The 72089-nt window shown below is 41.0% G+C and overlaps 2 protein-coding genes across 2 annotated transcripts in view; both read left to right on the plus strand.

The window, feature by feature from the left end:
- The first annotated feature begins 10270 nt into the window (after positions 1 to 10270).
- LOC139173150 (uncharacterized) lies at positions 10271 to 43378 on the plus strand. The gene is made up of 4 exons (XM_070762743.1): positions 10271 to 10356; positions 10615 to 10695; positions 42248 to 42368; positions 42917 to 43378. The coding sequence occupies exons 1-4, from the start codon at positions 10271 to 10273 to the stop codon at positions 43376 to 43378; spliced, it is 750 nt and encodes a 249-aa protein (XP_070618844.1).
- A 26825-nt stretch (positions 43379 to 70203) lies between these two features.
- Positions 70204 to 72089, plus strand: part of LIF (LIF interleukin 6 family cytokine) — a 5154-nt gene continuing 3268 nt past the window's right edge. The window contains exon 1 of the mRNA XM_070762339.1: positions 70204 to 70272. Within this exon, the coding sequence (XP_070618440.1) occupies positions 70242 to 70272 (31 nt within the window). The 5' untranslated portion in view covers positions 70204 to 70241. The remainder of the gene's footprint in view (positions 70273 to 72089) is intronic.

Consider the following 72089-nt stretch of genomic DNA (forward strand, 5'->3'; position numbering starts at 1 on the left):
TCAAGGTTGACTCAGACTTCCAGGCTTCCGAGGTCGGTAAAATGAGTACCCAGATTTATTTATTTATTTATTACTTAGATTTGTATGCCGCCCCTCCCCGAAGACTCGGGGCGGCTCACAACACGTGGAAACAAATCATAAATAATCTGACAATTTAAAATATTAAAGATTTAAAAAAAGACCCCATATACTAACAGACATACACACAAGCATACCATATATAAATTAAACATGCCCAGGGGAAGATGTTTCAGTTCCCTCATGCCTGACGGCAAAGGTGGGTTTTAAGGAGTTTACGGAAGGCAGGAAGAGTAGGGGCAGTTCTAATCTCCGGGGGGAGTTGGTTCCAGAGGGTCGGTGCCACCACAGAGAAGGCTCTTCCCCTGGGGCCCGCCAACCGACATTGTTTAGTTGACGGGACCCGGAGAAGGCCCACTCTGTGGGACCTAATCGGTCGCTGGGATTCGTGCGGCAGGAGGCGGTCTCGGAGATATTCTGGTCCAATGCCATGAAGGGCTTTAAAGGTCATAACCAACACTTTGAATTGTGACCGGAAACTGATCGGCAGCCAATGCAGACTGCGGAGTGATGGTGAAACATGGGCATACCTAGGTAAGCCCATGACTGCTCTCGCAGCTGCATTCTGCACGATCTGAAGTTTCCGAACACTTTTCAAAGGTAGCCCCATGTAGAGAGCATTACAGTAGTCGAACCTCGAGGTGATGAGGGCATGAGTGACTGTGAGCAATGAGTCCCGGTCCAGATAGGGCCGCAACTGGTGCACCAGGCCAACCTGGGCAAACGCCCCCCTCGCCACAGCTGAGAGATGTTGTTCTAATGTGAGCTGTGGATCGAGGAGGACGCCCAAATTGCGGACCCTCTCTGAGGGGGTCAATAATTCCCCCCCAGGGTGATGGACGGACAGATGGGATTGTCCTTGGGAGGCAACACCCACAGCCACTCTGTCTTATCCGGGTTGAGCTTGAGTCTGTTGACACCCATCCAGGCCCCAACAGCCTCCAGCCACCGGCACATCACTTCCACCGCTTCGTTGACTGGGCATGGGGTGGAGATGTAAACCTGGGTATCATCGGCATACTGATGATACCTCACCCCATGTCCTTGGATGATCTCGCCCAGCGGTTTCATGTAGATGTTGAATAGCAGGGGGGAGAGGACCGACCCCTGAGGCACCCCACAAGGGAGAAACCTAGAGGTCGACCTCTGACCCCCCACTAACACCGACTGCGACCGGCCAGAGAGGTAGGAGGAGAACCACTGAAGAACAGTGCCTCCCACTCCCAACCCCTCCAGCCGGTGCAGAAGGATACCATGGTCGATGGTATCGAAAGCCGCTGAGAGGTCAAGGAGCACCAGGACAGAGGATAAACCCCTGTCCCGGGCCCGCCAGAGATCATCCATCAACGCGACCAAAGCGGTTTCCGTGCTGTAACCGGGCCTGTGTAAAGCATGTATATAAGTATTGTTGTTAAGGGCAGATTCCACAAACCACGTTTAAACTATGAAGAAATGGAAACAAGACAGCTTCCAAGATTCGCCCACGTTTCTTCAACACTCCGTGGCTTGCATTGGCTGCCGATCAGTTTCCGGTCACAATTCAAAGTGTTGGTCATGACCTTTAAAGCCCTACATGGCAATGGACCAGATTACCTCCGGAACTGCCTGCTACCGCATGAATCCCAGCGACCGATAAGGTCCCACAGAGTTGGCCTTCTCCGGGTCCCGTCGACCAAACAATGTCGTTTGGCGGGCCCCAGGGGAAGAGCCTTCTCAGTGGCGGCCCTGGCCCTCTGGAACCAACTCCCCCCCCCCGGAGATTAGAACTGCCCCCACCCTCCCTGTCTTTCGTAAACTACTCAAGACTCATTTATACCGCCAGGCATGGGGGAGTTGAGATAGCTCTTCCCCCTAGGCCATAACAAGTTATACATGGTATGTTTGTGTGTATGTTTGGTTTTATAATAGGGGTTTTTAGTTGCTTTTTATTATTGGATTGTACATGTTGTGTTTATTATTGTTGTTAGCCGCCCCGAGTCTGTGGAGAGGGGCGGCATACAAATCCAATAAATTATTATTATTATTATTATTATTATTTATTTATTTATTTATTTATTTATTTATTTATTTATTTTTCATTTTTGGATGCACCTCTTGAAAACATTTAATTTACTGCTGGGAAGAGTGGAAAATGGAATAAATGGTTTCAAATTTGGGTTCAACCTGTTTCTTGGGGGCAAAGACCCCATGTACCAAAAATTATAACATTTAAGCATAACTCCTTGAAAGCAAAGCAAATCCATTCTGGATAATTTTTTTCTTCTTAAAAAACTGGAACAATAACAAATTCAATACCTGTGCAACAAAGTAAAACCAAAGGCTGCCTGGCAAGATTATAACACCGAGAAGATGAAACAAAACAGAAAAGGAGGCTGAATTTTAGAGATGCTTTGGACTACAGTTCCCATTACCCAGCCTTGGAGAGGGGGGGGGCTGATGGGGATTGCTTCTCTTGCAACAGACTGGCTAATGGGAACCGTAGTCCAAATCATAGTGCACATATAACCATTATTTTGTTTTTGTAATTATTTAATTTGCAGACTTTTTAAAAAAGATCGCTGGCTGCCTGATCGATGGGCTTTGTAGTCCAAAGGGAAAACATACCCATAGCCCAGAAGGGGAAAAAAGAAAAAAAAATCTATTTTTTTCTACGTATCTGACTGTACCCTTAAGAGCCCATCACTAGTTTATAGGGAGTCTAATGTGATCAAAGCCAATATTGGCAATCGATACGGCTCAATCCACAGGACTGTACAGGGTCTCCTCTACGTTTGCGCCGAGCCCCGTTCCAAGGAGCCGCTAAACCCGGCGTCCTCTCCCACTCGCCTCCCTCGGGGGGGAGCCAAAACAAAAAGCTTGCTGGAGCCCCCAAGAGGGACCCCCCCTTTAAAAAAAAACCAGACGGAGGGGAACTTTTCCCGCGACCATCCACCGCCCCGCAACCCGGGTGTGGAGCGTCGGCGCGATCGATCAAGCCCGCTTTCTTTGTTTAGAGTCCAGGGGTCTGCAAACTTGGGAACTTTAAGACTCGTGGACTTTAACTCCCAGAATTGAAGAGTTGAAGTCCACAAGTCTTAAAGTTCCCAAGTTTGAAGACCTCTGGTTTAGACGTGTTTGTATTTCAGAGCAGAGGTGGGTGGGGGAGAGAAAGAGAGGTTAGGAGACCTGGACCCTCCCCACCAGCGCCATCCCCTCCCCTGGGACCCTCCCACCCCTCCTTGGGCTTAATAATCATAATTATAATATTTGCATTGCATTGGCATCTTTTAAGTCTCGAAAGATCGTGGGATCCTGCTCTGGATCCCCCCAGAATTATAATATTTATTTATTTGATGGATAGGCGCCTTGGGGGCCGTTTCAACACGTCTGGAGAGCGGAACGTGCACCGCGGGCATTGACGAAAATGTGGGTCCATTGCAACATGCAAAGGGCTGGCGTCTTTTTGCGAGGCTCCCTTGAACCCCAATATAGGAAAGAAGGAAGTTTGCAAGTAGTAAATTAAGGAGAGAAGAAATGAAAGAAGGGAGGATTTTTGCAATATTAGAAGAAAGGAAGGAAGGAAGTTTGCAATTAGTAAATTAAGGAGAGAAGAAATGAAAGAAGGAAGGAATTTTGCAATATATTAAGGAAAGAAGGAAGGAAGGAGGGAAGGAAGGAGGGAAGTTTGCACTTAGTAAATTAAGGAAAAAAGAAACGAAAGAAGGAAGGATTTTTGCAATATGGGAAGAAAGGAAGGAAGGAAGTTTGCACTTAGTAAATTAAGGAGAGAAGAAATGAAAGAAGGAAGGAAGGAATTTTGCAATATAGGAAGGAAGGAAAGAAGGAAGGAAGGGCTTTTGCAATATGGGAAGGAAGGAAGTTTGCAATTAGTAAATTAAGGAGAGAAGAAATGAAAGAAGGAAGGAAGGAATTTTGCAATATAGGAAGGAAGAAAGGAAAGAAGGAAGAAAGGAGGGAGGGAAGGAAGGGAGGGGGGAGGGAAGTTTGCACTTAGTAAATTAAGGAGAGGAGAAATGAAGGAGAGGAGAAGGAAGAACTTTTGCAATATAGGAAGAAAGGAAAGAAGGAACGAAGGAAGTTTGCAATTAGTAAGTTAAGGAAAGAAGAAACGGAAGAAGGAAGGACTTTTGCAATAAACACACTCAAAGCGCAGAAGCCCCCAATCATCCTTACCTGGCCCAGATGAGCCACCGTCCCCATGGCAACCCCTCCAGGTGCCGAGCCCTGCTGGGGGTCCCGCACGGGAACCGAGAGCAACCGCGCGTGCGTGCGAGCGCGAGCGCCCACACGCGCCTTTCCCCGGGGTCTTTCTCCCCGCCCCTCTCGCCCGTTTATTGGCTGCTCTTGGAAACCCGCCCCTCGGATTGGTCGGGATGCCTCTCCTCGCCCCGAGGGGCGGGGGGCATTTAAAAAGCTGGCGGGTTTCCTCAGCTGTGTAGAAAATTAGCGAGCAGGTGCTCGAATTTGCAAACTCTGCGGCTGCCGAGGCTTCCAGGGGGTCTTTCTCCCCGCCCCTCTCGCCCGTTTATTGGCTGCTCTTGGAAACCCGTCCCTCGGATTGGTCGGGATGCTTCTCCTCGCCCCGAGGGGAGGGGGGCATTTAAAAAGACGGCGGGTTTCCTCAGCTGTGTGGAAAATTAGCGAGCTGGTGCTCGTGGTTGCAGACTCCGAGGCTGCTGCGTCTCTCGTTCCTCGAAAGGGACGATGCTGCGGGGCGCCGGAGAGCCCCAAAAACAGTCTCCCCGGCGCCTCCGCAGCCAAAGTCCTCGAGCTCGAGGCCGGGCAGGGCCTTTTGAGCTTTTGAGGTAATTCTACTTTTTATACCTTGCGGGATAGGGAGGGGAGGGGAGCGGAGCGGAGCGTGAGTTCTTTAGCCGCTTAATAGCCTAGTGTTAGATAACACCTGTAGTAATTTTAACCCCGGGTGTGTATTCTAAGGAGTAAAATGCCAGGGACATGGGATAATATCTCGAAAGGTGGGTTGTTTAAAGGACTCCGGTTCCACAGCTCACTCAAGTTACTAATGGGTTTGCCTCAGGGGATAACGGGAACCACTGAAGTAATCCTAGTCAAGACTCTAGTCCTCAAAAAGTTTGGAAGAACCTGAGGAAATGTCAGCTGCATCTCTTTAAAAAGGACCAAATCCACCAAAGGTGTGAAAAAATAGCCTTAAAAGTAAAATTCCTTTAGGAGCTGACTTTGTTCTCTGGAATAAAGGCAATTCTTGAGGTCTGAGATAATTTTTAGCCAAAATGGAAGGTTTTAGAGTCACGTTTTGGTGAAACCTGAGGTAATTATAGCCCTTCCCTTTAAAAAGAACCAAACCACCACAGGTGTGAAAAAAAATAGGTTTAAAGGTAGAATTGCCTTAGGAGCTGACTTGGTTCTCTGGGATAAAATCAATTCTTGAGGTCTCAGGTAATTTTAGCCAAAACTGAAAATTTTAGAGTCACATTTTTGTGGAACCTGAAGTAATCTCAGCCATTTCCCTTTAAAAAGGACCAAAACACAACAGGTGTGAATAAATTAAATTAAGTTCTAAGTAAGGTCTGGGATAATTATAGCCCTGCCCTTGCAGATTAAAAGTACTGCAAGTAGGTAGAGGAGAAAGGTGTAGTATTATTTCAGGTCCAGGAACTGACTTTCACTATATATAGCTGAAGTAACTTTAGCTAGTTAAAAGCAGGGAAATTACCACAGGTGAACAAGCATTAAAATTAGCTTCAAGGCAAAATACAGTAGCTTCAGTATTTGGAGTTGTCCTTTATTTCTTGAAGAAAGTGATTTGTTGGGACCTGAGGAAATTTTAGTCAAAGCTCAAGTCCTTAAAAGAAGCAAAATATATAAGAAAACTAGTTGCCTCAAGGAACAACAGGCAAAAGTTAAGTAAAATTAGTTCAGGTCCAGAAGTTTTGACCTTATATTCTTGATATAAAGCCAGCTCTTAAGGTAATTCTGAAATTATGTCAGCCAAGGCTCATATTTTTAGTAAAATACGGTAGATTGATGGCAGAAGAAACACCATGGTCCATCTACTCTGCCCCTATACCATTTCCTGTATTTTAAAATTAAAATTAACAGTTTTAAAGATAAAATTACCGCAGGAGGTGACCCTGCTCTCAGAAATAAAGTGACCTGGGGTAATTTTAGTCAAGGCTCAAATCCTTAAAGAAGCAAAACATGCAGAAAGGATCTACAGTACTTCAAATAACTAAAGTCAAAAGTTAACTAATATTGCTTCAGGTCCAGGAGTGGATCTTATTTTCTAGGAATTAAATCAATTCTTGAGGTTTAGCCAACTTATTAGAATAAAATTTTGGTGGAACTTGAGCTAATCTCAACCATCTCCTTGTAAAAAGACCAAACCACCACAGGTGAATGAGAATTAAAATTAGCTTTCCAGTAAAGCCTGAAGTAATTACAGCCATGCCCTTGCAGACTAAAAGCACATAAAATTACAGGATTAATATTCTAGTTTCTGAACATCTTTTGGTTATTTAGTGATATTGATTTTTTCCCCCAAAGGCATGAATCCAATAGACGAAGAAGAAGACATCAACAGTAAGACAGATGGTTTTATTTACTCTTCAGTGTATTGAAAGCCAGGAACTGTATAGAACTGTATTGAAGGCAGGTACTGTTTACGACATGTTGCTGTAAAAATGTTTAGATCTTGCTAAAGTTTACTTGCTTTGGCAAAGTTGTTTATTAAAAAACCCCAATATTAAAATGTATCAATGGCAGCGAGCCGGAAGGCTAAATTGCACTTGCCACTACGGCTCGTAAGTTCTTGTGGGACCGGCGCGATTTTGCTGTTGAACCTGTGGAGGTAGAAAAATTGCGCCTGTGTTTCAGCATGGTTTTACCTGTGGCTCCGTGCGTGATTTTTTAGCTGGTTATACCTGTGGCTCCTACCTCCACAGGTGCAGCAGCAAAATCGCACTGGTCCTGCAAGAACTTTTGAGCTGTGAGCGCAATTTAGCGTTCTGTCTCGTAGCCCACCACTGATCAATGGTAAAAAGAGCAGTCATAAGTTTATGACTTAGGTGAAAAGTATCAAAAAAAATTCTGATTTTGGTTATTGGCTGTGGTTCTTAGAACCAGATCACATTCCACATTCCACATATACCCTGGTGATGGGGGTGATGCCCCTACTTATAGAGGTCTTTCGGTCCGTGAGCTTTCGGACACTCACCCTGAATGAGATCAAGCTGCCGCCTGTCTCATTGAGTTTCTGAGTGGACACTGTGGGAGACACACTGGAAGTCCTCTCTGGGGTTGCCCTTTCAGTCCCTGAGTGAACAGTGAGGGCGAATCACACTGGAAGAGACAACAGCGGTCAGCTAGAAGCCTCCTCCAATGCCTGAGGACCCCTCAGTGAGACTCAGACCGGAAGGGAATCCTTTGGGATCACCTCCCTCCCAGCTTAGAAATAATGCCAGTACCAGCCAGACTTCTTAAAGGCGAAAGTGATGCAACTGGATGCGAGGTGTATTGACAGAGGATAATATTTATGGCTCACCATTGAAATGCGCCTGAGCTCAGTGGCTTCCTTGTAGAGGTTTTGTTAGGAAACTAGGGAACATCATCAGTGCTGGAAGGGAGTGCAGTTTGCTCTCAATTTATGGTTTTAGTGGCTTCTTTCAGTGTTGGTGAAAATGGTCTTCGGCAGGGGCAGGCAAGGTTGGCTCTTCTATGACATGTGGACTTCAACTCCCAGAATTCCCGAGCTAGCATGATTGTCTCAGGAAGTCTGGGAGTTGAGGTCCACAAATCATAGAAGATTTGTGGTCTTGGTGATTCTGTGTTGTTAGCTTCTTTGGCAGTTCCTTGATGGGGAATTCTGTAGTTCTTGATTGTTGGTCTGGTGTTAATGATAGTGGTAAAACCTCAACAGCCTTTTTGTATTGCTAGATCTGGCTGTTGATGTATAGAAGCTCTTGTAGTTTTTTAGCCTTGCAGACTAACGGCTGGAACCAGTGCTGACAAATTTTCCTTGGAAGAGGGAACGCTTGCTGGGCACATCGGAAGAAGAAAGAAAAGTGAAAGAAGAAAGAAGAAAGGAAGAAAATGTCTCCAGCCCAAGACTGTTGGCCTTCTGCTGTCACGTCATCATCTATGTTGTGAGGTAAGTTTGGCTGAGCGTTACAGTCCCCAAAGATTTTAGGATATGGGTGGAGTTCATCTTCCACTACTTTATGCTAAGTAAGGGTAACCCTGTATATGAGATAAAAGGATTCACCACTGTGTATTGTGAATCTTAGGAATAAAACTCCAGTGGCAACTGAAGTAACGTTGATTTTTTGTATTTATTTCACAGGCTTGTACCACACCAACTTAGAAGACAGACAATTCAATTGTCAGCCAGCAGTGTTGATAGTAGAAATAGAAGAACAAATGGAAAGAAAGAATGACATCTTCATGTCACCAAGCAAATCAAAATTGACCTATAGATAATAGATTTCATACTATTCTGGCCTGGCATAATTTAGCCCTGGCAATGGTTCTTAGAACCAGAATGAAAACCTCAGTGGCCATTTTTAATGTGAGGTGTGGCCATTGATCAATTTTAGATTTTATACCTTTTTTGCTTTAGCCCGGGCAATGGTTCTTAGAACCAGAATGAAAACCTCAGTGGCCATTTTTAATGCTAGATGTGGCCATTGATCAATTTTAGATTTTATACCTTTTTTGCCTGGCATAATTTAGCCCTGGCAACAGTTCTTAGAACCAGAATGAAAACCTCAGTGGCCATTTTTAATGTGAGGTGTGGCCATTGATCAATTTTAGATTTTATACCTTTTTTGCCTGGCATAATTTAGCCCTGGCAACAGTTCTTAGAACCAGAATGAAAACCTCAGTGGCCATTTTTAATGTGAAGTGTGGCCATTGATCAATTTTAGATTTTATACCTTTTTTGCCTGGCATAATTTAGCCCTGGCAATGGTTCTTAGAACCAGAATGAAAACCTCAGTGGCCATTTTTAATGTGAGGTGTGGCCATTGATCAATTTTAGATTTTATACCTTTTTTTGCCTGGCATAATTTAGCCCTGGCAACAGTTCTTAGAACCAGAATGAAAACCTCAGTGGCCATTTTTAATGTGAGGTGTGGCCATTGATCAATTTTAGATTTTATACCTTTTTTGCCTGGCATAATTTAGCCCTGGCAATGGTTCTTAGAACCAGGATGAAAACCTCAGTGGCCATTTTTAATGTGAGGTGTGGCCATTGATCAATTTAGATTTTATACCTTTTTTGCCTGGCATAATTTAGCCCTGGCAATGGTTCTTAGAACCAGAATGAAAACCTCAGTGGCCATTTTTAGTGTGAGGTGTGGCCATTGATCAATTTTAGATTTTATAGATTTCTGCCTGGCATAATTTAGCCCTGGCAATGGTTCTTAGAACCAGAAAGAAAACCTCAACAGCCTTTTTCTAATGCTAGGTCTGGCTGTTGATTTATGAAAGATCTTATAGTTTTCTAGCTTTGCAGACTAAGGGATGGTACAAGTGCTCACACATTTACTCCAGCCCAAGACTATTAGCCTTCTGCTGTTACGTCATCATCTATGGTATGAGGTAAGTTTGGCCGAGTCTTACAGTCCCCCAAAATTTTAGGATATGGGTGGGGTTCATCTTCCACTACTTTATGCTAAGTATTTTTAGTAAAATAGATGCAATTCTAGGTAATCTCATCCATGCCCTGTTAAAAAGACCAAACCACCACTGGCAGATCAAAATCAGAAACAGTTTTTAAGATAAAATTACCACAGGAGGTGACCCTGCTCTCAGAAATAAAGGGACCTGGGGTAATTTTAGTCAAGGCTCAAATCCTTAAAGAAGCAAAACACACAGAAAGGATCTACTTCAAATAACTGAAGTCAAAGGTTAACTAATATTGCTTCAGGACCTGGAGTTGATCTTATTTTCTAGGAATTAAGTCAATTCTTGAGGTTTAGCCAACTTATTAGAATAAAATTTTGGTGGAACTTGAGTTAATCTCAACCATCTCCTTGTAAAAAGACCAAACCACCACAGGTGAATGAGAATTAAAATTAGCTTCCCAATAAAGCCTGAGGTAATTACAGCCATGCCCTTGTAGACTAAAAGCACATAAAGTTACAGGATTAGTATTCTAGTTTCTGAACCTCTTTTGGTTATTTAGTGATATTGATTTTTTTTCCCCAAAGGCATGAATCCAATAGACGAAGAAGAAGACTTCAACAGTAAGACAGATGGTTTCATTTACTGTGTATTGAAAGTGAGGAAGCCTGGCAGGTACTGTTTGCGACATGTCGCTGAAAAATGTTTTGGACCTTGCTAAAGTTTACTTGCTTTGGCAAAGTTGGTTATTAAAAAAACCCAACATTATAAAGTATCAATGGCAGGGAGCCGGAAGGCTAAATTGCACTCACCACTGCGGCTCGTAAGTTCTTGTGGGAACAGCGCGATTTTGCTGTTGAACCTGTGGAGGTAGAAAAATTGCGCCTGTGTTTCAGCATGGTTTTACCTGCGGCTCCGTGCGTGATTTTTTAGCTGGTTCTACCTGTGGCTCCTACCTCCACAGGTGCAGCAGCAGAATCGCACTGGTCCTGCAAGAACCTACGAGCTGTGGCGGTGAGTGCAATTTCAATACACCTTGGTGATGGGGGTGATGCCCCTACTTATAGAGGTCTTTCACTCCCTGAGCGTTCACTCTCTGACACTCATCCTGAATGAGGTCAAGCTGCTGCCTGTCTCATTGAGTTCCTGAGTGGACACTGTGGGAGACTCACACTGGAAGTCCTCTCTGGGGTTGCCCTTTCCGTCCCTGAGTGAGCAGTGAGGGCGAATCACACTGGAAGAGACAACAGCGCTCAGCTAGAAGCCTCCTCCAATGCCTGAGGACCCCCTCAGTGAGACTCAGACCGGAAGGGAATCCTTTGGGATCACCTCCCTCCCATCTTAGAAATAATGCCAGTACCGGCCAGACTTCTTAAAGCCAAAAGTGATGCAACTGGATGCAAGATATATCGGCGGAGGATAATATTTATGGCTCACCATTGAAATGAGGCGTCCTTGGCGGTGTCTGAGCTCAGTGGCTTCCTTGTAGAGGTCTCGTTAGAAAACATCATCAGTGCTGGAAGGGAGTGCAGTTTGTGCTCAGTTTATGGTTTTAGTGGCTTCTTTCAGTGTTGGTCTAAATGGTCTTGGACAGGGGTAGGCAAGGTTGGCTCTTCTATGACATGTGGACTTCAACTCCCAGAATTCCTGAGCTACCATGATTGTCTCAGGAAGTCTGGGTGTTGAAGTCCCCAAATCATAGAAGATTTGTGGTCTTGGAGATTGTTTGTTGTTAGCTTCTTTGGCAGTTCCTTGATGGGACATTCTGTATTTCTCAATTGATGGTCAGGTTTTAATGATAGCGATAAAACCTCAATGGCCCTTTATAATGCTAGGTGTGGCCATTTTCTTTCTTTCTTTCTTTCTTTCTTTCTTTCTTTCTTTTCTTTTCTTTATTTTATTTTAGTTAATTTTATTTTATTTTTTATTTATTTTATTTATTTATTTTATTTATATTATTTATTTTATTATTTTATTTTATTATTGTATTTTTTTATTTTTATTTTATATTTTATTTTAGTTAATTTTATTTTATTATTTTATTATTTTATTTCATTATTTTATTATTTTATTTTATTATTTTATTTTATTATTTTATTTTAGTTAATTTTATTTTATTATAGTTTGGTTTATTTTATTTTATTATTTTATTTTATTATTTTATTTTAGTTAATTTTATTTTAGTTAATGTAATGTAATTTAATTTAATTTTAGTTTGGTTTATTTTATTTTAGTTAGTTTTATTTTTTTATTTTATTTTATTTTATTGTTTTATTTTATTATTTTATTTTATTTTATTTATTTTATTTATTTTATTTTAGTTATTTTTTTATTTATTTTATTTATTTTATTTTTTTATTTATTTTATTATTTTTATTTTATTTTATTATTTTATTTTATTATTTTATTTATTTTATTTTAGTTAATTTTTTTTATTTATTTTTTTTATTTATTTATTTTATTTTTTATTTTATTATATTATTTTATTATTTTATTTTATTATAGTTTGGTTTATTTTATTTTATTATTTTATTTTATTATTTTATTTTAGTTAATTTTATTTTAGTTAATGTAATGTAATTTAATTTAATTTTAGTTTGGTTTATTTTATTTTAGTTAATTTTATTTTTTTATTTTATTTTATTTTATTGTTTTATTTTATTATTTTATTTTATTTTATTTATTTTATTTATTTTATTTATTTTATTTTATTTATTTTATTTATTTTATTTTAGTTAATTTTTTATTTATTTTATTATTTTTATTTTATTTTATTATTTTATTTTATTTTTTTATTTATTTTATTTTAGTTAATTTTTTTATTTTTTATTTTATTTTTTTATTTTATTTTTTTATTTTATTATATTTTAGTTAATTTAATTTTATTTAATTTAATTTAATTTTATTATCTTATTTTATTTTATTTTAGTTAATTTTATTTTAGTTAATTTTATTATTTTAGTTAATTTTATTATTTTATTTTATTATTTTATTTTATTTTATTATTTTATTTTATTTTATTTATTTTATTTTAGTTAATTTTTTATTTATTTATTTTATTTATTTTATTTATTTTATTTATTTTATTTATTTTATTTATTTTATTTATTTTATTTATTTTATTTATTTTATTTATTTTATTTATTTTATTTATTTATTTTTTATTTTTTTATTTTTTATTTTATTTTTTTATTTTATTTTTTTATTTTATTATTATTTTGATTTTATTTTATTATTTTATTTTATTTATTTTATTGTTTTATTTATTTTATTTTATTTTATTATTTTTTATTTTATTTTATTTTATTATTTTTTTTATTTTATTTTATTTTAGTTAATTTTTTTATTTTATTTTATTGTTTTATTTTATTGTTTTATTTATTTTATTTTATTTTATTATTTTTTATTCCATTTTATTTTATTATTTATTTTATTTTATTTTATTTTAGTTAATTTAATTTAATTTAATTTTTTTCTTATTTTATTTTATTATTTTATTTTATTTTAGTGAATTTTTTATTTTATTTTATTATTTTATTTTATTTTATGTTATTTTATTTTATTTTATTTTAGTTAATTTTATTTAATTTTATTTTAGTTTGGTTTATTTTATTTTAGTTAATTTTTTTTATTTTTTTATTTCATTTTATTTTATTTTAGTTAATTTTATTTTAGTTAATTTTATTATTTTATTTTATTTATATATTTATTTATTTTATTATTTTATGTTATTTTAGTTAATTTTATTTTATTATATTTTATTTTATTTTAGTTAATTTTATTTTATTATTTTATTTTATTTTATTATTTTATTTTATTTTAGTTAATTTTATTTTATTTTATTTATTTATTTATTTATTTATTTTTATTTTTTATTATTTTATTTTTATTATTTTATTTTATTATTTTTTTATTATTTTTATTTTTTATTTTATTTATTTTTTACTTTATATTATTTTATATTATTTTATTTTATTATTTTATTTTATTTCATTTTATAAATTTGTGCCAGGCATAATATAGCCCTGGCAATGGTTCTTACAATCAGAAATAAAACCTCAATGGCCCATTATAATGCTAGGTGAGGCAATTTATTTTATTCATTTATTAATTTATTAATTTTATTTTTTTTAATAGATTTTATAAATCTATGTCAGGCGTAATATAGCCCTGGCAATGGTCTTAGAACCAGAATGAAAGCCTCAATGGCCTTTTTTAATGCTAGCTGTGGCCATTTATTATTATTATTATTTTATTTTATCTTATTTTTAATAGATTTTATAAATTTTTGCCAGGCGTAATATAGCCCTGGCAATGGTTCTTAGAACCAGAAAGGAAACGTCAACAGCCTTTTTCTAATGCTAGGTCTGGCTGTTGTTTTATAAAAGATCTTATAGTTTTCTAGCCTTGCAGACTAACGGATGGAACGCTTGTTGGGCACATCGGAAGAAGAAAGAAAAGTGAAAGCAGAAAGAAGAAAGCAAGAAAATATATCCAGCCAAAGACTGTTGGCCTTCAGCTTTTAGTTCATCATCTATGCTGTGTGGTAAGTTTGGCTGAGTCTTACAGTCCCCCAAGATTTTAGGATATGGGTAGGGTTCATCTTCCACTAATTTATGCTAAGTAAGGTTAAACCTGCATATGAGATAAAAGGATGCACCACTGTGTATTGTGAATCTTAGGAGTAAAACTTCAGTGGCAACTGAAGTAACGTTGATTTTTTAATTTTATTTCAAAGGTTTGTACCACACCAACGTAGAAGACAGATGATTCAATTGTCAGCCAGCAGTGTTGAGAGTAGAAATAGAAGAACAAATGGAAAGAAAGAATGAATGACATCTTCACTTCACCAATCAAATCAAAAGTGACCTATAGATAATAGATTTCATACCATTCTGGCCTGGCATAAATTTAGCCCTGGCAATGATTGTTAGAACCAGTATGAAAATCTAAATGGCCCTTTTTAATGCTAGATGTGGCCAATAATAGATAATAGATTTTATACCTTTTTTGCCTGGCATAATTTAGGCCTGGCAATGGTTCTTAGAACCAGAATGAAAACCTCTATGGCCTTTTTAAATATGAGGTGTGGCCAGTAATTGACAATCAATTTTATACCTATTTTGCCTGGTCTAATTTAGCCCTGGCAATGGTTCTTAGAACCAGAAAGAAAATGTCAATGGACCTTTTTAATGAGAGGTGTGGCCATTGATCAAGTTTTGATTTCATAGATTTCTGCCTGGCATAATTTAGCCCTGGCAATGGTTCTTAGAACCAGAAAGCAAACTTCAACAGCCTTTGGGCAGATCGGAAGAAGAAAGAAGAAAGCAAGAAAATGTCTCCATCCCAAGACTGTTGGTCTTCAGCTGTTACGTCATCATCTATGCTGTGTGGTAAGTTTGGCTGAGACTTACAGTCCCCCAAGATTTTAGGATATGGGGTGCGGTTCATCTTCCACTACTTTATGCTAAGTAAGGGTAACCCTGTATATGAGATAAAAGGATGCACCACTGTGTATTGTGAATCTTAGGAGTAAAACTCCAGTGGCAACTGAAGTAACGTTGATTTTTTTGTATTTATTTCAAAGGTTTGTACCACACCAACGTAGAAGACAGACGATTCAATTGTCAGCCAGCAGTGTTGAGAGTAGAAATAGAAGAACAAAAGGAAAGAAATAATGAATGACATCTTCACTTCACCAAGCAAATCAAACTGACCTATAGATAATAGATTTCATACCATTCTGGCCTGGCATAAATTTAGCCCTGGCAATGATTGTTAGAACCAGTATGAAAATCTAAATGGCCCTTTTTAATGCTAGATGTGGCCAATAATTGATAATAGATTTCATACCTATTTTGCCTGGCCTAATTTAACCCTGGCAATGGTTCTTAGAACCAGAAAGAAAATATCAATGGACCTTTTTAATGAGAGGTGTGGCCATTGATCAATTTTAGATTTTATAGATTTCTGCCTGGCATAATTTAACCCTGGCAATGGTTCTTAGAACCAGAAAGCAAACTTCAACAGCCTTTTTCTAATGCTAGGTCTGGCTGTTGAGTTATAAAAGATCTTATAGTTTTCTAGCTTTCCAGACTAAGGGATGGAACCAGTGCTCACAAATTTTCCTTGGAAGAGACCGCACTAGTTGGGCACATCGGAAGAAGAAGGAAGAAAATGTCTCCAGCCCAAGACTGTTGGACTTCAGCTGTCATGTCATCATCTATGGTGTTAGGTAAGTTTGGCTGAGACTTACAGTCCCCCAAGATTTTAGGATATGGGTGGGGTTCATCTTCCACTACTTTACGCTAAGTAAGGGTAACCCTGTATATGAGATAAAAGGATGCACCACTGTTTATTGTGAATCTTAGGAATAAAACTCCAGTGGCAACTGAAGTAACGTTGATTTTTTTGTATTTATTTCAAAGGTTTGTACCACACCAACGTAGAAGACAGACGATTCAATTGTCAGCCAGTAGTGTTGAGAGTAGAAATAGAAGAACAAAAGAAAAGAAATAATGAATGACATCTTCACTTCACCAAGCAAATCAAACTGACCTATAGATAATAGATTTCATACCATTCTGGCCTGGCATAAATTTAGCCCTGGCAATGATTGTTAGAACCAGTATGAAAATCTAAATGGCCCTTTTTAATGCTAGATGTGGCCAATAATTGATAATAGATTTCATACCTATTTTGCCTGGCCTAATTTAGCCCTGGCAATGGTTCTTAGAACCAGAAAGAAAATATCAATGGACCTTTTTAATGAGAGGTGTGGCCATTGATCAATTTTAGATTTTATAGATTTCTGCCTGGCATAATTTAACCCTGGCAATGGTTCTTAGAACCAGAAAGCAAACTTCAACAGCCTTTTTCTAATGCTAGGTCTGGCTGTTGAGTTATAAAAGATCTTATAGTTTTCTAGCTTTCCAGACTAAGGGATGGAACCAGTGCTCACAAATTTTCCTTGGAAGAGACCGCACTGGTTGGGCACATCGGAAGAAGAAGGAAGAAAATGTCTCCAGCCCAAGACTGTTGGACTTCAGCTGTCATGTCATCATCTATGGTGTTAGGTAAGTTTGGCTGAGACTTACAGTCCCCCAAGATTTTAGGATATGGGTGGGGTTCATCTTCCACTACTTTACGCTAAGTAAGGGTAACCCTGCATATGAGATAAAAGGATGCACCACTGTTTATTGTGAATCTTAGGAATAAAACTCCAGTGGCAACTGAAGTAACGTTGATTTTTTTTGTATTTATTTCAAAGGTTTGTACCACACCAACGTAGAAGACAGATGATTCAATTGTCAGCCAGCAGTGTTGAGAGTAGAAATAGAAGAACAAATGGAAAGAAAGAATGAATGACATCTTCACTTCACCAAGCAAATCAAAGTGACCTATAGATAATAGATTTCATACCATTCTGGCCTGGCATAAATTTAGCCCTGGCAATGGTTCTTAGAACCAGTATGAAAATCTAACTGGCCCTTTTTAATGCTAGATGGGGCCAATAATTGATAATAGATTTCATACCTTTTTTGCCAGGCATAATTTAGGCCTGGCAATGGTTCTTAGAACCAGAATGAAAACCTCTATGGCCTTTTTAAATATGAGGTGTGGCCAGTAATTGACAATCAATTTTATACCTATTTTGCCTGGTCTAATTTAGCCCTGGCAATGGTTCTTAGAACCAGAAAGAAAATGTCAATGGACCTTTTTAATGAGAGGTGTGGCCATTGATCAATTTTTGATTTCATAGATTTCTGCCTGGCATAATTTAGCCCTGGCAATGGTTCTTAGAACCAGAAAGCAAACTTCAACAGCCTTTGGGCAGATCGGAAGAAGAAAGAAGAAAGCAAGAAAATGTCTCCATCCCAAGACTGTTGGTCTTCAGCTGTTACGTCATCATCTATGCTGTGTGGTAAGTTTGGCTGAGACTTACAGTCCCCCAAGATTTTAGGATATGGGGTGCGGTTCATCTTCCACTACTTTATGCTAAGTAAGGGTAACCCTGCATATGAGATAAAAGGATGCACCACTGTGTATTGTGAATCTTAGGAGTAAAACTCCAGTGGCAACTGAAGTAACGTTGATTTTTTTGTATTTATTTCAAAGGTTTGTACCACACCAACGTAGAAGACAGACGATTCAATTGTCAGCCAGCAGTGTTGAGAGTAGAAATAGAAGAACAAAAGGAAAGAAATAATGAATGACATCTTCACTTCACCAAGCAAATCAAACTGACCTATAGATAATAGATTTCATACCATTCTGGCCTGGCATAAATTTAGCCCTGGCAATGATTGTTAGAACCAGTATGAAAATCTAAATGGCCCTTTTTAATGCTAGATGTGGCCAATAATTGATAATAGATTTCATACCTATTTTGCCTGGCCTAATTTAGCCCTGGCAATGGTTCTTAGAACCAGAAAGAAAATATCAATGGGCCTTTTTAATGAGAGGTGTGGCCATTGATCAATTTTAGATTTTATAGATTTCTGCCTGGCATAATTTAGCCCTGGCAATGGTTCTTAGAACCAGAAAGCAAACTTCAACAGCCTTTTTCTAATGCTAGGTCTGGCTGTTGAGTTATAAAAGATCTTATAGTTTTCTAGCTTTCCAGACTAAGGGATGGAACCAGTGCTCACAAATTTTCCTTGGAAGAGACCGCACTGGTTGGGCACATCGGAAGAAGAAGGAGGAAAATGTCTCCAGCCCAAGACTGTTGGACTTCAGCTGTCATGTCATCATCTATGGTGTTAGGTAAGTTTGGCTGAGACTTACAGTCCCCCAAGATTTTAGGATATGGGTGGGGTTCATCTTCCACTACTTTACGCTAAGTAAGGGTAACCCTGCATATGAGATAAAAGGATGCACCACTGTTTATTGTGAATCTTAGGAATAAAACTCCAGTGGCAACTGAAGTAACGTTGATTTTTTTGTATTTATTTCAAAGGTTTGTACCACACCAACGTAGAAGACAGACGATTCAATTGCCAGCCAGCAGTGTTGAGAGTAGAAATAGAAGAACAAATGGAAAGAAAGAATGAATGACATCTTCACTTCACCAAGCAAATCAAAGTGACCTATAGATAATAGATTTCATACCATTCTGGCCTGGCATAAATTTAGCCCTGGCAATGATTGTTAGAACCAGTATGAAAATCTAAATGGCCCTTTTTAATGCTAGATGGGGCCAATAATTGATAATAGATTTCATACCTTTTTTGCCTGGCATAACGTAGGCCTGGCAATGGTTCTTAGAACCAGAATGTAAACCTCTATGGCCTTTTTAAATATGAGGTGTGGCCAGTAATTGACAATCAATTTTATACCTATTTTGCCTGGACTAATTTAGCCCTGGCAATGGTTCTTAGAACCAGAAAGAAAATATCAATGGACCTTTTTAATGAGAGGTGTGGCCATTGATCAATGTTTGATTTCATAGATTTCTGCCTGGCATAATTTAGCCCTGGCAATGGTTCTTAGAACCAGAAGGAAAACTTCAATAGCCTTTGGGCAGATCGGAAGAAGAAAGAAGAAAGCAAGAAAATGTCTCCAGCCCAAGACTTTTGGCCTTCAGCTGTTACGTCATCATCTATGCTGTGAGGTAGGTTTGGTTGAGACTTACAGCCCCCCAAGATTTCAGGATATGGGGTGCGGTTCATCTTCCACTACTTTATGCTAAGTAAGGGTAACCCTGTATATGAGATAACAGGATGCACCACTGTGTATTGTGAATCTTAGGAGTAAAACTCCAGTGGCAACTGAAGTAACGTTGATTTTTCTGTATTTATTTCAAAGGTTTGTACCACACCAACGTAGAAGACAGATGATTCAATTGTCAGCCAGCAGTGTTGAGAGTAGAAATAGAAGAACAAATGGAAAGAAAGAATGAATGACATCTTCACTTCACCAATCAAATCAAAAGTGACCTATAGATAATAGATTTCATACCATTCTGGCCTGACATAAATATAGCCCTGGCAATGGTTCTTAGAACCAGTATGAAAATCTAAATGGCCCTTTTTAATGCTAGATGTGGCCAATAATTGATAATAGATTTCATACCTTTTTTGCCTGGCATAATTTAGCCCTGGCAATGGTTCTTAGAACCAGAAAGAAAACTTCTGTGGTCATTTTTAATGATAGACGGGGCCAGTATGTAATATATCTTTTTTGCCTGGCATAATTTAGCCCTGGCAATAGTTCTTAGAACCAAAATGAAAACCTTAATGGCCCTTTTTAATTTGTTGTGTGGCCATTAATCAATTTTAGATTTCATAGATTTCTGCCTGGCATAATTTAGCTCTGGCAATGGTTCTTAGAACCAGAAAGCAAACTTCAACAGCCTTTTTCTAATGCTAGGTCTGGCTGTTGAGTTATAAAAGATCTTATAGTTTTCTAGCTTTCCAGACTAAGGGATGGAACCAGTGCTCACAAATTTTCCTTGGAAGAGACCGCACTAGTTGGGCACATCGGAAGAAGAAGGAAGAAAATGTCTCCAGCCCAAGACTGTTGGACTTCAGCTGTCATGTCATCATCTATGGTGTTAGGTAAGTTTGGCTGAGACTTACAGTCCCCCAAGATTTTAGGATATGGGTGGGGTTCATCTTCCACTACTTTACGCTAAGTAAGGGTAACCCTGTATATGAGATAAAAGGATGCACCACTGTTTATTGTGAATCTTAGGAATAAAACTCCAGTGGCAACTGAAGTAACGTTGATTTTTTTGTATTTATTTCAAAGGTTTGTACCACACCAACGTAGAAGACAGACGATTCAATTGTCAGCCAGTAGTGTTGAGAGTAGAAATAGAAGAACAAAAGAAAAGAAATAATGAATGACATCTTCACTTCACCAAGCAAATCAAACTGACCTATAGATAATAGATTTCATACCATTCTGGCCTGGCATAAATTTAGCCCTGGCAATGATTGTTAGAACCAGTATGAAAATCTAAATGGCCCTTTTTAATGCTAGATGTGGCCAATAATTGATAATAGATTTCATACCTATTTTGCCTGGCCTAATTTAGCCCTGGCAATGGTTCTTAGAACCAGAAAGAAAATATCAATGGACCTTTTTAATGAGAGGTGTGGCCATTGATCAATTTTAGATTTTATAGATTTCTGCCTGGCATAATTTAACCCTGGCAATGGTTCTTAGAACCAGAAAGCAAACTTCAACAGCCTTTTTCTAATGCTAGGTCTGGCTGTTGAGTTATAAAAGATCTTATAGTTTTCTAGCTTTCCAGACTAAGGGATGGAACCAGTGCTCACAAATTTTCCTTGGAAGAGACCGCACTGGTTGGGCACATCGGAAGAAGAAGGAGGAAAATGTCTCCAGCCCAAGACTGTTGGACTTCAGCTGTCATGTCATCATCTATGGTGTTAGGTAAGTTTGGCTGAGACTTACAGTCCCCCAAGATTTTAGGATATGGGTGGGGTTCATCTTCCACTACTTTACGCTAAGTAAGGGTAACCCTGCATATGAGATAAAAGGATGCACCACTGTTTATTGTGAATCTTAGGAATAAAACTCCAGTGGCAACTGAAGTAACGTTGATTTTTTTTGTATTTATTTCAAAGGTTTGTACCACACCAACGTAGAAGACAGATGATTCAATTGTCAGCCAGCAGTGTTGAGAGTAGAAATAGAAGAACAAATGGAAAGAAAGAATGAATGACATCTTCACTTCACCAAGCAAATCAAAGTGACCTATAGATAATAGATTTCATACCATTCTGGCCTGGCATAAATTTAGCCCTGGCAATGGTTCTTAGAACCAGTATGAAAATCTAACTGGCCCTTTTTAATGCTAGATGGGGCCAATAATTGATAATAGATTTCATACCTTTTTTGCCAGGCATAATTTAGGCCTGGCAATGGTTCTTAGAACCAGAATGAAAACCTCTATGGCCTTTTTAAATATGAGGTGTGGCCAGTAATTGACAATCAATTTTATACCTATTTTGCCTGGTCTAATTTAGCCCTGGCAATGGTTCTTAGAACCAGAAAGAAAATGTCAATGGACCTTTTTAATGAGAGGTGTGGCCATTGATCAATTTTTGATTTCATAGATTTCTGCCTGGCATAATTTAGCCCTGGCAATGGTTCTTAGAACCAGAAAGCAAACTTCAACAGCCTTTGGGCAGATCGGAAGAAGAAAGAAGAAAGCAAGAAAATGTCTCCATCCCAAGACTGTTGGTCTTCAGCTGTTACGTCATCATCTATGCTGTGTGGTAAGTTTGGCTGAGACTTACAGTCCCCCAAGATTTTAGGATATGGGGTGCGGTTCATCTTCCACTACTTTATGCTAAGTAAGGGTAACCCTGCATATGAGATAAAAGGATGCACCACTGTGTATTGTGAATCTTAGGAGTAAAACTCCAGTGGCAACTGAAGTAACGTTGATTTTTTTGTATTTATTTCAAAGGTTTGTACCACACCAACGTAGAAGACAGACGATTCAATTGTCAGCCAGCAGTGTTGAGAGTAGAAATAGAAGAACAAAAGGAAAGAAATAATGAATGACATCTTCACTTCACCAAGCAAATCAAACTGACCTATAGATAATAGATTTCATACCATTCTGGCCTGGCATAAATTTAGCCCTGGCAATGATTGTTAGAACCAGTATGAAAATCTAAATGGCCCTTTTTAATGCTAGATGTGGCCAATAATTGATAATAGATTTCATACCTATTTTGCCTGGCCTAATTTAGCCCTGGCAATGGTTCTTAGAACCAGAAAGAAAATATCAATGGGCCTTTTTAATGAGAGGTGTGGCCATTGATCAATTTTAGATTTTATAGATTTCTGCCTGGCATAATTTAGCCCTGGCAATGGTTCTTAGAACCAGAAAGCAAACTTCAACAGCCTTTTTCTAATGCTAGGTCTGGCTGTTGAGTTATAAAAGATCTTATAGTTTTCTAGCTTTCCAGACTAAGGGATGGAACCAGTGCTCACAAATTTTCCTTGGAAGAGACCGCACTGGTTGGGCACATCGGAAGAAGAAGGAGGAAAATGTCTCCAGCCCAAGACTGTTGGACTTCAGCTGTCATGTCATCATCTATGGTGTTAGGTAAGTTTGGCTGAGACTTACAGTCCCCCAAGATTTTAGGATATGGGTGGGGTTCATCTTCCACTACTTTACGCTAAGTAAGGGTAACCCTGCATATGAGATAAAAGGATGCACCACTGTTTATTGTGAATCTTAGGAATAAAACTCCAGTGGCAACTGAAGTAACGTTGATTTTTTTGTATTTATTTCAAAGGTTTGTACCACACCAACGTAGAAGACAGACGATTCAATTGCCAGCCAGCAGTGTTGAGAGTAGAAATAGAAGAACAAATGGAAAGAAAGAATGAATGACATCTTCACTTCACCAAGCAAATCAAAGTGACCTATAGATAATAGATTTCATACCATTCTGGCCTGGCATAAATTTAGCCCTGGCAATGATTGTTAGAACCAGTATGAAAATCTAAATGGCCCTTTTTAATGCTAGATGGGGCCAATAATTGATAATAGATTTCATACCTTTTTTGCCTGGCATAACGTAGGCCTGGCAATGGTTCTTAGAACCAGAATGTAAACCTCTATGGCCTTTTTAAATATGAGGTGTGGCCAGTAATTGACAATCAATTTTATACCTATTTTGCCTGGACTAATTTAGCCCTGGCAATGGTTCTTAGAACCAGAAAGAAAATATCAATGGACCTTTTTAATGAGAGGTGTGGCCATTGATCAATGTTTGATTTCATAGATTTCTGCCTGGCATAATTTAGCCCTGGCAATGGTTCTTAGAACCAGAAGGAAAACTTCAATAGCCTTTGGGCAGATCGGAAGAAGAAAGAAGAAAGCAAGAAAATGTCTCCAGCCCAAGACTTTTGGCCTTCAGCTGTTACGTCATCATCTATGCTGTGAGGTAGGTTTGGTTGAGACTTACAGCCCCCCAAGATTTCAGGATATGGGGTGCGGTTCATCTTCCACTACTTTATGCTAAGTAAGGGTAACCCTGTATATGAGATAACAGGATGCACCACTGTGTATTGTGAATCTTAGGAGTAAAACTCCAGTGGCAACTGAAGTAACGTTGATTTTTCTGTATTTATTTCAAAGGTTTGTACCACACCAACGTAGAAGACAGATGATTCAATTGTCAGCCAGCAGTGTTGAGAGTAGAAATAGAAGAACAAATGGAAAGAAAGAATGAATGACATCTTCACTTCACCAATCAAATCAAAAGTGACCTATAGATAATAGATTTCATACCATTCTGGCCTGACATAAATATAGCCCTGGCAATGGTTCTTAGAACCAGTATGAAAATCTAAATGGCCCTTTTTAATGCTAGATGTGGCCAATAATTGATAATAGATTTCATACCTTTTTTGCCTGGCATAATTTAGCCCTGGCAATGGTTCTTAGAACCAGAAAGAAAACTTCTGTGGTCATTTTTAATGATAGACGGGGCCAGTATGTAATATATCTTTTTTGCCTGGCATAATTTAGCCCTGGCAATAGTTCTTAGAACCAAAATGAAAACCTTAATGGCCCTTTTTAATTTGTTGTGTGGCCATTAATCAATTTTAGATTTCATAGATTTCTGCCTGGCATAATTTAGCTCTGGCAATGGTTCTTAGAACCAGAAAGCAAACTTCAACAGCCTTTTTCTAATGCTAGGTCTGGCTGTTGAGTTATAAAAGATCTTATAGTTTTCTAGCTTTCCAGACTAAGGGATGGAACCAGTGCTCACAAATTTTCCTTGGAAGAGACCGCACTAGTTGGGCACATCGGAAGAAGAAGGAAGAAAATGTCTCCAGCCCAAGACTGTTGGACTTCAGCTGTCATGTCATCATCTATGGTGTTAGGTAAGTTTGGCTGAGACTTACAGTCCCCCAAGATTATAGGATATGGGTGGGGTTCATCTTCCACTACTTTACGCTAAGTAAGGGTAACCCTGCATATGAGATAAAAGGATGCACCACTGTTTATTGTGAATCTTAGGAATAAAACTCCAGTGGCAACTGAAGTAACGTTGATTTTTTTTGTATTTATTTCAAAGGTTTGTACCACACCAACGTAGAAGACAGAGGATTCAATTGTTAGCCAGCAGTGTTGAGAGTAGAAATAGAAGAAGAAATGGAAAGAAAGAATGAATGACATCTTCACTTCACCAAGCAAATCAAAGTGACCTATAGATAATAGATTTCATACCATTCTGGCCTGGCATAAATTTAGCCCTGGCAATGGTTCTTAGAACCAGTATGAAAATCTAACTGGCCCTTTTTAATGCTAGATGGGGCCAATAATTGATAATAGATTTCATACCTTTTTTGCCTGGCATAATTTAGGCCTGGCAATGGTTCTTAGAACCAGAATGAAAACCTCTATGGCCTTTTTAAATATGAGGTGTGGCCAGTAATTGACAATCAATTTTATACCTATTTTGCCTGGTCTAATTTAGCCCTGGCAATGGTTCTTAGAACCAGAAAGAAAATGTCAATGGACCTTTTTAATGAGAGGTGTGGCCATTGATCAATTTTTGATTTCATAGATTTCTGCCTGGCATAATTTAGCCCTGGCAATGGTTCTTAGAACCAGAAGGAAAACTTCAACAGCCTTTGGGCAGATCGGAAGAAGAAAGAAGAAAGCAAGAAAATGTCTCCAGCCCAAGACTTTTGGCCTTCAGCTGTTACGTCATCATCTATGGTGTTAAGTAAGTTTGGCTGAGACTTACAGCCCCCCAAGATTTCAGGATATGGGGTGCGGTTCATCTTCCACTACTTTATGCTAAGTAAGGGTAACCCTGCATATGAGATAAAAGGATGCACCACTGTGTATTGTGAATCTTAGGAATAAAACTCCAGTGGCAACTGAAGTAACGTTGATTTTTCTGTATTTATTTCAAAGGTTTGTACCACACCAACGTAGAAGACAGACGATTCAATTGTCAGCCAGCAGTGTTGAGAGTAGAAATAGAAGAAAAAATGGAAAGAAAGAATGAATGACATCTTCACTTCACCAAGCAAATCAAAGTGACCTATAGATAATAGATTTCATACCATTGCGGCCTGACATAAATATAGCCCTGGCAATGGTTCTTAGAACCAGTATGAAAATCTAAATGGCCCTTTTTAATGCTAGATGTGGCCAATAATTGATAATCGATTTTATACCTATTTTGCCTGGCATAACGTAGCCCTGGCAAAGGTTCTTAGAACCAGAAAGAAAACCTCTATGGCCCTTTTTAATGATAGATGGGGCCAGAATATAATATATCTTTTTTGCCTGTCATAATTTAGCCCTGGCAATGATTCTTAGAACCAAAATGAAAACTTCAATCGCCGTTTTTAATGTGAGGTGTGGCCACTGATCAATTTTAGATTTCATAGATTTCTGCCTGGCATAATTTAGCCCTGGCAATGGTTCTTAGAACCAGAATGCAAACTTCAACAGCCTTTTTCTAATGCTAGATCTGGCTGTTGATTTATAAAAGATCTTATAGTTTTCTAGTTTTAGTGACTAAGGGATGGAACCAGTGCTGGCAAATTTTCCTTGGAAGAGACAACACTTGTTGGGCACATCGGAAGAAGAAAGAAGCGTGAAAGAAGAAATCAGAAAGCAAGAAAATGTCTCCAGCCCAAGACTGTTGGCCTTCAGCTGTTACGCCATCATCTATGCTATGTGGTAAGTTTGGCTGAGTCTTACAGTCCCCCAAGGTTTTAGGATATGGGTGGGGTTCATCTTCCACTAATTTATGCTAAGTAAGGTTAAACCTGCATATGAGATGAAAGAATTCACCACTGTGAATTGTGAATTTTTAGGAGTAAAACTGCAGTGATAACTGAAGTTGCTTTTTTTTTTAAATCACAAAGGCTTGTACCACACCAACTTAGAAGACAGATGATTCAATTGTCTGCCGGCAGTGTTGATGGCAGAAATAGAAGAACAAATGGGAAGAAAGAATGAATGACATCTTCACCAATCAAATCAAAAGTCACCTGCAGATAATAGATTTCATACCATTTTGGCCTGGCATAAATTTAGCCCTGGCAATGGTTCTTAGAACCAGTATGAAAATTTTTAATGCTATATGTGGCCAATAATTGATCATCGATTTTATACCTATTTTGCCTGGCATTATTTAGCCCTGGCGATAGTTCTTAGAACCAAAATGAAAACCTCTATGGCCCTTTTTAATGTGAGGTGTGGCCATTGATCAATTTTAGATTTCATAGATTTCTGCCTGGCATAATTTAGCCCTGGCAATGGTTCTTAGAACCAGAATGAAAACCTCAACAGCCTTTTTCTAATGCTAGGTCTGGCTGTTGATTTATAAGATTTTATAGTATTCTAGCTTTGGAGACTAAGGGATGGAACCAGTGCTGACAAATTTTCCTTGGAAGAGGCAACACTTGTTGGGCACATCGGAAGAAGAAAGAAGCGTGAAAGAAGAAACCAGAAAGCAAATAAATGTCTCCAGCCCAAGACTGTTGGGCTTATGCAGTTACATCATCATCTATGCTGTGTGGTAAGTTTGGCTGAGTCTTACAGTCCCCCAAGATTTTAGGATATGGGTGGGGTTCATCTTCCACTACTTTATGCTAAGTAAGGGTAACCCTGCATAGGAGATGAAGGAATGCACCACTGTGATTTGTGAATTTTTAGGAGTAAAAACTCCAGTGGCAGCTGAAGTAACGTTGATTTTTTTTATTTATTTCAAAGGCATGTACCACACCAACTTAGAAGACAGATGATTCAATTGTCTGCTGGCAGTGTTGATGGTAGAAATAGAAGAACAAATGGAACGAAAGAATGAATGACATCTTCACTTCACCAATCAAATCAAAAGGGACTATATAATATATTATATCTTTTTTGCCTGGCATAATTTAGCCCTGGTAATAGTCCTTAGAACCAGTATGAAAATCTAAATGGCCTTTGTTAATATGAGGTGTGGCCAGTAATTGATAATTGATTTTATACCTATTTTGCCTGGCCTAATTTAGCCCTGGCAATGGTTCTTAGAACCAGAAGTAGAATCTCAATGGACCTTTTTACTGAGAGGTGTGGCCATTGATCAACTTTAGATTTCACAAATTTCTGCCTGGCATAATTTAGCCCTGGCAATGGTTCTTAGAACCAAAAAGAAAACCCCACTGGCCATTTTTAATGCTAGGTGTGGCCGTTGATGTGTAGAAGATTTTAGAACTCCTGAGATTGATGGGTGGAACAAGTAGTCAGCAGGGCAGAGGAAGAAACAAGGCAAAGAAGGAAAAAAAGTCAAAGCCTGCTGGCCTTCAGCTGCAATGCGGCCTCTCTCCTGTTAGGTATGGTGAGTTGAGACTTGTATTCTTCTGGGCATGATGGAGAGGGGTGGTGGTCTTCCACTAACGGACAGCCCCTTTAGCCAAGGCAAGCAAGGGCAACCCTGCATCTGAAGTCATAGTCTATTCACTATGACCATCGTTAATTGTTCTACCTTATGATTCTTGACAAATATATCATCTTTTTTTAATATACACTGAGAGCATCTGCATCAAAGACAAATTCCTTGTCTGTCCAATCACAGTTGGCCAATAAATAATTCTATTCTTTCCTATTCTGTTTATAAGGGTAATATTGCAGTAATGTTTATTTTTTTTATCTCAAGGGCATGTGGTACCACATCTTAGAAGAGAGAAGACTGAATTTCCCACCTCCAGTGTTGAGAAGAGAAGAAGGAAGAGAAAGCAAGAATGAACATGGTCTTCTCCAAGAATGCAGCTTGCCCTGTCAATCAAAACTGACCTGTAGGAAAATCAATGGGAGTGTAAGCCATTAACGGACCACACTACACATTTGAATGCTGTCTGTGTCTGTTGATAGGTAATAGAATTTCTAGTTTTTTTGCTTAGCGTAGTTTTATCTGTGGTTTTTAGACTCAGAAAGAAAAGGTCAAGTGTGTTCGATTATGTATATAAGATTCAATGACTATTAGACCAGGCAATGGTTCTTAAAACCAAGAAGAATCTCTATGGACATCTCTAATGCTAGGTGTGGTCAGAGATTCTTAGTTATCTGCCCTCAGACGCCCACACACGACGGTGAAAATGCCATGGCACCCCTGGGTGAAGGAGGCCTTCCGGTCCCTGAGCGAGCGATGGGGGTGAATCACACTGGGAGGGTCCAGAGCGCTCAGAGAGAAGGCTCTCCCGGTCCCTGAGGATCCCAAATGGTCCCTGAGCGAGCGATGGGGGTGAATCACACTGGGAGGGTCCAGAGCGCTCAGAGAGAAGGCTCTCACGGTCCCTGAGGATCCCAAATGGTCCCTGAACGAGCGATGGGGGTGAATCACACTGGGAGGGTTCAGAGCGCTCAGAGAGAAGGCTCCCAGTCCCTGAGGATCCCAAATGGTCCCAGAGGGAGCGATGGGGGTGAATCACACTGGGAGGGTTCAGAGCGCTCAGAGAGAAGGCTCCCAGTCCCTGAGGATCCCAAATGGTCCCAGAGGGAGCGATGGGGGTGAATCACACTGGGAGGGTCCAGAGCGCTCAGAGAGAAGGCTCTCCCAGTCCCTGAGGATCCCAAATGGTCCCTGAGCGAGCGATGGGGGTGAATCACACTGGGAGGGTCCAGAGCGCTCAGAGAGAAGGCTCTCACGGTCCCTGAGGATCCCAAATGGTTCCAGAGGGAGCGATGGGGGTGAATCACACTGGGAGGGTCCAGAGCGCTCAGAGAGAAGGCTCTCCCGGTCCCTGAGGATCCCAAATGGTCCCAGAGGGAGCGATGGGGGTGAATCACACTGGGAGGGTCCAGAGCGCTCAGAGAGAAGGCTCTCACGGTCCCTGAGGATCCCAAATGGTCCCTGAGCGAGCGATGGGGGTGAATCACACTGGGAGGGTCCAGAGCGCTCAGAGAGAAGGCTCTCCCGGTCCCTGAGGATCCCAAATGGTCCCAGAGGGAGCGATGGGGGTGAATCTCACTGGGAGGGTCCAGAGCGCTCAGAGAGAAGGCTCTCCCGGTCCCTGAGGATCCCAAATGGTCCCTGAGCGAGCGATGGGGGTGAATCACACCGGGAGGGTCCAGAGCGCTCAGAGAGAAGGCTCCCAGTCCCTGAGGATCCCAAATGGTCCCTGAGCGAGCGATGGGGGTGAATCACACTGGGAGGGTCCAGAGCGCTCAGAGAGAAGGCTCTCACGGTCCCTGAGGATCCCAAATGGTCCCTGAACGAGCGATGGGGGTGAATCACACTGGGAGGGTTCAGAGCGCTCAGAGAGAAGGCTCCCAGTCCCTGAGGATCCCAAATGGTCCCTGAGCGAGCGATGGGGGTGAATCACACCGGGAGGGTCCAGAGCGCTCAGAGAGAAGGCTCTCCCAGTCCCTGAGGATCCCAAATGGTCCCTGAGCGAGCGATGGGGGTGAATCACACCGGGAGGGTCCAGAGCGCTCAGAGAGAAGGCTCTCCCGGTCCCTGAGGATCCCAAATGGTCCCTGAGCGAGCGATGGGGGTGAATCACACCGGGAGGGTCCAGAGCGCTCAGAGAGAAGGCTCTCCCGGTCCCTGAGGATCCCAAATGGTCCCTGAGCGAGCGATGGGGGTGAATCACACTGGGAGGGTCCAGAGCGCTCAGAGAGAAGGCTCTCACGGTCCCTGAGGATCCCAAATGGTCCCAGAGGGAGCGATGGGGGTGAATCACACTGGGAGGGTCCAGAGCGCTCAGAGAGAAGGCTCTCCCGGTCCCTGAGGATCCCAAATGGTCCCAGAGGGAGCGATGGGGGTGAATCACACTGGGAGGGTCCAGAGCGCTCAGAGAGAAGGCTCTCACGGTCCCTGAGGATCCCAAATGGTCCCTGAGCGAGCGATGGGGGTGAATCACACTGGGAGGGTCCAGAGCGCTCAGAGAGAAGGCTCTCCCGGTCCCTGAGGATCCCAAATGGTCCCAGAGGGAGCGATGGGGGTGAATCACACTGGGAGGGTCCAGAGCGCTCAGAGAGAAGGCTCTCACGGTCCCTGAGGATCCCAAATGGTCCCTGAACGAGCGATGGGGGTGAATCACACTGGGAGGGTTCAGAGCGCTCAGAGAGAAGGCTCCCAGTCCCTGAGGATCCCAAATGGTCCCAGAGGGAGCGATGGGGGTGAATCACACTGGGAGGGTCCAGAGCGCTCAGAGAGAAGGCTCTCCCGGTCCCTGAGGATCCCAAATGGTCCCTGAGCGAGCGATGGGGGTGAATCACACCGGGAGGGTCCAGAGCGCTCAGAGAGAAGGCTCTCACGGTCCCTGAGGATCCCAAATGGTCCCTGAACGAGCGATGGGGGTGAATCACACCGGGAGGGTCCAGAGCGCTCAGAGAGAAGGCTCTCCCAGTCCCTGAGGATCCCAAATGGTCCCTGAGCGAGCGATGGGGGTGAATCACACTGGGAGGGTCCAGAGCGCTCAGAGAGAAGGCTCTCACGGTCCCTGAGGATCCCAAATGGTCCCTGAACGAGCGATGGGGGTGAATCACACTGGGAGGGTTCAGAGCGCTCAGAGAGAAGGCTCCCAGTCCCTGAGGATCCCAAATGGTCCCTGAGCGAGCGATGGGGGTGAATCACACCGGGAGGGTCCAGAGCGCTCAGAGAGAAGGCTCTCCCGGTCCCTGAGGATCCCAAATGGTCCCTGAGCGAGCGATGGGGGTGAATCACACCGGGAGGGTCCAGAGCGCTCAGAGAGAAGGCTCTCCCAGTCCCTGAGGATCCCAAATGGTCCCTGAGCGAGCGATGGGGGTGAATCACACTGGGAGGGTCCAGAGCGCTCAGAGAGAAGGCTCTCACGGTCCCTGAGGATCCCAAATGGTCCCTGAACGAGCGATGGGGGTGAATCACACTGGGAGGGTTCAGAGCGCTCAGAGAGAAGGCTCCCAGTCCCTGAGGATCCCAAATGGTCCCTGAGCGAGCGATGGGGGTGAATCACACCGGGAGGGTCCAGAGCGCTCAGAGAGAAGGCTCTCCCGGTCCCTGAGGATCCCAAATGGTCCCTGAGCGAGCGATGGGGGTGAATCACACCGGGAGGGTCCAGAGCGCTCAGAGAGAAGGCTCTCCCGGTCCCTGAGGATCCCAAATGGTCCCTGAGCGAGCGATGGGGGTGAATCACACCGGGAGGGTCCAGAGCGCTCAGAGAGAAGGCTCTCCTGGTCCCTGAGGATCCCAAATGGTCCCTGAGCGAGCGATGGGGGTGAATCACACCGGGAGGGTCCAGAGCGCTCAGAGAGAAGGCTCTCACGGTCCCTGAGGATCCCAAATGGTCCCTGAGCGAGCGATGGGGGTGAATCACACCGGGAGGGTCCAGAGCGCTCAGAGAGAAGGCTCTCACGGTCCCTGAGGATCCCAAATGGTCCCTGAGCGAGCGATGGGGGCGAATCACACCGGGAGGGTCCAGAGCGCTCAGAGAGAAGGCTCTCCCGGTCCCTGAGGATCCCAAATGGTCCCTGAGCGAGCGATGGGGGTGAATCACACCGGGAGGGTCCAGAGCGCTCAGAGAGAAGGCTCTCCCGGTCCCTGAGGATCCCAAATGGTCCCTGAGCGAGCGATGGGGGTGAATCACACTGGGAGGGTCCAGAGCGCTCAGAGAGAAGGCTCTCACGGTCCCTGAGGATCCCAAATGGTCCCTGAACGAGCGATGGGGGTGAATCACACTGGGAGGGTCCAGAGCGCTCAGAGAGAAGGCTCTCACGGTCCCTGAGGATCCCAAATGGTCCCTGAGCGAGCGATGGGGGTGAATCACACCGGGAGGGTCCAGAGCGCTCAGAGAGAAGGCTCTCCCGGTCCCTGAGGATCCCAAATGGTCCCTGAGCGAGCGATGGGGGTGAATCACACTGGGAGGGTCCAGAGCGCTCAGAGAGAAGGCTCTCACGGTCCCTGAGGATCCCAAATGGTCCCTGAGCGAGCGATGGGGGTGAATCACACCGGGAGGGTCCAGAGCGCTCAGAGAGAAGGCTCTCCTGGTCCCTGAGGATCCCAAATGGTCCCTGAGCGAGCGATGGGGGTGAATCACACCGGGAGGGTCCAGAGCGCTCAGAGAGAAGGCTCTCACGGTCCCTGAGGATCCCAAATGGTCCCTGAGCGAGCGATGGGGGTGAATCACACCGGGAGGGTCCAGAGCGCTCAGAGAGAAGGCTCTCACGGTCCCTGAGGATCCCAAATGGTCCCTGAGCGAGCGATGGGGGCGAATCACACCGGGAGGGTCCAGAGCGCTCAGAGAGAAGGCTCTCCCGGTCCCTGAGGATCCCAAATGGTCCCTGAGCGAGCGATGGGGGTGAATCACACCGGGAGGGTCCAGAGCGCTCAGAGAGAAGGCTCTCCCGGTCCCTGAGGATCCCAAATGGTCCCTGAGCGAGCGATGGGGGTGAATCACACTGGGAGGGTCCAGAGCGCTCAGAGAGAAGGCTCTCACGGTCCCTGAGGATCCCAAATGGTCCCTGAACGAGCGATGGGGGTGAATCACACTGGGAGGGTCCAGAGCGCTCAGAGAGAAGGCTCTCACGGTCCCTGAGGATCCCAAATGGTCCCTGAGCGAGCGATGGGGGTGAATCACACCGGGAGGGTCCAGAGCGCTCAGAGAGAAGGCTCTCACGGTCCCTGAGGATCCCAAATGGTCCCTGAGCGAGCGATGGGGGTGAATCACACCGGGAGGGTCCAGAGCGCTCAGAGAGAGGGCTCTCCCAGTCCCTGAGGATCCCAAATGGTCCCTGAGCGAGCGATGGAGGTGAATCACACTGGGAGGGTCCAGAGCGCTCAGAGAGAAGGCTCTCCCAGTCCCTGTGGATCCCAAATGGTCTCAAACCGGAAGGATCCTTTTGGCTCACCAGTCCTGCTCCTTCAGATTCTTAGAAATAAGTTCAGTAGCAGCCAAATCTGTTAGGTAGGGTAGGTAGGGTAGGGTAGGTGGGTAGGTAGGTAGGTAGATACATAGATATTATAGAGGGGGATAGATATATAGATAGATAGATAGATAGATAGATAGATAGATAGATAGATAGATAGATAGATAGATAGATAGATAGATAGAGGCCCTTTTTAATTCTAGATGTGGCCGTTGAAATGCTGAGTAGATTTCTTGCCTGGCTTAATGTTGGTTCTTAGAACCAGAAAACATCTTAATGGCCATTGATTTATAATAGATTTTATAGTTTTCTGCCTGGCATAAATTGAGCCATGGCCATTGTTCTTAGAACCAGGGGGGAAATACCTGAAAGGCCCTTTTTAATGTTAGGTATCAGTTATTGATTTATAGCTGATTTAACAGTTATTGATAAAAGGTTTCTAGTTCTCCACCTTAGAATAATTTTAGCCTGGGCTGTGATTGAAAATGTATGTTGTTTTGACTGGTAAATGTTAATCACGACACACACTATGTGGCCCTCACCTCAAGAATTGTGGTTTCTTTTGTCACACACATTTGTCATCTTTATTCCTGAAATATCTGTAAATGGCGACTGATGCTTGGTAATATTCTGTTATATATATTCTTATAATATTCTGACATGTACCTTTTGGAATGCAGCTGAATTTTACTTACACTGTTGTAAAGTAGCTGTGATGCTGATGGTAGACAAGATATTGCCTATTTTAAATTCCTGTAGTTCCTTAATGTCCTTTCATATCATCTCTTCACCAAGAGATACCTGTTGCGATATTAAAATGTTCAACCTTAAAGTTGTGTTTTCTTTCTGAGAGTTGTGGTTTCTTTTACAAATCAAATAAAAAATGTAAAATGTATTTTAAAAAATACTTTTTAATTAAGTTTCTTTAAAAAAAATACATATAACAAAAAAAAGACAATACAATACAAAAATACCAAACAACAAAAATCGCAACAACAAAAAATTCTGAATAATATGTAAACTTATACTTTAAGAGGGGGAAAAATAAACCATTCTCTCCGACTCTTCGGAGAGGGGCGGCATACAAATAATAATAATAATAATAATAATAATAATTATTATTATTATTATTATTATTATTACTACAATTATCAATATACAATAAAATTTATATAAAATATTTTCATTTTCTGGCTTGAATATTTGGTGTCCTTTTACTTGGTTATTGTTACCTTATCTATAAATAACTATTTTCTTATGTTAAATCTGTATTAAATATTTAATATTCTAAAAATACTTTATATAGATATTATATAAATATATAATAAATTTAATTGTATTGTTCAAAAATTCCTTTTTTAAATGTTAAATTATATAGTAATTTTAATTTTCTTTCCTTTTTGTAAACCATTCATTAAAATTTTTTGTCGCTGGTGTCTTCCTTATTTCTTAATTTTAACGCTTTCATGGCATGGGGGAAAGCGGAGCTTCAATCCTCCATTGCCAGAGTGTCTCTCTCCCTTGGTAGGTTTGTCTTGCGTGTAGAGATAGAGAGCGTCCACCTTTCCCCTCCCAGCCGCCAAAGAGAGCAGCGTGGCACTTGCCATGAGAGCCATCTCAGTTGTCCTCCCCACACACTCGCAAGCCGCCCCCACCGGCTTGCAAAATAGGAAAGCCGCTACCGCCACTGCTGACCGCTCAGAAAAGCCGCTGCTGGCCGCCGCTGGAAGAAGCCTTTATCTGAGGAGCCGCCACCGCTTCCCCTGCTTGAAGCAAGACGCCTGACAGGTTTGAAGACCAACTTCCAAGTTGGAAGACCCCCTGAGTTAGGAGTGCAAGGGTCTTCAAACCTGGCAAGTTTAAGGCTTGCGACTGAAGGAGGAATTCTGGGAGTTGAAGTCCACAAGCCTTAAAGCTGTCAAGTTTGAAGTTTATAAAAAGTGTACATGGTTTTAAACAGCATACATGGTTGTAAAAAGTATTCTGCTACACTGGTGTTTTATTAAATAATATAATATTGCACCATTTGGTTCAGAATACTTTTTTCCTTGTTTTCCTCCTCTAAAATCTAGGCGCGTCTTATACACCGAAAAATACGGTATATGAATTTCAGACTCCCCGCCCCTCTAAATAGTACGTTCCCATTTTGTTTTTTACTTTAAAATAAGGTATGTGCAATGTGCATAGGGATTTGTTCATAGTTTTTTAATATAGTCCAGCCCTCCAGCAGTCCGAGGGACAGTGAACTGGCCCCCTGTGTAAAAAGTTTGGGGACCCCTGCCATACACTCTGCAGGCCGGAAATAGCCCGTTTCTGGCCTTCCCAAACTTCTATATAGTCTCTATCTGTCTAGTCTGGAGGACAGAAGGGAAAGGGGGTGAACATGATCGAAACATTTAAATATGTTAAAGGGTTAAATTAGGTTCAGGTGGGAAGTGTTTTTAATAGGAAAGTGAACCCAAAAACAAGGGGGCACAATCTGAGGTCAGTTGGGGGAAAGTTCAGAAGCCACGGGAGAAAATATTATTTTGCTGAAAGAGTAGTAGATGCTTGGAACAAACTCCCAGCAGACATGGTTGGTCAATCCACAGTCACTGAATTTGAACCTGTGTGGGATAAACATAAAATAAAATACAGGAAATAGTACGGGTCCAAAGACGGGCTACAAAAATGTGGGAAAGATCAGAAGCAACATGAGAAAATATCATTTGACCGAAAGAGTAGTAGATGCTTGGAAAAAACTTCCAGCAGAAGTGGTTGGTCAATCCACAGTCACTGAATTGAAACATGCCTGGGATAAACATAGATCCATCCTAAGATAAAATACAGGAAATATAAGGGCAGACTAGAGGGACCATGAGGTCTTTTTCTCCCATCAATCTTCTACGTTTCTATATCTTTACCAGCAGAGGGAGCAAAAGGCCTAATTTTGTATTGTGTTTGCCTAAGTTAACATTTTGCAGAGTCTACAGATGTTGTTAATGTCTATGTGTCTGTTGATGGCTGATTGGTGAGGGTGCCTGACTTCTAGGAATTTCCGGGCATTCTTGACCTCGGAATCTCAAAGGCCAACTCCATTGCCAAAATTAACCAGCAAGCCTCTTGAATATAAACCGATATCAAACTGTACTTCTTACTAGCTAGCACTGATGATATTCTTAATTTGGGGAATAGAGTAGAGTAGAATAGAATTCTACTCTTTGGTGCAGATGCTCTCAGTGTACAGTAACCCCTTTTTCATCTTACAAACATTTCACCTTACAAACCTCGTCCTGGAACCAATTAAGTTCATAAGATGAGGTATCACTGTACTTTGGATTTTAGAGCAGGACCACCACATATGAAAAAAGGTTCCCAAGTGTTTCTTACACTTCCAACAGGTATCTTTAAGTTTGGGGTAAATCTTAGCAAGTCTTTGCGGTGCAAATACCACCTATTACAGGAGTTTGTAAAATTTTTCCTTAATAAATTATTATTATTATTATTGTTGTTGTTGTTGCTGTTGCTGTTGTTGTTTTGCTGTTGTTGTTGTTGTTATTATTATTATTATTATTATTATTATTATTATCATCATCATCATCATCATCCCTGATATCAACGCTGAGCTACAGATATTCTCTTCTATTATAGTTTATAGTTTATTAGATTTGTATGCCTCATGCAAGGAATTCCATCTAGACACACATTCAATTTTTTTGGTGCCCAGGGAAAAAAACCTCAACAGAAATTGTGTTACAAATTGTTCCCCAGTGTTATTCAGGGCCCTTGTAGCAACTCTGCACAGTCACTCCATGAATTGCGGCAAGTCGTGGACATTATCTGTAATCTCTGGAGAAGTTTTATTTGCTGGGCCCTGGGAATTTATTTCGGCTCTTCTGTTGTCGAATTTCCCTTCCTGTCCTTCCTTCCCTCATTTTTCTTCTGGTCTTGGGTGTTTCGACTGAGTCACGCGGGAATGATGACATCTAGGAAAAGGGCCCCGAAGATTAAGCAAAGCCGCAGCTCCTATTTTAATACCCAGTTCTGGGTAGAAAGTTCTGCTTTCCGCCTCTTATCTCCTTCCTAGGAATGTACTTGCCAATACTGAGTCTGCAAACTTCAGAAAGGGAGGGAGGAAGGGAAAATAATGTTTTATTTTTACCCCCGAAAGGAGGAAGATCTGGACCCCATATCCTGCTACCATGGAGGCTCAGCAGCTGGAAATAGGATGGAGGGCAGGGCTTCCCTTTAAAAAATAAAAAAAAAATTATTATAGATTAGATTAGATTTATTGGATTTATATGCCGCCCCTCTCCGCAGACTCGGGGCGGCTCACAACAGTGGCAAAAAACAGTACATAGTGACAAATCCAATACCCACCAATCCAATTACAATTTTAAGTAAAGAAATTCATAAAAACAACCCCAATATATATAAAGAACAAGCACACAATCAATCAAACACCAAAACAACATGGGCAAGGGGGAGATGTTTCAGTTCCCCCATGCCTGACGGCAGAGGTGGGTTTTAAGGAGTTTACGAAAGGCAAGGAGGGTGGGGGCAATCCTTATCTCAGGGGGGAGCTGGTTCCAGAGGGTCGGAGCCCCCACAGAGAAGGCTCTTCCCCTGGGTCCTGCCAGACAACATTGTTTAGTCGACGGGACCCGAAGAAGGCCGACTCTGTGGGACCTAACCGGCCGCTGGGATTCGTGCGGCAGAAGGCGGTCCAGAAGATATTCTGGTCCGGTGCCATGAAGGGCTTTATAGGTCATAACCAACACTTTGAATTGTGACCGGAAACTGATCGGCAACCAGTGCAGACTGCGAAGAGTTGGAGTAATATGGGCATACTTAGAGAAGCCCATAATTGCTCTCGCAGCTGCATTCTGCACGATCTGAAGTTTCCGAACACTTTTCAAAGGTAGCCCCATGTAGAGAGCGTTGCAGTAGTCGAGCCTCGAGGTGATGAGGGCATAATATCAAATATAGACGTTTCATGATCATGACCCAAAATTTTATTGATCAAATTGAACCGGGTCCAAAGACGGGCTACAAAAATGGTGGAAGGTCTTAAGCATCAAACTTTATCAGGAAAGATTTAATGAACTCAATCTGTATAGTCTGGAGGACAGAAGGAAAAGGGGGGACATGATCGAAACATTTAAATATGTTAAAGGGTTAAATAAGGTCCAGGAGGGAAGTGTTTTTAATAGGAACACAAGAACAAGGGGGCACAATCTGAGGTTAGTTGGGGGGAAAGTTCAGAACCAACGTGAGAAAATATTTGTCTGAAAGAGCAGTAGATGCTTGGAACAAACTTCCAGCAGACATGGTCAATCTACAGTAACTGAATTTAAACATGCCTAGGATAAACATAGATCCATCCTAAGATAAAATACAGGAAATAGTATAAGGGCAGACTTAGATGGACCAAGAGGTCTTTTTCTGCCATCAATCTTCTATGTTTCAATGTTTCGAAGGAAGGAAGGAAGGAAGGAAGGAAAGAAGGAAGGAAGGAAGGAAGGAAGGAAGGAAGAATCCACAGTAACTGAATTTAAACAGACCTGGGGTAAACATCTATCCATCCTAAGATAAAATACAGGAAATAGTATAAGGGCAGACTTAGATGGACCAGGAGGTCTTTTTCTGCCATCAATCTTCTATGTTTCTATTAAAAGAAGGAGACACCATCAGGGCCAGGTCTCCAGGGCAGAAGGTATAAAATTTTACTTTTCTCCAACATTAAATAAAAACAATACACAATTGCAAACACTGAAAACACGCTTATAACAAAACATATATAATGTTTTTCTTTTTCTCTTAATCATTCAATGGAGGCTCTCATCTCTTTGCCCTTGAGAAAACGTTCTATAGAATTTATACAACATTATCAATTCAAAGACCTTTAAATAACAATCTTTTCCCCCCCATCTCACACTGAAAAATTACATGACATCCAAATAAACAGTGCCGGACTCTCTTTTATGCAAATCTTAATTCAAACTTTCATTTCTCCATTAAACGAATTAATCAATATAACAATATAAATGTGAACTCCTTTTTTCTTCTACCCTTATTCTTTCGTCTTTTTTTTCTTCCTTTTTTTCCCTTTTATTTTAGCTCAATTTAAGTTAGAATTTTAAATTTTTTACATATGTTGCTAAATATTTTAGATGTGTTCTTATTTACCACTTTATAATTGATATTTTAAAATATTTTATAGACGGTGTTAAACAACGACAAGATTTTTTCTTTTCATTTTTTTTAATGCTTAAATATAAAGATGACTTCTACTCTGAGCGGAGCGACTGTAGCTCCACTAAGTGTTGCATGTTATCTATGTCATGTTTGTCTATGAAATTTAATAAAAATATTTTTTTTAAAAAACCCTAATTAATCCCGTATCAACTTATCATATAATTACTAGGAGTCAAACGCTTCCTCAGTCTCAAGTCCTTCGGCGCCCACAAGAGATTTAAAGTCCAAACCACCTTGAATTCCCTTGACTTTTTTATCTACCGCCAAAGGGCTTTAACCGTTAGTAGTTCAGATTCTCGCAGGGAGCATAAGTTTGTAATGAGCCTGCATTCATTTGAACCGCCTTGAGTCCAGGTTTCCTGTGCTTAACAGTTGCTTTCAAATTTTTTACCCAATCGTCAACATCTCACCAGGATTTGCTGGGTGGGCAACTATGATTGCTTAAATAAGACTGTGTCATCAAGTCATGTCATGTCACGTCACATCACGCCACAAGCCAAGACAAGACAGGCCAGGCCTGGATGAGTCAAGTCAAGTCGAGTTGATTCGAGCCAAGCCAGGCCAGGCCAGGCCAAGTCAAGTCAAGTCAAGTCAAGTCAAGTCAAGCCAAGCCAAGCCAAGCCAAGCCAAGCCAAGCCAAGCCAAGCCAAGCCAAGCCAAGCCAAGTTAAGCCAAGCCAAGCCCAGCCCAGCCCAGCCCAGCCCAGCCCCGCCCCGCCCAGCCCAGCCCAGCCAAGTCAAGTCAAGCCTGCCAGGCAAGGCCAAGCCAAGCCAAGCCAGGTCAAGCCAGGTCAAGTCAAGCCAAGTCATGTCATTCATGGCATGGAAAAGTCCTTCAAATCGATTCTCTAACTCAAGTTGGGCGCCCTGAATTTGAAAGTATTCATTCACAGAAAAGACATAGGCGATCACCCATCTTAAGAGCACAACTCTAGTTGGCGCAACCACATAAAAACAAGCCAACCACCACCATCACCACAAGCGATAGACGAGAAGAACCAAACCTGGCTGGCTTTCCATCCTTCTCCAATGCACCCGGCCATCGCTTCCTGTTCCTCACCTTCCCCCTCTTTCATGATCCATATTTCAAAGGCAGAAGTCTTTCTGACATTCCTTGATGTCAACGCCGGTGGGAATTGCGTCACCATCAAGTAGCGAAGACCCTGGTCACCCACGGAAGGGAGAAGTCACCGTTTGCTCTCGTAACCCGTGTTGACCTCAGGGAACTCAAATGCTAAGCTTGGCAGAGTTGTGTTTCCCTTTGTGCCCGCCTGCCTGGCCGTTGGATTGCTTCTTCTTTTTCGAAGACGTCTCTGCGAGTGTGGGTTTTGTGTGTGTGGGCGAGGAGGACCACGCCCAGCTGGAAGAGATGACTGAAACTAAGGCTCCCCCCTTCAGTCAGTCAACTGCAGAAGAATGGTGGAGAAGCCATCCGCGGTCGCGGCTCAACTTGGTAGGTTGATGACTCCACATTCTCTCTCCCTTCTTGTTTGTTTTCTCTCCCTTCCGTCTTTCCTTTCTTTCTTTCTTTCTTTCTTTCTTTCTTTCTTTCTTTCTTCCTTTCTCTCTCTCTCGTGTGTTTGTGTGTGCGTGAGAGAGAAAGAGACAACAACCCCTTGGCAGGACTCATCCTGCTCCTCACTTGCTTCTTCTCTTTAATAATAATAATAATAATAATAATAATAATAATAATAATAATAATAATAATTCATTAGATTTGTATGCCGCCCCTCTCCGCAGACTCGGGGCTTGATATTCTGCTGTATGGATAGAAACATAGAAGATTGACGGCAGAAAAAGACCTCCTGGTCCATCTAGTCTGCCCTTATACTATTTCCTGTTTAAATTCAGTGACTGTGGATTGACCAACCACGTCTGCTGGGAGTTTGTTCCAAGCATCTACTACTCTTTCAGTCAAATAACATTTTCTCACCTTGCTTCTGATCTTTCCCCCAACTAACCTCAGATTGTGCCTCCTTGTTCTTGGGTTCCTATTAAAAACACTTCCCTCCTGAACCTTATTTAACCCTTTAACATATTTAAATGTTTCGATCATGTCCCCCCTTTCCCTTCTGTCCTCCAGACTCTACAGATTGAGTTCATGAAGTCTTTCCTGATACGTTTTACCCTTAAGACCTTCCACCAAGGGTTCTTTCTTTCTTCTTCCTTCCTTCTTTCCTCCTTTCTTTCTTTTTCTTTTTCTCTTTCTCTCTTTCTTTTTCTTTGTCTCTATGTGTCTCTTTTTCTTTCATTCTTTCTATTTCTCTTTTTCTTTCTTTCTCTATTTACTTTGTCTCTTTCTTCTTCCTTCCTTCCTTCTTTCCTTCTTTCTTTCTCTTTCTTTCTTATTGGATTTATATGCCTTGTCCCATTGCACTAAATTCTCGGCAGTGGCTCACAGTGGTTGATCTTCTACTCCTTATCTACCTTCCTGTCCAGTCTTAGCATCTGCTTTTTGGCTTTTGTGCCCGAGTCTGGTGGATTCCACCCCCAGCATCTGCCTCAGGTGTCCGAGGGATCCAGATTTTCTGCAGAAAATTCGGCTACAGATCATGTGGTTGAAACGACCTACTGGAGATTTATACAAATCTTACGTAAGTAAAGCGGTAGTAAATTTTTTTTTAATCTCATCACTATCTTAGACAACTTGTATATCATTTGTCTAGCACAAAGGCAAGATATATATGCCAGGGACATTTGTAGAACTGTTTAATTTAATTCTTCTTCTTCTTCTTCTTCTTCTTCTTCTTCTTCTTCTTCTTCTTCGTCTTCGTCTTCTTCCTTCTTCTTCTTCTTCTCCTTCTTCTTCTCCTCCTCCTCCTTCTCTCCTTCTCCTCCTCCTTCTCCTCCTCCTCTTCTTCTTCTCCTTCTTCTCCTCCTCCTCTTCTTCTCCTCCTCTCCTCCTCCTCTTCTTCTCCTTCTTCTCCTCCTTCTCCTCCTCCTGCTCCTCTCCTCCTCCTCCTCCTCCTCCTCCTCTTCTTCTTCTCCTCCTCCTTCTGCTTCTCCTCCTCCTCTTCTTCTTCTTTTCCTCCTCTATCTTCAGCGATGTTCCCTATCTTCAGCGATGTTCTCTATCTGAATGATGCTCCTCTCGGAAGGCCAACGATTTATGACTTTATGCCCCTCTGATTTTCGCACCCAGCTGACTCACATGGACCTACAAGACCCTCTGCGCAACTATTGCGAGGTGCCCGTTGCATGGCTCCCCAGGCGAAACATCACGAAGGAACCGGAGAAGGCCCTGTTGCAAGGACTCTACGCGGCCGTGGTCCGTATGGAGCGGGCGCTGAAGGCCTTGGCAAACCGGCTCGCGGACGAAGAGAGGCCATTCTCCCGCCAGCTAGCCACCGTTTCCCTCTCGCTAACCGGTCTCCTTTCCAACATCCGGTGTGCCCAGTGCCGAAGGGGCCTTCTCTCCATGCCCGTCGCGCCTTCGGAAAGCGGTCAAGATTCTTCCTCCTTCGCCCAGAAGATAGAAGGTTGCCAGGTCCTGTGGAACATCACCAGGTTCATCAGAGGTTTAGCCAAGGTTTTCCAAAAACAGAGCGCGAAAGGCAAACGACCAGAAAGGCCAAAAAAGAAGAAGCTTCGAACAACTCGGTAGTAGTGATGCTGTAGAGACCTCCTCCCATATTTTGGGACACCGTGGACAGGTGGGAGGAGGCCTGGTTTCATGCACAGGTTTTATGGACAGGTGGGGGGGAGGGCCTGGTTTTGTGTGATGCCTGAATCCTGTAGATGGGACTTGGTTTCTGACATGGTGTAGGCGCCAATCCACATTTCCAAGGTTTGCAATCCTTGGTTGTAGAGTCAAAGTTGCGGATTCCACAGCACCTCATCGAGTGAATGTATGTTTGTTGAGGGTTGCAACATATTTTATATTGTCTTCTTATTTATTGCTCTTGTTTTTATATTGTTGGTATTTATTCTCAGGAATTTAAGACGCCCAGAATTGGGTGGCAGAGAAATCCAAATAAATAAATAGATAAAGAATGAATGAATGAATGAATGAATGAATGAATGAATGGACAAATGACAAAATTGAACGGGTCCAAAGACGGGCTACAAGAATGGTGGAAGGTCTTAAGCATAAAACGTATCAGGAAAGATTTCATGAACTCAATCTGTCTAGTCTGGAGGACAGAAGGAAAAGGGGGGACATGATCGAAACATTTAAATATGTCAAAGGGTTAAATAAGGTTCAGGAGGGAAGTGTTTTTAATAGGAAAGTGAACACAAGAACAAGGGGACACAATCTGAGGTTACTTGGGGGAAAGATCAGAAGCAATGTGAGAAAATATTATTTTACTGAAAGAGTAGTAGATGCTTGGAACAAACCTCCAGCAGATGTGGTTGGTCAATCCACAGTCACTGAATTTAAACATGCCTGGGATAAACATAGATCCATCGTAAGATAAAATACAGAAAATAGTATAAGGGCAGACTAGATGGATCATGAGGTCTTTTTCTGCCATCGGAGTCTTCTATGTTTCTATGTTTCTATAAACAAACAAATAAAAGAAGGAATGAAAGAAAGAAAGAAAGAAAGAAAGAAAGAAAGAAAGAAAGAAAGGTCTTAAAATTGCCAAACTGGAAGAACTCTGTGACGCGAGGCTGGCTTGCTTGGGTTTTTCTTTTTTTGCTGGGAATCTCTCAGGGGTGGGCAAAACATGCACATACACAGTGCCCAAAAAATCCAGGTTGAGGGGGCATTATTTTTTTTAAAAAAGGCGAAAACAAGATGTCAACCTGATGCCCAGTGCCAAAAACGTGGCTTTTGTTCATGCTCAGAAGAAAAAATAAATTCAAAAATTAATTAAAAAAAACAATTTTTTTAAAAAATCCAACTTTTTAAAAAATGCAAAAAACTTCAAAAACAAATTTAAAAAATAAAAAAATCATTTTTTTAAAAAAACATATGCAGTGCCAGAAACTTGGTTTCTGTGCATGCTCAGAAGTAACAATAAATTCAAACATTCAATTTTTTTTTAAAAAAATTAAAAAATCATTTTTTTTAAAAATCAAAAATTAAATATTTTTAAAAATCAATTTTTTTAAAAAAAAATATGGTGGTGCCCACCATATGAACTAATTCCACCTCTGGAATTGCCTGATTTTTGCCATCAAGAAGAATTTGTTCAGGGGTGGGGTTTTTTTTCACTTTTTAATTTTTTTTAAAAAATGAATCTAGGACTCAAGTCTTGTCCGTTGATTTCCAAGCTTATCCCAGGGTGGCAGAAAAAAAAGGTTTTGCAGTATGGGAACCTGACCGTTTTTCCCCTATGATTCAGGGATGGATGATTCTGCCTGACTAAACCTCTTGATGCTACCGAACTCACAATGATCTGCAAAGTTGGATTGCACACATGTGATTTTATTCACCGTTTGCAAAGACAGTTTTGGATCCCAAGAAATCTCCCCTCCATTGCTAGGCTGGATAAGTTCTGCTCTGTTCCTACTCACCCCACCATTTCCCTTCAGTTTGGATAAGAGAATTATCTATCTATCTATCTATCATCTATCTATCTATCTATCTATCTATCTATCTATCTATCTATCTATCTATCTATCTATCTATCTATCTGCTCTATCTATCTATCTATCTATCTATCTATCTATCTATCTATCTATCTATCTATCTATCTATCATCTATCTATCTATCTATCTGCTCTATCTATCTATCTATCTATCTATCTATCTATCTATCTATCTATCATTGTATCTACCTACCTACCTACCTACCTATACATCTCTCTCTCTCTCTCTCTTTCTCTCTCTCTATCTATCTATCTATCTATCATTCTATCTATCTATCATCTATCTATCTATCTATCTATCTATCATTCTATCTACCTACCTACCTATCCGTCTCTCTCTCTCTCTATCATTCTATCTATCTATCATTCTTTCTACCTACCTACCTACCTACCTACCTACCTATCCATCTCTCTCTCTCTCTCTCTCTCATCTATCTATCTATCTATCTATCTATCTATCTATCTATCTATCATCTATCTATCTATCTATCTATCTATCATCTATCTATCTTGCATCTTTGTCTCTCTCTCTCTCTATCCATCCATCTATTTAGATTGTTGTGAATTTGGGTTTTCCCCCGTGTAATATTTTGAGTGTCTTTGCGACTCTGAAGGTCTCTGTGGATCTCTGAAGACTTGTGAGAGCCTCTTGTTGTCTTTTTCCCCCCAAAATGAGAGACAACTCTCGTGCCTAAGGATCAATCCTCTTTTTGAAGATGCTCAGAAAACCTGGGAAAAACCAGAGAAGGCCTCCTTTCTGTTCTGCGGCTCACAAATTTATTTATTTCATTTATTTATTTTGTCAAGTACGTATTGGTAGTATACAAAGATATAACAATATTTATATACATGATGCTAGTAAGAGAGAAACGTTAGGACAGGGGACGGAAGGCACGCTGGTGCACTTATGCACGCCCCTTATTGACCTCTTAGGAATTGGGTGAAATCAACAGTGGATAGTCTAAGGGTAAAGTTTTGGGGGTTAGGAGATGATACTACAGAGTCAGGTAGTGAGTTCTATGCATCAACTACTAGGTTAATAAAGTCGTATTTCCTGCAGTTGAGTTTAGAGTGGTTTACTATAAGTTTGTATCTGTTATGTACTTGAGTGTTGTTGTGGTTGAAACTGAAGTAGTCGTTGACAGGAAGGACGTTGTAGCAGATGATTTTATGGGTTATGCTTAGGTCGTGTTTAACACGACGTAGTTCTAAACTTTCTAAACCTTAGAACCTGGGAGGGTTATTTGGAACGTCCATTCGCTCCCAGCTGTTTCTTCTGTGATGTGTAGTAATATGATTTCATTATTTATTGAACACTGATCCTCGTGCCTAAAAGCCTATTTAAAATGTTGCAATTGGTATTTATTATGAAGGATGTTTGTGTTTTGTTGGGGTTTGTGTATGTGTATGTGTGGGTGTGTGGGGTTGTTTATATCTTATGTTATCCTGGGCTGCTTAAGCTCTGGGATATTTTATCTGGCATATTTATGACTTTGGCAGAACAAACTGGTACATGGAAATATTATGCTGATTAGAACTGGGTCTTCCTGGCTGGGGAGAACGTCCTTTTATGCAAAAAAATTAAAAAAAATAAATTTTATCCTGTTTCTGATTAACTAATGCAATGTTTGTACTTTGGATATTTTCAGAAATATGTCATTTAAAAAAAAAAAACTTTGTGTGATGTGTGTTTAATTTTTTTTCATCGGCTCTTTAGTGCTTTCATTCGCCCAAATGGGGAGGTAAATTATCCTTTTTCTAAAACAGAATGGATGGATGGAAGGAAGGAAACAGAGAGAGAGAGAGAAATAGGAAGAGAGGAGAAAGAAAGGAAGGAAGGAAGGAAGAAAAAGACAGAGACAGAGAGCCAAAGAAAAAGGAAGAAAGAAAGCAAAAGCGAAAGAAATAAAAATAAATAAATAGATAGAGAAATAGAAAGAAAGAAAAGAGAGAGAGAAAGGAAGAAAGGAAGAAAGAAAGAAAGAAAAAGAGAAAAAGAAAGGAAGAAAGAAAAAGAGAGACAAAGAAAAGGGAAGAAAGAAAGAAAGAAAGAAAGATTATGAAGGTTTTTATTCTTTTTACCCTTTTCATTTTTGCATTTTTATATCGGTTTTATATGCTTGACACAGTCAATTGAGTTAATTACTCCTCCTCCTTCCTCATACTATTTGATCTTACTCTTCCATCTTTACCTACTGTACTTCATTTATCTCCCGGTAGCTATTTTATCTGACCTCACTGCATCTTATCTTGTCTCATTTTATTGTGGGTGATGCTCATGTCTGATGTGGTCGATTGACCAACTAATAAGGCTGACCCTATCCTTGACCCATGTGTGTTTTAATCCCTCCCCCCAGAAGGCTCTCCGAAAGCCATGTGGCCCTTCCAGCTGTGGAAGAATTAGAATTTAAAGCACCAAGATTCCGGGACTTGTCCCAGCCTCTGGAATGTGCCTGGATGTGGTGGGGAGCGAGAAGAGTTCCAGATATAGTTTATCATCAAAGAACCGGAAAGGAGGAACAAGAAGAAATGTAGAAACTTTCCCCCTTTGATACAGCAAAGGATAATACAATTATTCCCTATAATCCTCCAGGCAAATACACCATTATAAGAGGATCCAGTGGAAATTAAAAGGGGGCTTTATCTATCTATCTATCTATCTATCTATCTATCTATCTATCTATCTATCTATCTATCTATCTATCTATCTATCATCTATCTATCTATCTATCTATCTATCTATCTATCTATCTATCTATCTGTCATCTCTCTCTCTCCCTACCTACCTACCTATTGTTGATGTAGCTGAGGTATGCTGATTAGTTAATAACAGGAGAGTGAATGCACATGTTGCAGAACATAAGAATGCATTAAGGAAAAAAGAAAAAAACCTCCTCCCTTTTCCAACACTTCAAAACTACAGGACATGAAATTGATTTTGACAGTACCAAAGTAATTTCCGAAACAGAACACTACAGCAAAAGAATAATCATGGAAGCCATCGAGATAGAAAAACATCCCCAAAATATGAACAAGCGGGATGATACCTCCCGCCTACCAGACATCTGGAAACCAGCCCTCAAACGTATCCCAGCCATAGAAACTGAAACCAGACTCAGAACACACATTGCAAAAAAATCAAGTAGCCTGCAAGCTTCAACTACTCAGGATATCACGCCTAATCTATGTTGTGGTTCAGCCTGAGTCAGAGCAAAGACCAGCTGCGTCTCTGCTGGCTCCATGCCCAGAGGAGGCTGAGAGCAAAGAGGAGAGTTCTGGGCAGTTGGACAGGGGAGATTACAGTCAGGAACGTGACGAGGAAGAAAGGCCTGGGAGCCCTGGCGAGGGGCTCTCTCAAACCAGTAGCTTGGAGTCTCTGGAGTCATTGGATGACGAAGCACAAGCTATCATTAGTATGCGACAGAGACGCATAGATCAAAGGAGGAATCAATTGAAGAAATATTATCAGCATTGAATGAGGAACACCCGGGGGTTGGGTGTGGTCCTCATTAGCAGGGAAGGGTTTATAAGGCAGGCAAACTCTTTCGGCAGCGTGGAGTGTTATCAGAGTGGAGTTGCTGTTATCTGCATTGTCTCTCAGCGTTTCTGTTCCTGCTCGTGGCCCAGCAGTCTTGAAGACACGCGGGAGGTGTATGTCTGTTATCTCAACAGCCTCGTCTTGGCATTAAGGATCCTGTGTTTCTGTATGAACAATTGCCTTCATGTATCTATTTGGAGTTCCAGTGTTTTCCTGATCTGTAAGGACATTTTCTGTTGGCTTCTTTTCTCTTTACCATTATAAAACTGTGTTTGGATTCTACCGGTGTGTCTGGCTTATCTTTTTGGGTTGGTCATAGCTTCCGGAGTGACCCAGACAGAACAATCTACAACCATTAACTAATCAGCATACCTCAGTTACATCAACGACCCCAGGTGTTACCCCACTGACTCACCAGGAAGTTTCTACACAGCAGGCAATTGCTGAGCCATCAAACCACACCCAGCCACCAGTATTTATAGAGGGAAGGCAGCTCAGGTCTCACTATGTTCGCCCTAGAACAAGGACAGAAGCACCAGCCTGAAGATGACGAGTGGGACCTCGTCGAAACGTCGCCAGAAATTTCCAAATCCTACATGGGAAGAAACCCGAATACACCAAGACCATCATAAATAGATATATAATAAATAAATAAAAAGGAAAGGAGACTTTGATGATGGATCATTACCATTGTCAAATTTTTGAGTCCCCCTTCCCCGATGTCCTTGTGGGAAGAAAGGCTAAGATTAATTGAACAAAGAGGCGATGCATTCCTTTTGTGTAGATCACAACATGCACCTGTACAAAAATAAAACACCACCACAAAGGCTCCAAACTTACAAGATAGCCAAGAGGTTTCAACTTGACTAATTGTAAAGCATTTGGCCAAAGGCTGAACTTCCAAGCTAAGGGAATGAAGGAAGGAGGCATGCAAATATACAGCCGGGCGGACTTCGAGATAATCTCCCTGCGATAAAATAAAGATATTTTCCTCTATGCTCTCCCCCTGGCTCTGCCTCGATTTCCCCTTTCCCCATTGTTTCCTGGGATGTCCAGAGGCGTTGAGAGACGTTGGGTATGAAGTCACCCGCGTTTCACAATTGTCTTCGCTGGAGTATCTCTCGTCGCAATTTCCAAACCTCATCCATTTCTTGCAGCTAAGTAAGGAAGGTGAGAGGTGAATTTAGCAAAAGCGAAGGAAACGGACGGCCTGGCCTTATGGGGCAGGAAGTGGGGAATTTGATTCAAGCACTTGCCAAGAGTGGGGAGACATTGTCGGCGTGCAGGTATGATGGACCACAATTTGTTCTCTGACAGCTCCAAGCAGCTTCCAAATATTGAAGAGCTTCCAAAGAGAATTGCAACTCCTTAGAATCAGGCCTAGCGTGTTAATAGTTTCTACCAACTTCTATCTAGTTTCTTCTTCTTCTTCTTCTTCTTCTTCTTCTTCTTCTTCTTCTTCTTCTTCTTCCTTCTTCCTCTTCCTCTCCTCCTCCTCCACTTTCCACTTCTCCTTCTCCTTCTTTTCTTTTCTTTTCTTCTTCTTCTCCTCCTCCTCCTCCTTCTTTTCTTCTCCTCCTTCTCTTTCTCTTCCTTCTCCTTCTCTTTCTCCTTCTCCTTTTCTTCTTCTCCTTCTCCTAATCCTCTTCCTCCTTCTTTTCTTCTCCTTTTTCTTTTTCTTCCTCCTCCTCTTCTCCTCCTCCTTCTTTTCTTCTCCTTTCTTCTCCTTCTCTTTCTCCTTTTCTTCTTCTCCTTCTCCATTTCCTTCTCTCCTCCTTCTTCCTCTTCCTCTTTCTTTTCTTCTTCTTCTTCTTCTTCTCCTCCTCCTCTTCTCCTTCTCCTAATCCTCTTCCTCCTTCTTTTCTTCTCCTTTTTCTTTTTCTTCCTCCTCCTCTTCTCCTCCTCCTCCTTCTTTTCTTCTCCTTTCTTCTCCTTCTCTTTCTCATTTTCTTCTTCTCCTTCTCCATTTCCTTCTCTCCTTCTCCTTCTTCATCTTCCTCTTCCTCTTTCTTTTCTTCTTCTTCTTCTTCTTCTTCTCCTCCTCCTCCTCCTTCTCTTTCTTCTCCTCCTCCTTCTCCTTTTCTTCTTCTCCTTCTCCTAATCCTCTTCCTCCTTCTTTTCTTCTTTTTCTTTCTCTTCCTCCTCCTCCTTCTTTTCTTCTCCTTTCTTCTCCTTCTCTTTCTCATTTTCTTCTTCTCCTTCTCCATTTCCTTCTCTCCTTCTTCTCCTTCTTCCTCTGTGAGACCTTCAACATGGACTTTCGCTACCGACTTCGTGTCATTGTTTGTGACAGAAAACCCCCCAGCAGAGCTCTCTTCTATTCTCTGCTAGATAAAACACCTCCTTCCGTTCCTCCAAAGCTCAGCTGTGGTTTTCGTTTCATTCTTTCGGTGAGCTGAGAAATTGGGTTTGGCCTTAACTTTTGCTCCGGTGGAAACCCCCCAGTCTGTTCTCCACCAAAGAACCCACTGAGGTGAAAGTGAATTAGATGATACAAAGCATTACCAAAAAGTAAAAGTTTTTGGTTGAAAGGGCAAATTAACCTAATCAGGAAATTCCTCCCCAAGTTTGCTGTAGGTCATATCTAGAGATGCTAGTATTCTGACCTTGGTAGTCCCCTTGTTTGTGTTGACTCACCTCCAAGAACCCCACTGGGACGGGGGAGATACTGTGTTTTCTCGAAAATAAGACCCCGTCTTATATTTTTTGAACCCTGAAATAAGTGCTTGGCCTTATTGCAATGCACTCAAAAGCCCGATTGGGCTTATTATCAGGGGAGGTCTTGTTTTGGGAGAAACAGGGTATCTCTCTCTCTCTCTCTCTCTCTCTCTCTCTCTCTCTCTCCATCTATCTATCTATCTATCTATCTATCTATCTATCTATCTATCTATCTATCTATCTATCTATCTATCTATCTGTATATATATACATAGGGAAGGGTTTGGATACTGTAGCCTAGAGGATAGTTCTCTGCCTTACAAGGGAAAGGTTGCAGGTTCAAGTCCCAGTGGGTATGGCTAGCTGATGAGGCCAAAATAAGGCCGAAATAGATCTATCCTACTCCCTTAATTTTCAAATTCAGCAAAAAACATGGGACATATATATCTATATATCTATATATCTATCTCCTGTATCTATCTGTCACTTATCTATCTATCTATCTATCTATCTATCTATCTATCTATCTATCTATCTATCTATCTATCTATCTATCTATCTATCATCAGATCTATCTATCTGATCTATCTATCTATCTTATCTATCTATCTATCTATCTATCTATCTATCTATCTATCTATCTATCTATCTATCTATCTTTTTATCTAATCTTTCTATCTATCTATCTATCTATCTATCTATCTATCTATCTATCTATCTATCTATCTATCATCAGATCTATCTATCTGATCTATCTATCTATCTTATCTATCTATCTATCTATCTATCATCTATCTATCTATCTATCTATCTATCTATCTATCTATCTATCTATCTATCTATCTATTTATCTAATCTTTCTATCTATCTATCTATCTATCTATCTATCTATCTATCTATCTATCATCTATCTATCTATCTATCTATCTATCTATCTATCTACAGTATCTATCTATCTATCTATCTATCTATCTATCATCTATCTATCTATCTATCTATCTATCTATCTATCTATCTATCTATCTATCTATCTACCTACCTACCTACCTACAGTATCTATCTATGTATCTATGTATCTATGTATCTATGTATCTATGTATCTATGTATCTATGTATCTACCTACCTACCTACCTACCCATCTACCCATCTACCTACCCTACCTACCTACCTGCCTGCCTACCTACCCATCTACCTACCCTATCTACCTACCCCTACTTAACTAACAGATTTGGCTATCTATCTTATCTATCTATCATCCCTTCCAACTCTGTTAATCTGTTAAATAAAACATCAAATTGCACTGAAGATGAGTCCGATATGGAAGAGCAAAGTCAAACAGTCATTTTTGATAGATAGCTGATAGAGGGAAAGATCAAGGGCTTGGGGGCACCTCAAAGTTAGCAGTACATTTTTGTAGGCACCAAAAGGAAAATACCTACCCTCGAGGGAGGGAAGGGGGGGAAATCCCCAAACAGCTCAACGAAGAATGAAACAAGCTGATTAACTCTTGAAAGGAGGAAGTGGGGAGTGGAATTTAGTGGCCTGTCTGGTAGGAACTCAAATTGCCAGCTCTCCGAGGTCCATAATGGACAATCAGCTGAGTCAATAGTGACTTTTTGACTTTGGCATGCTGGAGGTTGCCTCCCTTTAGCCTGGAGCTGGGAAGACAATGGGAGCCTTTTTCCATCCGAGTGACGATGGGCCATGTAGTCCAGAGTGAGGCTTCCAAGAAGCCTCAATCAGCCTTGGCCATGACCATGTATGGTAGTTTAAAGCATCTGATTGGGATGGCATCTCCCTCTGGGGTATGGGAGAAACATTAGACTAGACTGGGCTGGACTGAACTGGAATGCAATGGAAAGTAGACTAATAGAATAGAATGTAGAGTAGAGTAGAGTAGACTAGAATATACAGTAGAGTAGAGCAGAGCAGAGTAGAGTAGCGTAGAATAGAATAGAATAGAATGAAATGGAATAGAATATAGAGTAGAGTAGAATAAAAAGCCCTTCATGGCATCGGACCAGAATATCTCTGAGACCGCCTTCTGCCGCATGAATCCCAGCGACCGATTAGGTCCCACAGAGTGGATCTTCTCCGGGTCCCGTCAACTAAACAATGTCGGTTGGCGGGCCCTAGGGGAAGAGCCTTCTCTGTGGCGGCCCCGACTCTCTGGAACCAGCTCCCCCCCAGAGATTAGAACTGCCCCTACCCTCCTTGTCTTTCGTAAACTCCTTAAAACCCACCTTTGTCATCAGGCATGGGGGAACTGAGATATCTCCCCCGGGCCTATACAATTTATGTATGGCATGCTTGTATGTATGTCTGCTTAATAATAGGTTTTTAAAAATATTTTAAATTTTAAATTTTAAATTATTAGATTTGTCATGAACTGTTTTTCTGTTGTGAGCCGCCCCGAGTCTACGGAAAGGGGCGGCATACAAATCTAATAAATAAAATAATAAATAAATAAATAAAATAGAGTAGAGTAGCGTAGAGTAGCAAAGCATAGAATAGAATAGAATATAGAGTAGAATAGAGTAGATTAGAATATAGAGTAGAATAGAGTAGAGGAGCGTAGAATAGAATGGAATGGAATAGAATAGAATATAGAGTAGGGTAGTGTAGAGTAGCGAAGCATAGAATAGAATAGAATATAGAGTAGAGTAGAATAGAATATAGAGTAGCATGGAGTAGTGTAATGTAGAATAGAATAGAATAGAACAGAATAGAATTCTTTATTGGCCAAGTGTGATCGGACACAGGAGGAATTTATCTTTGGTGCAGATGCTCTCAGTGTACATAGAAGAAAATATAGATTTGTCAAGAAACATGTGGTACCACACTTAATAATTGTCATAGGAGTCAAATAAAGCAATGAAGAAAGAATCTATATTAATAAAAAAAATCTTAGGATACAAACTAAGAGAACAAGGGAGAGATAGCTGCAGGGGCTGATAAAAGCAGTCAACTTTTTAAAAAAGTAACATACCAAACAGCACCCAAGTTAACATATTTTTAAAAGACCGTAACCCAGAAAGAATGCCTTCCCCGAGGCTAGCCCACTTGCAGGACAAATATACCGCTGTTAAGCAGACTGCTATCTGAAGATTAAAGTCCCTCGCTGTGCTGGCTTTAGAAAGAAATTGTCCAAATGTAGAGGATGGACGGTTTCTGGATACTTCGTGAAAGCGAAGGTGAATGCCTATGGACAGTCTAACGCATAGAAACATAAAAACATAGAAGACTGAAGGCAGAAAAAGACCTCATGGTCCATCTCCTCCACCCTTATACTATTTCCTGTATTTTATCTTAGGATGGATCTATGTTTATCCCAGGCATGTTTAAATTCAGTGACTGCGGATTGACCAACCACGTCTGCTAGAAGTTAATTCCAAACATCTACTACTCATTCAGTAAAATAATATTTTCTCATGTTGCTTCCGACCTTTTCCCCAACTAACCTCAGATTGTGCCCCCTTGTTCTTGTGTTCACTTTCCCATTAAAAACACTTTCCTCCTGAAACTTATTTAACCCTTTAAGATATTTAAATGTTTCGATCATGTTGGACTGTCCATAGGCATTCACCTTCGCTTTCCTGAAATATCCAGAAACTGTCCATCCTCTAAATTTGGACAATTTCTTTCTAAAGCCAGCACACCGAGGGACTTGAGATAGTAGTCTGTTTAACAGCGGCATATTTGTCCCGCAAGTGTGCTAGCCTTGGGGAAGGCATTCTTTCTGGCTTACGGTCTTTTAAGAATATGTTAACTTGGGTGGCTTCTGAAAAGGTGATGGCGTTGGGTAAGTCTACTCTGAACTCTAAATTATCTTTCTTGGATCGTTGTTTTTGTCGTATTTATTTTATTCATTCATTTATTTTATTCAACTTCTGTGCCATTGACTCTTGAAGGACTCAGGGCAGCTTACAACAAAATAAAAGATACAAATACAATAAAAAAATAGGAAAATCTAAAACTATAAACCCTAGTTAAAAAACTATAAATTAAAAACCCATAATTCAATCAATCCTGGCACACACTTGCATACCATTCAATGTAATTTGGCTATGATAGATGTCACTTTCAGGTCTTCCTAGCCTTTCAGTAGGCCAGCAGCGTGGGACATTGGAAGGAGGGAGTTGGTTCCTTAGAGCCAGGGCAGCCACAGAGAAGGCCCTCTCCTGCGGTCCCGCCAACCTGCATTGCTTAGTCAACGGGGCCCAGAGGAGGCCAACTCTGTGAGCTCTTATTGGTATATGGCAGGAGACGGTCCTGTACATTTATTTATTTATTTATTTATTTATTTATTTATTTATTTATTTACTTACTTACTTTTACTTACTTACTTACTTACTTACTTACTTACTTACTTACTTACTTACTTATTTAGTCCAACACACAATGAGGGTTTTAGTGGGTATATATCTATATACACATAGTAAAATACATGATGAAGGTTATAGAGGAGATACTCATAGTAAAATATATCTAAGAAAAATAGAAAAGAAGATATAGGAATAGAATATATCAATGAAAGAATAAAAGAAGAGATATAGGAATAGAGGAAAGGTATAGGAGATATAGGAGCGCAATAGGACAGGGGACAGAAGGCACTCTAGTGCACTTGTACTCACCCCTTACTGACCTCTTAGGAATCTGGATAGGTCAACCGTAGATAATCTAAGGGTAAAGTGTTTGGGGTTTGGGGATGACACTATGGAATCCGGTAATGAGTTCCACACCTCGACAACTCGGTTAGTGAAGTCATATTTTTTACAGTCAAGTTTGGAGCGGTTAATATTAAGTTTAAATCTGTTGTGAGCTCTTGTGTTGTTGTGGTTGAAGCTGAAGTAGTCGCCGACTACTTGCAGGGCATATAGGTAATAGCCAACACCTTGAATTGTGCCCGGAGACTGATGGGTAGTCAGTGCCACTCGTGAAGCGTAGGTATTATGTGAGTGTAGCAAGATACACCCATAACAGCTCACGCAGCTGCATTCTGGACTATTTGCGGTCTCCGAATACCTCTTCATGGGTAGCCCGATGTAGAGCACGTTGCAATAATCAAGACACTACAGACCATCTTTGGGGAACGTCCAGCTTGGCTAAAAACTGGATTGTCTGCTTAATCCACGGAGTAACCCGTAACAAGGCTAGCAGGTGAGTCAAACCGTCCCCACTTGCTATCATGAGATAAAGGCAGTCATTTCTTCCCCTCTCTTGTTGGATGAAACCTCCAGGCGTAGCCAAGATCAGCTGAACGGTGAGTCATTCGGTTAGAGAAGGTTTTACTCTTGACTGAAGCTCTTGAAGGGGACGTGGATTCCAGTTATCCCTTGGAGACGCTGGTCTGCTTGAATCTCTACCCAATTCTTGGTCGGGGTAGAGCCCTCAAAGAACGCTTCCTTGGCATCTCCGACAGTCCCCAGAGTTGGTTCTCCAGGAAAAAAAGGAGATCTTTAATTAAGGAACAGCTACAAGTTTGTTGACGGCCTTCTTCAAGGAAAGAAGGTTTTAATTTTTTATCTTTTTTTTTTTTTTTGCAAGGAAAGCTTATTGGAAGCTCTTCAAGGGTGTGGAAGTTGAGTTTCACTCGAAGCAGCCTCTTTTTTCTTTTATTTTTTTTCCCCTGCATCCGATCCAAGTTTGAAGCCAGGGAATATTTCAGATTAAGGACCATGACGGTGATATAACATCTCTCCGCTTGTTTCAAAGAAGCTGGAGTGGCGTGGAAGAATCTGGATTTGGTGACACAACATGAGAACTCCGAAAAAGGTATAGTGGACTGTGTTGTTGTTTTTATTGTCATTTAGTATTATTTTTGCACAAAGGTGTCTTGGAGGGCTGACTTCCTGGTTTTGATTGCCGGTGGCATAACAATAATAATAATAATAATAATAATAATAATAATAATAATAATAATAATAATAGTAATAATAATAATAATAATAGTAGTAGTAATGATAATAATAATAGTAATAATAATAATAGTAATAATAATAATAATAGTAGCAATAATAATAATAGTAATAATAATAATAATAGTAATAATACTAATAATAGTAATAATAATAATAATAGTAATAACAACAACAACAACAGAGTTGGAAGGGACCTTGGAGATCTTCTAGTCCAACCCCCTGCTTAGGCAGGAAACCATACACTACTTCGGACAGATGGTTATCCAACATCTTCTTAAAAACATCTTTTTAAAAAGTGTTGGAACATTCACAACTTCTGGAGGCAAGTTGTTCCACTGATCAACTGTTCTGACTCTCTGGGAAATTTCTCCTTAGTTCTAAGTTGCTTCTCTCCTTGTTTAGTTTCCACCAATTGCTTCTTGTCCTACTCTCAAGTGCTTTGGAGAATAGATTGACTCCCTCTTCTTTGTGGCAACCCTTGAGATATTGGAACACTGCTATCATGTCTCCCCTGGTCCTTCTTTTCATCAAACTAGCCATGCACGTTCAACTTTGTACAGAACAAAGTATTCAATGAGGATATTTCATTCATTCAGATCTAGGATGTGTTATTGGAGTGTTCCTTTTGTTTTTATTTTTTTGAGCAGTATATATATATGCATATGCATATACAGTGTTCCCTCGATTTTCGCGGGTTTGAACTTCGCGGAAAGTCTATACCACGGTTTTTCAAAAATATTAATTAAAAAATACTTTGCGGGTTTTTTCCCTATACCACAGTTTTGCCCACCCAATGACGTCATATGTCATCACCAAACTTTCGTCTGCCTTTAATAAATATTTTTTAAATTAAATTTTAATAAATAAACATGGTGAGTAATAATCTGAATGGTTGCTAAGGGGATGGAAAATTGCACTTTAGGGGTTTAAAGTGTTAAGGGAAGCCTTGTGATACTGTTCATAGCAAAAAAATAGTGTATTGACTTCCGCATCTCTACTTCGCGGAAATTCAACTTTTGCGGGCGGTCTCGGAACGCATCCCCCGCGAAAAGTGAGGGAACACTATCTATTCTTCTCTATCCTACATTTCTTTTTCACGTGGCCAGGAAGACATTTTCTTGATGATACGAACTGCCGTAGTTGCGAGGTACTCAACTACGTGGCATTTACGATCCACAAAGTGAGACCTCCGAAAATCTTTGGCATTTTACGCCTGGAAACCCGAATATACCAAGACCGTCATACCTGTACCCGTGAAAATCTACGAACACACACACACACACACACACACACACACACATATATTTATATATATATATATAAAACATATATATATGTTTTATTTTAAGCATGGTTTTAGTGTTTGTACTTATGCACTGTTTTTTATCCTATGTTGGATAAAAATAAAATCTGTATTTGGAACCATTCCTTGGGAGTGGAATGCTTGGGTGTTGGTTGTGAGGAGGAGGATGTGAAGGTGGCTGTTTTGGTGTTGATTTTCAGCTGGTCGAAAACCCGCGACACACAGAGATGCTTCACTCCAAGATACCCACTGCTTCAGGACAGTGTGTGGTCTTTATACACAATAAATATAAGAGCCTTGGTGGCCCAGTGGTTAGAGTGCAGGATTGCAAGATCTCAGTAGGCTCAAGGTTGGCTCAGCCTTCTATCCTTCCGAGGTGGGTAAAATGAGGACCCAGATTGTTGGGGGCAATAGGCTTACTCTCTGTAAACTGCTTAGAAAGGGCTGTAAAGCAGTATATAAATGCTATTAAATGCCAAATATGTCAGGGTTCCAAATAGTTTCCAAAATTAAATCAGGGTCCGAGACAAAGTATTCCTCAACGTTCTAATTTATTAGCAGAGCCAGGTTGGAACATCTGAGAAAAACCTGAATCTGAAGCTCCCAGGCTTTCTCCACCCAGTTGAGAGTTCAAGTCCTTGTCCCCACTCACCCCAAACCCATCGCATTTACAAATCTCCAACACCCAAGTTGGCAGGATCAACCTATGTCTTTCCGTGAAGGTGCAGGAGTGCGAAGATAAAAGATGACCTTGATTATCAGCTGCCAAAAAAGCCAACACAGTTCTAAGCTGCATTAACAGAGGGATAGAATCAAGATCATGTGAAGTTTTAATACCACTTTATAAGGCCTTGGTAAGGTTTTGGTTGCCACGATGCAAAAAGGATGTTGAGACTCTAGAAAGAGTGCAGAGAAGAGCAACAAAGATGATTAGGGGACTGGAGGCTAAAACATAATGAAGAATGGTTGCAGGAACTGGGCATGGCTAGTTTGATGAAAAGAAGGACCAGGGGAGACATGATAGCAGTCTTCCAGTATCTCAGGGGTTGCCACAAAGAAGCAGGAGTCAAGCTATTCTTGATGGGTGATGGGTGGAAACTAAACAAGGAGTGAAGTAACTTAAAACTAAGGAGAAATTTCCTGATAATTAGAACAATTGATCAGTGGAACAGCTTGCCTCCAGAAGTTGTGAATACCCCAACACTGGAAGGGACTAGAAGACCTTCAAGGTCCCTTCCAAATCTGTTATTGTCTAGATTAAATTTTAAATTTAATTAGCTAAATTAATTGGATTTTAGATATTTGTACTGTTTATTGTGTCTCTCCATATGTTGCAAGCAGCCCCGAATCCTCAGAGAGGGGTGGCATATAAATCCAGTCAATCAATCAATCAATCAATCAATCAATCAATATTTTCCAAACCACCTGAAGGTAGAACAAGAAGCATGGGTAGACAAGGAAGGAAAGCTGTCCCACTGATCAATTGTTCTAACTGTCAGGAAATTCCTCCTTAGTTCTCAGTGGCTTCTCTCCTTGTTTAGTTTCCATCCATTGCTTCTTGTTCTACCCACAGGTGCTTTGGAGATACCCGCACACATCTTGGACTAGATGACCTACAAGGTCCCTTCTTACTCTGTTAATTTGTTTCTGTACAAATGGCTTTAATTTCACACCATTGGAGGAGCAATTCGATTAAACAATGTCGTCTGGCAGGACCCAGGGGGAGAGCCTTCTCTGTGGCGGCCCCGGCCCTCTGGGACCAACTCCCCCCCCAGAGATTAGGACTGCCCCCACCCTCCTTGCCTTTCGTAAGTTATGAAAAAGTCATCTTTGCTGCCAGGCATGGGGAAACTAACACACACCCCAATTGTCAAGGCGGGTGTATGGTTTGATTGGTTGTGTGATTATTTTATTTTATTATAAGGGTTTTAAATTGTATTTTAAAATTGGATTTGTACAATGTTTATGCTGTTGTGAGCCGCCCCAAGTCCTCGGAGAGGGGCGGCATACAAATCTAATAAATTATTATTATTATTATTATTATTATTATTATTATTATTATCATTATCATTATCATTATTATAATTATGTCAGTACAACACATCAAACGAGGTCACTATGCTGGATTTCGTATTTCATCACCAGTCGGGCGCTTCCCAAGCACCTAGGACTGCGTGATGTAACGGCGAATTATGTTTGCCGATCCCTGTAAAGCGGCCTTTTGCAATTGACAGACGGAGATTTTGTCAATTCCGATGGTTTTCAAATGTCCGCTGAGATCCTTTGGTACTGCGCCCAGCTTGCCAAGTACCACTGGGACCACTTTCATGGGCTTATGCCAGAGTCTTTGCAGCTCGATTTTTAGATCTTCGTATTTCATTAATTTCTCTAGCTGCTTCTCCTCAATTCTGCTGTCTCCTGGGATTGCGATGTCAATGATCCATACTTTCTTTTTTTCCACGATCACAATGTCTGGTGTGTTATGCTTCAGAATTCGGTCAGTCTGAAGTCAGAAGTCCCACAGTAGTTTTGCTTGCTCATTTTCGACCACTTTTTCAGACTTATGATCCCACCAGTTCATTGCCACTGGTAAATGGTAGCTCCAGCACAAGTTCCAGTGGATCATCTGTGCCACAGCATCATGTCTATGCTTGTAGTCAGTCTGTGCGATCTTTTTGCAGCAGCTGAGTATGTGATCGATTGTTTCATCTGTTTCTTTACAGAGTCTGCACTTTGGATCGTCTGCTGATTTTTCAATTCTGGCTTTGACAGCATTTGTTCTAATGACCTGTTCTTGTGCCGCCAGTATTAGTCCTTCTGTCTCCTTTTTGAGTGTTCCACTTGTAAGCCATGACCAGGTCTTTTCTTTATCCACTTTGCCTTCAATCTTCTCCAAGAACTGTCCATGCAATGCTTTGTTCCGCCAACTGTCCATACGACATTGAGTTACATTTTTTCTGTACTGGTCCTTGGTTTGCTTCACCTTGAGAAGCTTCCTATTGTTGACCTCCATCAATGCTGACTCTTTTTATTATTATTATTATTATTATTATTATTATTATTATTATTATTAATAATTTATTAGATTTGTATGCCGCCCCTCTCCGAAGACTTGGGGCGGCTCACAACAACGATAAAAACAATATTATACTGGCACAAATCTAATATTAAAAAAATAAACTAAAAACCCTATCATAATTAGAAACCAAACAGCACATACATACCAAACATAAATTATAATAAGCCTGGGGGAAAGGTGTCTCAAATCCCCCATGCCTGGCGGTATAGGTGGGTCTTAAGTAGTTTACGGAAGACAAGGAGGGTGGGAGCAGTTCTAATCTCCAGGGGGAGTTGATTCCAGAGGGCCGGGGCCGCCACAGAGAAGGCTCTTCCCCTGGGGCCCGCCAGATGACATTGTTTAGTCGACGGGACCCGGAGAAGGCCAACTCTGTGGGACCTTATCGGCCGCTGGGATTTGTGCGGTAGCAGGCGGTTCCGGAGGTATTCTGGTCCAATGCCATGTAGGGCTTTAAAGGTCATGACCAACACTTTGAATTGTGACCGGAAACTGATTGGCAGCCAATGCAGGCCACGGAGTGTTGTAGATACGTGGGCGAATCTGGGAAGCCCCACGATGGCTCTCTTATTTATTATTATTATTATTATTATTATTATTATTATTATTATTATTGTTGTTGTTGTTGTTGTTGTTGTTATTATTTCCCCTTCTGACATTGAATCGAATGTCAACAGCTGGATGGCCTATGACTTCATTGATGTTGCTTCTTCTGTGCAGAAGTTTCCTTCCTCTTTGCTGAGACCACCCAGCTACCGTCTATGTTCTCTGCTTTTCCTTCGATCCGTGACGTCTTCCAGATGAGGCCAGCCTGCAAATCCTCTTTATCTCTGCCCAGCAATTCCGTCTCATCCCTGTCTCTGGGTAGATTTGACTCTAGTTTAATTTTATGGGACAGCTGTTTTTGATCCATCCACCACTCCGTGGATCAGGCTTTTCCCAAAGTAATTTGGGGGACGTAAGAAAACAGCTGGAATAAAAGTCGGGAAGTCCAACAGGGAGCAGGGAATGGTGAGCTACTACGGTGGACCTCGCTGGACCTCAATGGCCAGGAGTTGCAATTTTCTTTGGCTAATAGTGGTTGCACTTAAGACTTATATACCGCTTCACAGTCCTACCGTCAGAAGTAATTCCTAAGTGTGCACTACTATTAATCTTCCCATCGTTCCCATCACTCAGCTCCTACCACTAATGACTGTAGGACTGTACCTTTCATGCTTCTACCCTTACGATTTATATTGACTGGTCCCTAATACAATTTGATTACTTATTTGACCACTATGACAATCACTAAGTGTTGTACTTGCTGATACTTGACAAATGTCTCGTTTTCTTTTATGTACACAGAGCATCTGCACCAAAGACTTGTGTGTCCAATCACACTTGGCCCATAAAGAATTCTGTTCTGTTCTGTTCCATTCCATTCTATTTTCTCTATTTTCTATTATTTTCTATTTTCTCTTCTATATTCTATTCTATTCTATATTTTATTTTCTATTCCATTCCATTCTATATTCTATATTATTCTATATTATTCTATATTATTCTATATTATTCTATATTATTCTATATTATTCTATATTATTCTATATTATTCTATATTATTCTATATTATTCTATATTATTCTATATTATTCTATATTCTATATTCTATTCTATATTCTATTCTATTTTCTATTTTCTATTATTTTCTATTTTCTATTTTCTATTTTCTCTACTATATTCTATATTCTATATTCTATATTCTATATGCTATATTCTATATTCTATATTCTATATTCTATATTCTATATTCTATTATATTCTGTTCTATTCTATTTATTCCAATCCATTCTATATTCTATTCTATTTTCTATTTTCTCTACTCTCTATATTCTATATTCTATTTTCTTCTATATTCTTCTATATTCTTCTATATTCTTCTATATTCTTCTATATTCTTCTATATTCTTCTATATTCTTCTATATTCTTCTATATTCTATATTCCATTCCAGCCTTTGCTGTGACTGCTTGGGGCCCCAGGTGTGGCCCTCACTTCCTTATTTCCTTGCTCATCCCCAGGGCTTGTGATAAGACGGGCTTTCCAACCCCCCCCTTCTTCCTGCCTTATGCAAATCTTTTCCTCCCTTTCCTACTTTCTACCTTTGGGGAAAAGGGCCGGGTAAGTTTAGATCATTCTTCTGGTCAGGGGTGGGTAAGCAACACTCGTGCAGGCAGCCACAGATCCCCGTTGCCCCCAGCGCTCGCTGAGCTCATGTTTCCTTTACGAAGTGACCCGTCCTCTGAATCAGCCGCCGGGCGTCAGGATAATTCTGCCCTGAATCTTTGGTGGATGTGCAGCTTCTGACATCTGGAAGAGAGAAGGGAGGGAATGGGGGGGTGAGAGAAAGAGTGGGAGAGAGAGAAAGGGAGGGAGGGAGGGAGGAAAGGAGTGATAGAGAAGAGAGAGAAGACAGAAAGAGAGGGAGAAAGGGAGAGAGAGAAGAAAGAGAGAAAGAGAGAGGGAGAATGGGAGAGAGAGAAGAAAGAGAGAAAGAGAGAGAGAGAAGAAAGAGAGAAAGAGAGAGAGAAGAAAGAGAGGGAGAAAGAGAAGAAATAGAGAAAGAGGGGGAGGGGAGGGAGAGAGAAGAGAGAAAGAGGGAGAGCAAGAGAGAGAGAGAGAAGAAATAGAGAAAGAGAGAGGGAGGGAGGGAGAAGAAAGAGAGAAAGAGGGAGGGAGGGAGAGAAGGAAGAGGTTTACAAGAATTTCCATTGTTTTTACATATGCATCAAAAGCAGCTGTAGACGAGCTAAATCATTGTACATTTTATTTTAGTGATGCAGTCTTGAACATCAGTAACCCTCCGTCCTTCCCTCCCTCCCCCTCTCCCTTCATTTCTGTGGAATCCTTCCTTCCTTCCTTCTTTCTTCCTTCTCTCCCTCCCTCCTTCCCTCCCTCCCTTCCTTTTCTTACCTCCCTCCCTCCCTTCTTTCCTTCCTTTCTCACCATGGAATTCCTTCCTTCCTTCCTTCCTACTACTTCAGACAAAGGGTTATCCAACATCTGCTTAAAAGCTTCCAGTGTTGGAGCATTCACAACTTCTGGAGGCAGGCAGTTCCACTGATTAATTGTTCTACCTGTCAGGAAATTTCTCCTTAGTTCTAAAATGCTTCTCTCCTTGTTTAATTTCCACCCATTGCTTCTTGTTCTACCTTCAGGTACTTTGGAGAATAGCTTGACTCCCTCTTCTTTGTGGCAACCTCTGAGATATTGGAAGACTGCTGTTGTGTCTCCCTTGGTCCTCCTTTTCATCAAACTAGCCATGCCCAGTTCCTGCAACCGTTCTTCCTATGTTTTAGCCTCCAGTCCCCTAATCCTCTTTGTCGCTCTTCTCTGCACTTTTTCTAGTCTCAACACCCTTTTTGCATCATGGCGACCAAAACTGAATGCAGTATTCCAAGTGTGGCCTTACCAAGGCCTCATAAAGTGGTATTAACAGGTCTTCTACCCCAATCCCCTATCTATCCCTGTCTGTAGTCTTTGTTTAATACTGCCTCAGTTGCTTAATTACCAGGTTTTGGTTCCTAAAAGTGGTTACTAAACAAGAATTGGTTTTCTCTGTCTCTCTCTTACATCTCTATGCTCAATATTTATTAATTTTAAAAGATGAGAGTTTTCTCTTAAAAAAGATAATTTCACAGATGCAAATTAAATATATATTTTTTCCTTTCCCCAAGATATCTCATTTCCTAATTTGCATTTGGGGAAGATTTTTGAAACTATTCATAATTTTCTTTATCAGTTTGACTGAAAGGTCAGCTTGGGGTTTTTTTGTGATAATTTATTTTTTTGTTTAACCATTTTCCATCTACGTATTTTAACCTCAAGCTTTCCTATAATTCAGTAAAATCATTTTGAGGCTCATTCTGAGACTTTCTCTTCTTCTGAAGAAAAAGAATCAAAAACGCAAATTCTTAGAAACATAGAAACTTAAGACGATTGACGGCAGAAAAAGACCTCCTAGTCCATCTAGTCTGCCCTTATACTATTTCCTGTATTTTATCTTAGGATGGATCTATGTTTATCCCAGGCATGTTTCAATTCAGTGACTGTGGATTGACCAACCACGTCTGCTGGAAGTTTGTTCCAAGCCTCTACTACTCTTGTCTCAAACCTTCATCTCAAACTTCCAAAAGAGCAAACAGCCACCCCGAATCTTCGGAGAAGGATGCCATGTAAGCCCAATTAATAAATAAACTGAGAACAAGCAAAGGAATCTGGTGGTAAAATCTAAACATAGCAAAGGCTGGCCTATAGACATAGTAGTTTGGCATAACTGGCTGGGGAATTCTGGGAGTTGAAGTCCGCAACTGATAAAGTTGCTAAGTTTGTAGTAGAAGACAGCCTTCTGGATTGACATTGAGCAATAGCAATAGCATTTAATAATAATAATAATAATAATAATAATAATAATAATAATAATAATAATAATTTATTGGATTTGTATGCCACCCCTCTCCGCAGACTCGGGGCGGCTAACAACAATAATAAACACAACATGTACAATCCAATAATAAAAAACAACTAAAAAACCCTATTATAAAACCAAACATACACACAAACATACCATGCATAACTTGTAATGGCCTAGGGGGAAGAGCTATCTCAACTCCCCCATGCCTGGCGGTATAAATGAGTCTTGAGTAGTTTACGAAAGACAGGGAGGGTGGGGGCAGTTCTAATCTCTGGGGGGAGTTGGTTCCAGAGGGCCGGGGCCGCCACAGAGAAGGGTCTTCCCCTGGGGCCCGCCAAACGACATTGTTTAGTCGACGGGACCCGGAGAAGGCCAACTCTGTGGGACCTTATCGGTCGCTGGGATTCGTGCGGTAGCAGGTGGTTCCGGAGGTAATCTGGTCCATTGCCATGTAGGGCTTTAAAGGTGATGACCAACACTTTGAATTGTGACCAGAAACTGATCGGCAGCCAATGCAAGCCATGGAGTGTTGAAGAAACGTGGGAGAATCTTGGAAGCCTCATGATGGCTCTCACGGCTGCGTTCTGCACGATCTGAAGTTTCCGAACACTTTTCAGAGGTAGCCCCATGTAGAGAGCATTGCAGTAATCAAACCTCGAGGGGATGAGGGCATGAGCGACTGTGAGCAATGACTCCCTGTCCAAATAGTCTTATGTACCACTTCATAGTGCTTTTACAGCTCTCTCTAAGTGGTTTACAGACTCAGCCTCTTGCCCCCAACAATCTGGATCCTCATTTGACCCACTTTGGAAGGCTGGAAGGCTGAGTCAACCTTGAGCCGGTGGTGAGATTTGAACTGCTGAACTAGCAGTTAGCTGAAGTAGCCTGCAGTGCTGCACTCTAACCACTGTGCCACCCTAGCTCTATTTGATTGAAAGACAGGTGGATTGATGCAACAAGAGTGAAGGCTGTTCTAGTCCAACCCCCTGCTTGGGCAGGAAACCCTACACTACCTTCAAATAGATGGTTATCCAACATCTTCTTTAAAACTTCCAGTGTTGGAGCATTCACAACTTCTGGAGGTAAGCTGTTCCACAGATCAATTGTTATGACTGTCGGTTCTGGAGACCTCACCTGCAAAAAGAGATGGATCAAAATGAACGGGTCCAAAGATGGGCTACAAGAGTGGTGGAAGGTCTTAAGCATAAAACGTATCAGGAAAGACTCAATGAACTCCATTTGTATAGTCTGGAGGACAGAAGGAAAAGGGGGGACATGATCGAAACATTTAAATATGTCAAAGGGTTAAATAAGGTTCAGGAGGGAAGTGTTTTTAATAGGAAAGTGAACACAAAAACAAGGGGACACAATCATAGAAATATAGAAACATAGAAGACTGACGGCAGAAAAAGACTTCCTGGTCCACCTAGTCTGCCCTTATATTATTTCCTGTATTTTATCTTACAATGGATCTATGTTTATCCCAGGCATGTTTAAATTCAGTTACTGTGGATTTACCAACCACGTCTGCTGGAAGTTTGTTCCAAGCATCTACGACTCTTTCAGTCAAATAATATTTTCTCACGTTGCTTTTGATCTTTCCCCCAACTAACTTCAGATTGTGTCCCCTTGTTCTTGTGTTCACTTTCCTATTAAAAACACTTCCCTCCTGAACCTTATTTAACCCTTGAACATATTTAAATGTTTCGATCATGTCCCCCCTTTTCCTTCTGTCCTCCAGACTATACAGATTGAGTTCATGAAGTCTTTCCTGATACGTTTTATGCTTAAGACCTTCCACCATTCTTGTAGCCCGTCTTTGGACCCGTTCAATTTTGTCAATATCTTTTTACAGGTGAGGTCTCCAGAACTGAACACAGTATTCCAAATGTGGTCTCACCAGCGCTCTATATAAGGGGATCACAATCTCCCTCTTCCTGCTTGTTATACCTCTAGCTATGCAGCCAAGCATCCTACAATCTGAAGTTAATTGGGGGAAAGATCAAAAGCAACATGAGAAAATATTATTTGACCGAAAGAGTAGTAGATCCTTGGAACAAACTCCCAGCAGACGTGGTTGGTCAATCCGCAGTCACTGAATTTAAACATGCCTGGGATAAACATAGATCCATCCTAAGATAAAATACAGAAATAGTATAAGGGCAGACTAGATGGACCAGGAGGTCTTTTTCTGCCGTCAATCTTCTATGTTTCTATTAATGTTTTGTAAGTTCTGGTTAGTAGATCTGTGTAAGTCCTTTCATCCAGCATCGTTGTAACTTTGAGCAGTCATTAAAGGATTGGCTAGAAGTCGAGGACTACCTGGGGTCCCGACTAGCCAGCAAAATGAACACCAAACAAGTCTAGCATGTCGCGCCACACATACTAACTTGGTTTGTGTGAGTTTTGCGGCCCCAAGCCTTTCACTCGATTCATCGGGTGGGTTGTCTGAACGCAGCTTGAATGTTTTTAGGCTGGAAACGGGTTTGACAAGGGGAAAAAAAGGTGAAGAGGAACCCGTGGCTAGGAATTTTCTAGAAAAATGATCTCTTCCTTTCTCCGGTGTGTAAATATAGAACTGCTGACTAATGGCTAAGAAAGATACCTAAAAGGGCGTGTAGTTAAACATCTTTTGTAAATATCTACATTGCATCACATATGAATGCCACACATTCTTGAGAGAGAGAGAGAGAGAAAGAGAAATAGAGGGAGAGAAAGAGAGATGGAGAGGGAAGGAGAGAGAGAAAGTTTTAAGAAGAGGCTGGACAACGATTTGTCCGAAATGGTATAAGGCAGTCTTCAAACATGGCAACTTTAAGAGTTGTGGACTTCTCTTCTCTTCTCTTCTCTTCTCTTCTCTTCTCTTCTCTTCTCTTCTATTCTATCCTATCCCATCCCATCTCATCCCATCCTATTCTATTTATTCTCTTCTCTTCTCCTCTCCTATTCTATTCTATCCCATCCTATTCTATTTATTCTCTTCTCTTCTCTTCTCTTCTCCTCTCCTCTCCTATTCTATTCTATTCTATCCCATCCTATTCTATTCTATTTATTCTCCTCTCCTCTTCTATTCTATTCTATTCTATCCCATCCTATTCTATTCTATTTATTCTCCTCTCCTCTTCTATTCTATTCTATCCCATTCTATTCTATTCTATTTATTCTCTTCTCTTCTATTCTGTTCTATTCTATTCTACGTAGTAGTAGTAGTAGTAATAATAATAATAATTAATAATAATAATAGTAGCAACAACAGAGTTGGAAGGGACCTTGGAGGTCTTCTAGTCCAGCCCCCTGCTTAAGCAGGAAACCCTACACTGCTTCAGACAAATGGTTATCCAACATCTTCTTAAAAACATCTAGTGTTAGAATATTCACAATTTAATTCACAATAATAATAACAACAGCAACAACAATAACAACAATAATAGTAATAATACCACCAGTCAGTGGTATTTGTGTCACTTTTTTAAATGTTCAGTTGACTGATTTTCATGTTTAATTAATAAAAGAGGAGATGATGATGATATTATTATTATTATTATTATTAATAATAATATTAATATTAATAATAATAATAATAATAACCATGCAAAGCCACCAGGGGGCAATCTGTCACCCCTAATTTTTCCACTGGTTGTGAAATCTTCAAGTGTGTGTGTGTGTGTGTGTGTGTGTGTGTGAGAGAGAGAGTATGTGTTTCTTTGCGTGTGGGGGGGGAGACAACTTTTTCCCCTCTCTGCTGAGTCATCCGTGATGTAAGCACCAAGCCGGCTTTCTTGATTGAAGAGTTGTATTGCTTTTGAATTATTTAAAAAAAAAAGTTGCAAGTGGAGAAAAATCCCCCCCCACCAATGATCTCAGCTTCCCTCCCATGCCTCAATCAGTATATAACCAGTCACGATGTTCCTTTCTAGGCATCACTTTTATGAATGAACTCTCCTGCGAGCTGCTTGTTCCCCTTACGTCACTCTAGGATGCAACTTTCAATGGGAACCTTCCTGGCAGGTAAAATAATGATAATGAATCCGAAACTTTTCCAAAGTTTTGACTTTTGTTTTCAGATTGCCGCCGACTCTTGTCAAGCTGGAATTAACAAATTTGCAAACTTGGAGACATTATTCTTTTCCCTTATCTCTGGATGACGACAAAATTGCTTTTGCTAAACGTGGGCATTTAATCCAATTTTTAAATATATATATATTTTTTCTTTTGGTCTATGCCTGCTTGGCTGAAAAATACCTGGTTCACCATTCGAAGAGCTGTTTTTCTTAACCGAGTGTGGGTTTTCGAAGAAAACGGGGTAGGGCAGAAGTCTAAGGATGCGCTGAGGGCTGGTTATGGTGTAGAGGCATCAGGTTAGAAGTGGAAAGGTTGCGAGTTCAAATCTCGCCTTAAGGGGGAAAGGCGTTGGGTGGCCTTGGGACAGGCCTTTCGTCCACTCCACCCCAGGAAGCATCGACAGGATGAAACTTCCAAGGATGCAAATACAGAAGAACTTCTTGATACTATGAGCTGTCGACCAGCGGAATATGTCGCGGCTTCCTTGCCTTTCACTAGAAGCAGTTGACAGAGATGGATCGTCATCCAGTGCAGTGGGGGGGGGGGGGGGTTGGACTTGATGACCTCTTAGTTCCCTTCCAACTCTAGGATCCTCATTTATTTATGAATCAGATCTGCTGGGGTACCTCTACCTAAGAACGCCCCTACTTACGAACTTTTCTAGAGAAGAACTGGGTGTTCAAGTGTTTTTTTGCCCCTTCTCAAGAATTATTTTCCACTTACAAACCTGAGCCTCTGAAACTGTTACCGGAAAAGGCAGGGAGAAGCCTCTGTGGGGCCTCTCTAGGAATCTCCTGGGAGGAAATATGGCCAGAAAAGGCAGGGAGAAGCCTCCGTGGGGCCTCTCTAGGAATCTCCTGGGAGGAAATATGGCCAGAAAAGGCAGGGAGAAGCCTCCGTGGGGCCTCTCTAGGAATCTCCTGGGAGGAAACATGGCCAGAAAAGGCAGGGAGAAGCCTCCGTGGGGCCTCTCTAGGAATCTCCTGGGAGGAAATATGGCCAGAAAAAGTGGGAAGAAGCCTCCGTGGGGCCTCTCTAGGAATCTCCTGGGAGGAAATATGGCCAGAAAAGGCAGGGAGAAGCCTCTGTGGGGCCTCTCTAGGAATCTCCTATTCCTTCTTTCCATCCTTGCATCCATCCATCCAGCTCAAGCTTGACTCAACCTTCCATCCTTCTCAGGTGGGTCAAATGAAGACCCAGATTGTTGGGGGCAAATATGCTACTGCTATGCGCTTTAGCCAACGTTGGCAGGGCTTTCCGAACACAAGCCAGGGCTTAATTGCAAAGCTCAACGGTCCAAATCCTAACGCTGGATGTGTTTTTCAGCAGGCTGAGGGTTCAAGAAGGGCCCCTCCCTCGGTTTTGCCTTAAAAGCCAAACCAAACCAGCCCTATAAGCTTTGCATTCTCTCCTTCCTGTACAATTTGCAGCCTTTAGCAAAATCAAACCACTTGCGCTCGGTGATGTAACGCCGGCTGGGTTGCAGTTTCCAGCCCGCGGGTTTCATCACCGCGCAACCTTTCTCCCAGTCCCTCTCTCTCTCTCTAGGTCAAAACTTGGAGTGTAAGAATTCCCTGAGACTTATGCAATTACCCTTCTGCAAAAGAGGTGTGCCTGTCTTTGACATGCCTGGGCTGAGGTTTTCTTCAAGATTTCCTGTTATTTTTATTTTTCATTTTTTTAAAAATTCCTTGCTGGGGCCTCTTCTTCTCTTCTCTTTCAGTTCTCCAGAAATCTTGCTCATTTTTTTTTTTAAACACCTC

The sequence above is a fragment of the Erythrolamprus reginae genome, chromosome 10 (assembly GCF_031021105.1).
Source record: "Erythrolamprus reginae isolate rEryReg1 chromosome 10, rEryReg1.hap1, whole genome shotgun sequence".
Lineage (NCBI taxonomy): Eukaryota > Metazoa > Chordata > Lepidosauria > Squamata > Dipsadidae > Erythrolamprus > Erythrolamprus reginae.

Excerpts from the sequence above, each read along its gene's own strand:
- LOC139173150 (XM_070762743.1), top strand. The coding sequence starts at position 10,271 with ATGAATCCAATAGACGAAGAAGAAGACTTCAACAGTAAGACAGATGGT. Across the intron at positions 10,696-42,247 it reads AGAACCTACGAGCTGTGGCG|TCTGGTGGATTCCACCCCCA; the intron begins GTGAGTGCAATT and ends TTTGTGCCCGAG. Across the intron at positions 42,369-42,916 it reads GAGATTTATACAAATCTTAC|CTGACTCACATGGACCTACA; the intron begins GTAAGTAAAGCG and ends TTTCGCACCCAG.